The sequence below is a fragment of the Hyperoodon ampullatus genome, assembly GCF_949752795.1.
Source record: "Hyperoodon ampullatus genome assembly, chromosome: 7".
Lineage (NCBI taxonomy): Eukaryota > Metazoa > Chordata > Mammalia > Artiodactyla > Ziphiidae > Hyperoodon > Hyperoodon ampullatus.
In genome coordinates, this window is record NC_136920.1 from 38,062,506 (window position 1) to 38,134,594 (window position 72,089).

Here is a 72,089-nt window from a genome sequence, read left to right on the forward strand (position 1 = left end):
TTCATTAAACAAACTTGTGGTTCACCAATGGAAAGGTGGGAGGATTGGATACATTAGGATATTGGGGTTAACAGACATATACAAACAGAGGTGAAATATAGAATCACCAAAGACCTAGGGAATACCAAGAGAAGACTACTCAACATTCTGTCATAACGTACATGGGAAAAGGATCCCAGGAAGAATAGACATATGTATATGTGTGAAAGAACCACATCTTGCAAACCTACAACGAGGCAAACATTGTAATCAAACTTGCTGTGATAAAAAATAAAAATTAAATTAAAAAAACGAACAAGAAGTAGTGAGACGAACTTAAGGGGCTTTCTCCTGGCACATTCCATTCTAAATTACAACCTAGAACACGACTTCCTTTGAGGCTCTGTTGACCTAGTAACAAGATATGGTAAAGGAGAACTGCTGCCACCTTGTGGCCGTTTCACACAACAGCAGCTTTAATCCCAGCGCTAATGGTCAGTTGATATTCAAAATAATTGCAGGCCTGTAAAGGACACCTGCCCTGAAAACAAATCCTGGGGTCGTATATCGATCAAAACATTCAAAAGACATCCACATTTCAAAACGACAGTTGCAAGAGGCATATTTTATGCACATTTCTTTTCTGTTTCTTTTTTTCTTTCCTTTTTTGTTAAGAAAATGGGAATGGAAAAGGGCTGAACATCAGGAATTAATAAAGCTACGCAAATCCAGTGTACAAAAACGTTCACCTCACAGCCTTCAGAATGATCATCAGCAAAAAAAGTCTACAAAGAATAAATGCTGAAGGGGTTTTAGAGAACTGCGTACCCTTTAGCTGCTGGTGGGATGTAACCTGGTAAGAGCCAGCAGTGAGAACAGAATGGAGGTGCGTTTAAGGGTAAAAATGGAGCTACCATGTGATCTGGTATGCCCACTCATGGGCCTATCACCTGAGTAGACCAGAATCAAAAAGACGCAGGCTGGCAATCCTGCACTGCAGCAACATGTACCATAGCCAAAACCTGGAAGAAACCAAAATGTCCATCAATAGAAAAATGCACCAAGAAGTCGTCCATGTACGCAATGGAATATGAGCCATGTAAAAGCATGGAACAGTGCCGTTGGCACCGCCATAGAAGTGTCTAGAGATAATCACCCAACTTGAAGTAAGAAAGAAACCGAAAGACAGACATCCTGTGACATCACTTAGAGGGGTTACCTACAAATTGATACCCATGAAATAATTTCCAAGAGAAGGACACGCATAGATTCAGAAATCCAAGTTATGTTTAACCAAATGAAAAGGTGTAAGGAATGTGTGAATTAGGATATGGGGTTAACAGACATGTACTAATACATATGAAATATATAATCACAAAATACCTATTGAATATGAAGTGAGGTCTACTCAACACTCTATAAGAACATACATGGGAAAGGATCCAAAGAGGAATAGACAGATACATTGATAGGATGAACCAGAAACTGTACACCTAGGAGAATCTACATTGTTATCAAATTGGCTCTGATAATGAATAAAAATTAAATTTAAAAAACAAACAACAATTTAAGAGATATAAGCTCTTGGGGGTTTGAGCCGGCACATTCCACTCTAATTTGCAGCTTACTAACACGATTTCCAGGAAAGCTCTGTTGCCCAAAACCCACAGTTGGAAATGTAGAAATGCTGCCGCCTTGTGGCCGTTTCCCACAAGAGCAGCTATAAAACCACAGCTAATGGTCACTTTGCATTCACAAGGACTCAGGGCTGTAAAGGACACCTGCCCTAAACAAGTGTGCGGAGGTAAGGAATGGCCAAAAAAAAATCAAAACTGGCAAATTTTTCAAGAAAATAATAGGAAGAAGTAAGTTTGACTCACTCTCTTTTAATAAAGTAGGAAAATGGATAAAAGCTCAACCTCAGTAATTATTAGACTCATGCAAATCTCATCTACAAAAAGATTTCAACTCACACCAGTCGACTGGCCATCAGCAAAAAGTCTACAAACAATAAATATTGAAGGGGTTTTAGAGAACTGTGTACCCTCTTTCTGCTGGTGAGAGGTAAAGTGGTAATACCCAATAATGAGAACAGAAGGGAGCTGCAATTAAAATACAAATTGAGGCACCATTCAGTCCAGCAGTCACACCACTGGGCCTCTCACCTGAGACCTGAATCGAGAAGACCCGGGCTGCAAAAGCTGCACTGCAGCCTTATTCACAAGAGCCAAGACAGTGAAGCAACCAAAATGACCACCAACAGATGAATGGATAAAGAAGAAGTGGTCTATGTATACTACAGAATATTAGCCATGGAAAACAATGAAACACTGCTATTTGAGGCACCATAGATGAGCTTGGAGTTAATCACAGAACATGAGGTAAGTCAGAAGGCAAAACACCTATATCCTATGATATCACTTATAGGCTTTAACTAATAACTAACACAAGTGAACATATTTCCACAGAGAAAGACACTCACAGACTTAGGAGTATGCTTATCTAAAAGGATAGGTGGGCGGAATGGTAAATTAAGATTAGTGTTACCATACGTATACAAATACATATTATAAACATATATCAAAAAGCCTGACCATATAGCAAGGGAGGTCTACAGAGCACTGTAATATTTTACATGGGAAGAGGATCTGAACATGAATAGACATATATATTGTACAAATCAACCAGATTGTGTACACCTGGACAAACAACATCTAATCATTACCCCGATTAAATAAATTTTAAAAACGAAGAAGAAGTAATGAGACATAAACTTATGGGCGTTTCTGCTGGCACATTGCATTCTAACTTACAACCTAGGAACACGACTTCCAGAAAGGCTCTGCTGTCCTAGTAACCAGATTTGTGAATGGAGAAATGCTGCCGCCTTGTGGCCATTCCCCACAACAGCAGCTTTAAACCCAGTGCTAATGGTCACTAAATATTCACACTCATTGCAGGCCTGTAAATGACACCTGCCCTCAAAAACAATCCAGGGGTCGAAAATTGACCCAAAAATTCAAAAGAGGGCACCCTGTCAAGAAGACAATTGCAAGAGGTTAATTGTACTCTCCATTTTTTTCTGTTTTTCTTTACCAGAAATTTTAAGAGGCATGGGAAAATGCTGAACATTAGGAATAATTAAAGGCATGCAAATGGAAATTACAAAAACCTAACAGCTCACACCAGTCAGAATGGCCATCAGCAAAACCTCTGCCAACAATAAATGCTGAAGGGGTTTTGGAGAAATGCCTACCCTTGGTTCAACGTGGGACATGGTAAGAGCCAGTACTGAAAACACAAAGGAGGTGGCTTGAAAAGGTAAATACTGAGCTACCATTCAGTGAAGCATACCCACTGCTGGGCCTATCGCCTGAGGGGATGAGAATCAAAAAGACACAGGCTGGGCTTCACTGGTGGTGCAGTGGTTGAGAGTCCGCTTGCCAATGCAGGGGACAGGGGTTCATGCCCCAGTTCGGGAAGATCTCACATGCCACGGAGCGGCTGGTCCCGTGAGCTATGGCTGCTGGGCCTCCGCGAACGGAACCTGTGCTCTGCAATGGGAGGGGCCACGGCAGTGGGAGGCCCACGTTCCAAAAAAAAAAAGACACAGGCTGGCAATCCTGCGCTCCAGCAATATTTACCATAGCCAACACATGGAAGCTACGAAAATGTCCATCTACGGAGGAATGCACAGAGAAGAAGTGGTCCATGTACACAGAGGAATATGACTCCAATAAAAAACATATATAAATTCAATTTAGAAAACAAACATAAGTGAGGAGATATCGGATTTTGGGGGTTTATCTGGGCACATTGCACTCTATTATATAAAGGAGGAACACCAGTGCCAGGTAGGTCTGTTTCCCTAGGTACCAGATTGGGAAAAGCAGAAATGCTGCCGCCCTCTGGCCGTTACCTGCAACAGCAGCTTTGAAACCTGTGCTAAGGGTCACTTCATATGCACCGGTACTGGAGGGCTGTAAATGAAACCTGCCCTCAAAATGTCTTGCGGGAGGTAATGGCCAAAATATTTAAAAATGTCACACATACTTCACGAAAACAATTTGAAGACGTAAGCTGTACTCACAGTTTGAAGAAAAAATGGACATGCCAGAAAGGTCAATTTCAAGGGATTCTGAGACGCATGCAAATCCAACCACAAAGAGGTATCAGCTCACACTAGTCAGAATAAACATCAGCAAAAAAACTACAAAGAGTAAATGATGAAGGTGTTGTGGTGAAGTGCATACCCTCAACTTGAATGGGGACTTAACCTGGTAAGAGCCACTAATGAGAACAGAATGGAGGTGCCTTTACAAGGTAAACATTTTGCTACCATATGATCCAGCAGGCCCACTCCTGGGCCTATAACCTAAGAAGACAGAATTGGAAAGACACAGGCAGGCAAATGTGTATTGCCGCAGTATTACCATAGCCAAGACATGGAAGCAACCAAAAACTCCATCAACAGATGAGTGGACAAAGAAGAACTGGTACACATACAGATGGAATATTAGCCAAGGAGAAAAAGGACACAATGCCATTTGCAGCACCATAGATGAGTCTAGAGGTAATCACGCGACTTGTAGTAAGTCAGAAAGAGAAAGACACATATCGTATGATATCACTTATAGGTGTTACCTAAAAATTGATACCCGTGAAATTATTTCCACAGAGAAGGGCAATCACAGATTCATTAAACAAACTTGTGGTTCACCAATGGAAAGGTGTGAGGATTGGATACATTAGGATATTGGGGTTAACAGACATATACAAACAGAGGTGAAATATAGAATCACCAAAGACCTATGGAATACCAAGAGAAGACTACTCAACATTCTGTCATAACGTACATGGGAAAAGGATCCCAGGAAGAATAGACATATGTATATGTGTGAAAGAACCACATCTTGCAAACCTACAACAAGGCAAACATTGTAATCAAACTTGCTGTGATAAAAAATAAAAATTAAATTAAAAAAACGAACAAGAAGTAGTGAGACGAACTTAAGGGGCTTTTTCCTGGCACATTGCATTCTAAATTACAACCTAGAACACAACTTCCTTTGAGGCTCTGTTGACCTAGTAAGAAGATATGGTAAAGGAGAACTGCTGTCACCTTGTGGCCGTTTCACACAACAGCAGCTTTAATCCCAGCGCTAATGGTCAGTTGATATTCAAAATAATTGCAGGCCTGTAAAGGACACCTGCCCTGAAAACAAATCCTGGGGTCGTATATCGATCAAAACATTCAAAAGACATCCACATTTCAAAACGACAGTTGCAAGAGGCATATTTTATGCACATTTGTTTTCTGTTTCTTTTTTTCTTTCCTTTTTTGTTAAGAAAATGGGAATGGAAAAGGGCTGAACATCAGGAATTAATAAAGCTACGCAAATCCAGGGTACAAAAACGTTCACCTCACAGCCTTCAGAATGATCATCAGCAAAAAAAGTCTACAAAGAATAAATGCTGAAGGGGTTTTAGAGAACTGCGTACCCTTTAGCTGCTGGTGGGATGTAACCTGGTAAGAGCCAGCAGTGAGAACAGAATGGAGGTGCGTTTAAGGGTAAAAATGGAGCTACCATGTGATCTGGTATGCCCACTCATGGGCCTATCACCTGAGTAGACCAGAATCAAAAAGACGCAGGCTGGCAATCCTGCACTGCAGCAACATGTACCATAGCCAAAACCTGGAAGAAACCAAACTGTCCATCAATAGAAAAATGCACCAAGAAGTCGTCCATGTACACAATGGAATATGAGCCATGTAAAAGCGTGGAACAGTGCCGTTGGCACCACCATAGAAGTGTCTAGAGATAATCACCCAACTTGAAGTAAGAAAGAGACCAAAAGACAGACATCCTGTGACATCACTTAGAGGGGTTACCTACAAATTGATACCCATGAAATAATTTCCAAGAGAAGGACACGCATAGATTCAGAAATCCAAATTATGTTTAACCAAATGAAAAGGTGTAAGGAATGTATGAATTAGGATGTGGGGGTTAACAGACATGTACTAATACATATGAAATATATAATCACAAAATACCTGTTGAATATGAAGAGAGGTCTACTCAACACTCTATAAGAACATACATGGGAAAGGATCCAAAGAGGAATAGACAGATACATTGATAGGATGAACCAGAAACTGTACACCTAGGAGAATCTACATTGTTATCAAATTGGCTCTGATAATGAATAAAAATTAAATTTAAAAAACAAACAACAATTTAAGAGATATAAGCTCTTGGGGGTTTGAGCCGGCACATTCCACTCTAATTTGCAGCTTACTAACACGATTTCCAGGAAAGCTCTGTTGCCCAAAACCCACAGTTGGAAATGTAGAAATGCTGCCGCCTTGTGGCCGTTTCCCACAAGAGCGGCTTTAAACCCACAGCTAATGGTCACTTTGCATTCACAAGGACTCAGGGCTGTAAAGGACACCTGCCCTAAACAAGTGTGCGGAGGTAAGGAATGGCCAAAAAAAATTCAAAACTGGCAAATTTTTCAAGAAAATAATATGAAGAAGTAAGTTTGACTCACTCTCTTTTAAAAAAGTAGGAAAATGGATAAAAGCTCAACCTCAGTAATTACTAGACTCATGCAAATCTAATCTACAAAAAGATTTCAACTCACACCAGTCGACTGGCCATCAGCAAAAAGTCTACAAACAATAAATATTGAAGGGGTTTTAGAGAACTGTGTACCCTCTTTCTGCTGGTGAGAGGTAAAGTGGTAATACCCAATAATGAGAACAGAAGGGAGCAGCAATTAAAATACAAATTGAGGCACCATTCAATCCAGCAGTCACACCACTGGGCCTCTCACCTGAGACCTGAATCGAGAAGACCCGGGCTGCAAAAGCTGCACTGCAGCCTTATTCACAAGAGCCAAGACAGTGAAGCAACCAAAATGACCACCAACAGATGAATGGATAAAGAAGAAGTGGTCTATGTATACAACAGAATATTAGCCATGGAAAACAATGAAACACTGCTGTTTGAGGCACCATAGATGAGCTTGGAGGTAATCACAGAACATGAGGTAAGTCAGAAGGCAAAAGACCTATATCCTATGATATCACTTATAGGCTTTAACTAATAACTAACACAAGTGACCATATTTCCACAGAGAAAGACACTCACAGACTTAGAAGTATGCTTAAATAAAAGGATAGTTGGGCGGAATGGTAAATTAAGATTAGTGTTACCATACGTATACAAATACATATTATAAACATATATCAAAAAACCTGACCATATAGCAAGGGAGGTCTACAGAGCACTGTAATATTTTACATGGGAAGAGGATCTGAACATGAATAGACATATATATTGTACAAATCAACCAGACTGTGTACACCTGGACAAACAACATCTAATCATTACCCCGATTAAATAAATTTTAAAAACCAAGAAGAAGTAATGAGACATAAACTTATGGGCGTTTCTGCTGGCACATTGCATTCTAACTTACAACCTAGGAACATGACTTCCAGAAAGCCTGTGCTGTCCTAGTAACCAGATTTGGGAATGGAGAAATGCTGCCGCCTTGTGGCCATTTCCCACAAGAGCAGCTTTAAACCCAGTGCTAATGGTCACTAAATATTCACACTCATTGCAGGCCTGTAAATGACACCTGCCCTCAAAAACAATCCAGGGGTCGAAAATTGACCAAAAAATTCAAAAGAGGGCACCCTGTCAAGAAGACAATTGCAAGAGGTTAATTGTACTCTCCATTTTTTTCTGTTTTTCTTTACCAGAAATTTTAAGAGGCATGGGAAAATGCTGAAAATTAGGAATAATTAAAGACATGCAAATGGAAATTACAAAAACCTAACAGCTCACACCAGTCAGAATGGCCTTCAGCAAAACCTCTGCAAACAATAAATGCTGAAGGGGTTTTGGAGAAATGCCTACCCTTGGTTCAACGTGGGACATGGTAAGAGCCAGTACTGAAAACACAAAGGAGGTGGCTTGAAAAGGTAAATACTGAGCTGCCATTCAGTCAAGCCTACCCACTGCTGGGCCTATCGCCTGAGGGGATGAGAATCAAAAAGACACAGGCTGGGCTTCACTGGTGGTGCAGTGGTTGAGAGTCCGCTTGCCAATGCAGGGGACAGGGGTTCATGCCCCAGTTTGGGAAGATCTCACATGCTGCGGAGCGTCGGGTCCCGTGAGCTATGGCTGCTGGGCCTGCACGTCCAGAACCTGTGCTCTGCAATGTGAGGGGCCACGGCAGTGAGAGGCCCACGTACCAAAAAAAAAAAAAGACACACGCTGGCAATCCTGCACTCCAGTAATATTTACCATAGACATCACATGGAAGCTATGAAAATGTCCATCTGCAGAGGAATGCACAGAGAAGAAGTGGTCCATGTACACAAAGGAATATGACTCCAATAAAAAACATATATAAATTCAATTTAGAAAACAAACATAAGTGAGGAGTCATCGGATTTTGGGGGTTTATCTGGGCACATTGCACTCTATTATATAATGGAGGAACACCAGTGCCAGGTAGGTCTGTTTCCCTAGTTACCAGATTGGGAAAAGCAGAAATGCTGCCGCCCTCTGGCCGTTACCTGCAACAGCAGCTTTGAAACCTGTGCTAAGGGTCACTTCATATGCACCGGTACTGGAGGGCTGTAAATGAAACCTGCCCTCAAAATGTCTTGCGGGAGGTAATGGCCAAAACATTTCTAAATGTCACACATACATCACGAAAACAATTTGAAGACGTAAGCTGTACTCACAGTTTGAAGAAAAAATGGACATGCCAGAAAGGTCAATTTCAAGGGATTCTGAGACGCATGCAAATCCAACCACAAAGAGGTATCAGCTCACACTAGTCAGAATAAACATCAGCAAAAAAACTACAAAGAGTAAATGTTGAAGGTGTTGTGGTGAAGTGCATACCCTCAACTTAAAGGGGGACGTAACCTGGTAAGAGCCACTAATGAGAACAGAATGGAGGTGTCTTTACAAGGTAAACATTTTGCTACCATATGATCCAGCAGGCCCACTCCTGGGCCTATAACCTAAGAAGACAGAATTGGAAAGACACAGGCAGGCAAATGTGTATTGCCACAGTATTACCATAGCCAAGACATGGAAGCAACCAAAAACTCCATCAACAGATGAGTGGACAAAGAAAAACTGGTACACGTACAGATGGAATATTAGCCAAGGAGAAAAAGGACACAATGCCATTTGCAGCACCATAGATGAGTCTAGAGGTAATCACGCGACTTGTAGTAAGTCAGAAAGAGAAAGACACATATCGTATGATATCACTTATAGGTGTTACCTAAAAATTGATACCCGTGAAATTATTTCCACAGAGAAGGGCAATCACAGATTCATTAAACAAACTTGTGGTTCACCAATGGAAAGGTGTGAGGATTGGATACATTAGGATATTGGGGTTAACAGACATATAAAAACAGAGGTGAAATATAGAATCACCGAAGACCTAGGGAATACCAAGAGAAGACTACTCAACATTCTGTCATAACGTACATGGGAAAAGGATCCCAGGAAGAATAGACATATGTATATGTGTGAAAGAACCACATCTTGCAAACCTACAACAAGGCAAACATTGTAATCAAACTTGCTGTGATAAAAAATAAAAATTAAATTAAAAAAACGAACAAGAAGTAGTGAGACGAACTTAAGGGGCTTTTTCCTGGCCCATTGCATTCTAAATTACAACCTAGAACACGACTTCTTTTGAGGCTCTGTTGACCTAGTAAGAAGATATGGTAAAGGAGAACTGCTGCCACCTTGTGGCCGTTTCACACAACAGCAGCTTTAATCCCAGCGCTAATGGTCAGTTGATATTCAAAATAATTGCAGGCCTGTAAAGGACAGGTACCCTGAAAACAAATCCTGGGGTCGTATATCGATCAAAACATTCAAAAGACATCCACATTTCAAAACGACAGTTGCAAGAGGCATATTTTATGCACATTTGTTTTCTGTTTCTTTTTTTCTTTCCTTTTTTGTTAAGAAAATACGAATGGAAAAGGGCTGAACATCAGGAATTAATAAAGCTACGCAAATCCAGTGTACAAAAACGTTCACCTCACAGCCTTCAGAATGATCATCAGCAAAAAAAGTCTACAAAGAATAAATGCTGAAGGGGTTTTAGAGAACTGCGTACCCTTTAGCTGCTGGTGGGATGTAAACTGGTAAGAGCCAGCAGTGAGAACAGAATGGAGGTGCATTTAAGGGTAAAAATGGAGCTACCATGTGATCTGGTATGCCCACTCATGGGCCTATCACCTGAGTAGACCAGAATCAAAAAGACGCAGGCTGGCAATCCTGCACTGCAGCAACATGTACCATAGCCAAAACCTGGAAGAAACCAAAATGTCCATCAATAGAAAAATGCACCAAGAAGTCGTCCATGTACGCAATGGAATATGAGCCATGTAAAAGCATGGAACAGTGCCGTTGGCACCACCATAGAAGTGTCTAGAGATAATCACCCAACTTGAAGTAAGAAAGAGACCAAAAGACAGACATCCTGTGACATCACTTAGAGGGGTTACCTACAAATTGATACCCATGAAATAATTTCCAAGAGAAGGACACGCATAGATTCAGAAATCCAAATTATGTTTAACCAAATGAAAAGGTGTAAGGAATGTATGAATTAGGATGTGGGGGTTAACAGACATGTACTAATACATATGAAATATATAATCACAAAATACCTGTTGAATATGAAGAGAGGTCTACTCAACACTCTATAAGAACATACATGGGAAAGGATCCAAAGAGGAATAGACAGATACATTGATAGGATGAACCAGAAACTGTACACCTAGGAGAATCTACATTGTTATCAAATTGGCTCTGATAATGAATAAAAATTAAATTTAAAAAACAAACAACAATTTAAGAGATATAAGCTCTTGGGGGTTTGAGCCGGCACATTCCACTCTAATTTGCAGCTTACTAACACGATTTCCAGGAAAGCTCTGTTGCCCAAAACCCACAGTTGGAAATGTAGAAATGCTGCCGCCTTGTGGCCGTTTCCCACAAGAGCGGCTTTAAACCCACAGCTAATGGTCACTTTGCATTCACAAGGACTCAGGGCTGTAAAGGACACCTGCCCTAAACAAGTGTGCGGAGGTAAAGAATGGCCAAAAAAATTCAAAACTGGCAAATTTTTCAAGAAAATAATATGAAGAAGTAAGTTTGACTCACTCTCTTTTAAAAAAGTAGGAAAATGGATAAAAGCTCAACCTCAGTAATGATTAGACTCATGCAAATCTAATCTACAAAAAGATTTCAACTCACACCAGTCGACTGGCCATCAGCAAAAAGTCTACAAACAATAAATATGGAAGGGGTTTTAGAGAACTGTGTACCCTCTTTCTGCTGGTGAGAGGTAAAGTGGTAATACCCAATAATGAGAACAGAAGGGAGCTGCAATTAAAATACAAATTGAGGCACCATTCAATCCAGCAGTCACACCACTGGGCCTCTCACCTGAGACCTGAATCGAGAAGACCCGGGCTGCAAAAGCTGCACTGCAGCCTTATTCACAACAGCCAAGACAGTGAAGCAACCAAAATGACCACCAACAGATGAATGGATAAAGAAGAAGTGGTCTATGTATACTACAGAATATTAGCCATGGAAAACAATGAAACACTGCTGTTTGAGGCACCATAGATAAGCTTGGAGGTAATCACAGAACATGAGGTAAGTCAGAAGGCAAAAGACCTATATCCTATGATATCACTTATAGGCTTTAACTAATAACTAACACAAGTGAACATATTTCCACAGAGAAAGACACTCACAGACTTAGAAGTATGCTTATCTAAAAGGATAGGTGGGCGGAATGGTAAATTAAGATTAGTGTTACCATACGTATACAAATACATATTATAAACATATATCAAAAAACCTGACCATATAGCAAGGGAGGTCTACAGAGCACTGTAATATTTTACATGGGAAGAGGATCTGAACATGAATAGACATATATATTGTACAAATCAACCAGATTGTGTACACCTGGTCAAACAACATCTAATCATTACCCCGATTAAATAAATTTTAAAAACCAAGAAGAAGTAATGAGACATAAACTTAGGGGCGTTTCTGCTGGCACATTGCATTCTAACTTACAACCTAGGAACACGACTTCCAGAAAGCCTCTGCTGTCCTAGTAACCAGATTTGGGAATGGAGAAATGCTGCCGCCTTGTGGCCATTTCCCACAAGAGCAGCTTTAAACCCAGTGCTAATGGTCACTAAATATTCACACTCATTGCAGGCCTGTAAATGACACCTGCCCTCAAAAACAATCCAGGGGTCGAAAATTGACCAAAAAATTCAAAAGAGGGCACCCTGTCAAGAAGACAATTGCAAGAGGTTAATTGTACTCTCCATTTTTTTCTGTTTTTCTTTACCAGAAATTTTAAGAGGCATGGGAAAATGCTGAACATTAGGAATAATTAAAGACATGCAAATGCAAATTACAAAAACCTAAGAGCTCACACCAGTCAGAATGGCCATCAGCGAAACATCTGCAAACAATAAATGCTGAAGGGGTTTTGGAGAAATGCCTACCCTTGGTTCAACGTGGGACATGGTAAGAGCCAGTACTGAAAACACAAAGGAGGTGACTTGAAAAGGTAAATACTGAGCTACCATTCATTCAAGCATACCCACTGCTGGGCCTATCGCCTGAGGGGATGAGAATCAAAAAGACACAGGCTGGGCTTCACTGGTGGTGCAGTGGTTGAGAGTCCGCTTGCCAATGCAGGGGACAGGGATCATGCCCCAGTTCGGGAAGATCTCACATGCCACGGAGCGGCTGGTCCCGTGAGCTATGGCTGCTGGGCCTGCGCGTCCGGAACCTGTGCTCTGCAATGGGAGGGGCCATGGCAGTGAGAGGCCCACGTACCGAAAAAAAAAAAGACACAGGCTGGCAATCCTGCACTCCAGCAATATTTACCATAGCCAACACATGGAAGCTACGAAAATGTCCATCTACAGAGGAATGCACAGAGAAGAAGTGGTCCATGTACACAAAGGAATATGACTCCAATAAAAAAAAATATAAAAATTCAATTTAGAAAACAAACATAAGTGAGGAGACATCGGATTTTGGGAGTTTATCTGGGCACATTGCACTCTATTATATAATGGAGGAACACCAGTGCCAGGTAGGTCTGTTTCCCTAGTTACCAGATTGGGAAAAGCAGAAATGCTGCCGCCCTCTGGCCGTTACCTGCAACAGCAGCTTTGAAACCTGTGCTAAGGGTCACTTCATATGCACCGGTACTGGAGGGCTGTAAATGAAACCTGCCCTCAAAATGTCTTGCGGGAGGTAATGGCCAAAATATTTAAAAATGTCACACATACTTCACGAAAACAATTTGAAGACGTAAGTTGTACTCACAGTTTGAAGAAAAAATGGACATGCCAGAAAGGTCAATTTCAAGGGATTCTGAGACGCATGCAAATCCAACCACAAAGAGGTATCAGCTCACAATAGTCAGAATAAACATCAGCAAAAAATCTACAAAGAGTAAATGCTGAAGGTGTTGTGGTGAAGTGCAAACCCTCAACTTAAAGGGGGACGGAACCTGGTAAGAGCCACTAATGAGAACAGAATGGAGGTGCCTTTACAAGGTAAACATTTTGCTACCATATGATCCAGCAGGCCCACTCCTGGGCCTATAACCTAAGAAGACAGAATTGGAAAGACACAGGCAGGCAAATGTGTATTGCCGCAGTATTACCATAGCCAAGACATGGAAGCAACCAAAAAGTCCATCAACAGATGAGTGGACAAAGAAAAACTGGTACACATACAGATGGAATATTAGCCAAGGAGAAAAAGGACACAATGCCATTTGCAGCACCATAGATGAGTCTAGAGGTAATCACGCGACTTGTAGTAAGTCAGAAAGAGAAAGACACATATCGTATGATATCACTTATAGGTGTTACCTAAAAATTGATACCCGTGAAATTATTTCCACAGAGAAGGGCAATCACAGATTCATTAAACAAACTTGTGGTTCACCAATGGAAAGGTGGGAGGATTGGATACATTAGGATATTGGGGTTAACAGACATATACAAACAGAGGTGAAATATAGAATCACCAAAGACCTAGGGAATACCAAGAGAAGACTACTCAACATTCTGTCATAATGTACATGGGAAAAGGATCCCAGGAAGAATAGACATATGTATATGTGTGAAAGAACCACATCTTGCAAACCTACAAAAGGCAAACATTGTAATCAAACTTGCTGTGATAAAAAATAAAAATTAAATTAAAAAAACGAACAAGAAGTAGTGAGACGAACTTAAGGGGCTTTCTCCTGGCACATTCCATTCTAAATTACAACCTAGAACATGACTTCCTTTGAGGCTCTGTTGACCTAGTAACAAGATATGGTAAAGGAGAACTGCTGCCACCTTGTGGCCGTTTCACACAACAGCAGCTTTAATCCCAGCGCTAATGGTCAGTTGATATTCAAAATAATTGCAGGCCTGTAAAGGACAGGTACCCTGAAAACAAATCCTGGGGTCGTATATCGATCAAAACATTCAAAAGACATCCACATTTCACAACGACAGTTGCAAGAGGCATATTTTATGCACATTTGTTTTCTGTTTCTTTTTTTCTTTCCTTTTTTGTTAAGAAAATACGAATGGAAAGGGGCTGAACATCAGGAATTAATAAAGCTACGCAAATCCAGGGTACAAAAACGTTCACCTCACAGCCTTCCGAATGGTCATCAGCAAAAAAAGTCTCCAAAGAATAAATGCTGAAGGGGTTTTAGACAACTGCGTACCCTTTAGCTGCTGGTGGGATGTAACCTGGTAAGAGCCAGCAGTGAGAACAGAATGGAGGTGCGTTTAAGGGTAAAAATGGAGCTACCATGTGATCTGGTATGCCCACTCATGGGCCTATCACCTGAGTAGACCAGAATCAAAAAGACGCAGGCTGGCAATCCTGCACTGCAGCAACATGTACCATAGCCAAAACCTGGAAGAAACCAAAATGTCCATCAATAGAAAAATGCACCAAGAAGTCGTCCATGTACGCAATGGAATATGAGCCATGTAAAAGCATGGAACAGTGCCGTTGGCACCGCCATAGAAGTGTCTAGAGATAATCACCCAACTTGAAGTAAGAAAGAAACTGAAAGACAGACATCCTGTGACATCACTTAGAGGGGTTACCTACAAATTGATACCCATGAAATAATTTCCAAGAGAAGGACACGCATAGATTCAGAAATCCAAATTATGTTTAACCAAATGAAAAGGTGTAAGGAATGTGTGAATTAGGATATGGGGGTTAACAGACATGTACCAATACATATGAAATATATAATCACCAAATACCTATGGAATATGAAGAGAGGTCTACTCAACACTCTATAAGAATATACATGGGAAAGGATCCAAAGAGGAATAGACAGATACATTGATAGGATGAACCAGAAACTGTACACCTAGGAGAATCTACATTGTTATCAAATTGGCTCTGATAATGAATAAAAATTAAATTTAAAAAACAAACAACAATTTAAGAGATATAAGCTCTTGGGGGTTTGAGCCGGCACATTCCACTCTAATTTGCAGCTTACTAACACGATTTCCAGGAAAGCTCTGTTGCCCAAAACCCACAGTTGGAAATGTAGAAATGCTGCCGCCTTGTGGCCGTTTCCCACAAGAGCGGCTTTAAACCCACAGCTAATGGTCACTTTACATTCACAAGGACTCAGGGCTGTAAAGGACACCTGCCCTAAACAAGTGTGTGGAGGTAAGGAATGGCCAAAAAAAATTCAAAACTGGCAAATTTTTCAAGAAAATACTATGAAGAAGTAAGTTTCACTCACTCTCTTTTAAAAAAATAGGAAAATGGATAAAAGCTCAACTTCAGTAATTATTAGGCTCATGCAAATCTCATCTACAAAAAGATTTCAACTCACACCAGTCGACTGGCCATCAGCAAAAAGTCTACAAACAATAAATATTGAAGGGGTTTTAGAGAACTGTGTACCCTCTTTCTGCTGGTGAGAGGTAAAGTGGTAATACCCAATAATGAGAACAGAAGGGAGCAGCAATTAAAATACAAATTGAGGCACCATTCAATCCAGCACTCACACCACTGGGACTCGCACCTGAGACCTGAATCGAGAAGACCCGGGCTGCAAAAGCTGCACTGCAGCCTTATTCACAAGAGCCAAGACAGTGAAGCAACCAAAATGACCACCAACAGATGAATGGATAAAGAAGAAGTGGTCTATGTATACAACAGAATATTAGCCATGGAAAACAATGAAACACTGCTATTTGAGGCACCATAGATGAGCTTGGAGGTAATCACAGAACATGAGGTAAGTCAGAAGGCAAAACACCTATATCCTATGATATCACTTATAGGCTTTAACTAATAACTAACACAAATGAACATATTTCCACAGAGAAAGACACTCACAGACTTAGAAGTATGCTTATCTAAAAGGATAGGTGGGCGGAATGGTAAATTAAGATTAGTGTTACCATATGTATACAAATACATATTATAAACATATATCAAAAAGCCTGACCATATAGCAAGGGAGGTCTACAGAGCACTGTAATATTTTACATGGGAAGAGGATCTGAACATGAATAGACATATATATTGTACAAATCAACCAGACTGTGTACACCTGGACAAACAACATCTAATCATTACCCCGATTAAATAAATTTTAAAAACCAAGAAGAAGTAATGAGACATAAACTTAGGGGCGTTTCTGCTGGCACATTGCATTCTAACTTACAACCTAGGAACACGACTTCCAGAAAGGCTCTGCTGTCCTAGTATCCAGATTTGGGAATGGAGAAATGCTGCCGCCTTGTGGCCATTTCCCACAACAGCAGCTTAAAACCCAGTGCTAATGGTCACTAAATATTCACACTCATTGCAGGCCTGTAAATGACACCTGCCCTCAAAAACAATCCTGGGGTCAAAAATTGACCAAAAAATTCAAAAGAGGGCACCCTGTCAAGAAGACAATTGCAAGAGGTTACTTGTACTCTCCATTTTTTTCTGTTTTTCTTTACCAGAAATTTTAAGAGGCATGGGAAAATGCTGAACATTAGGAATAATTAAAGACATGCAAATCCAAATTACAAAAACCTAACAGCTGACACCAGTCAAAATGGCCATCACCAAAACCTCTGCCAACAATAAATGCTGAAGGGGTTTTGGAGAAATGCCTACCCTTGGTTCAATGTGGGACATGGTAAGAGCCAGTACTGAAAACACAAAGGAGGTGACTTGAAAAGGTAAATACTGAGCTACCATTCATTCAAGCATACCCACTGCTGGGCCTATCGCCTGAGGGGATGAGAATCAAAAAGACACAGGCTGGGCTTCACTGGTGGTGCAGTGGTTGAGAGTCCGCTTGCCAAAGCAGGGGAAAGGGGTTTATGCCCCAGTTCGGGAAGATCTCACATGCCGCGGAGCGGCTGGTCCCGTGAGCTATGGCTGCTGGTCCTGGGCGTCCGGAACCTGTGCTCCGCAATGGGAGGGCCCATGGCAGTGAGAGGCCCACGTACCGAAAAGAAAAAAAAAAAGACACAGGCTGGCAATCCTGCACTCCAGCAATATTTACCATAGCCAACACATGGAAGCTACGAATATGTCCATCTACAGAGGAATGCACAGAGAAGAAGTGGTCCATGTACACAAAGGAATATGACTCCAATAAAAAACATATATAAATTCAATTTAGAAAACAAACGTAAGTGAGGAGACATCGGATTTTGGGGGTTTATCTGGGCACATTGCACTCTATTATATAACGGAGGAACACCAGTGCCAGGAAGGTCTGTTTCCCTAGGTACCAGATTGGGAAAAGCAGAAATGCTGCCGCCCTCTGGCCGTTACCTGCAACAGCAGCTTTGAAACCTGTGCTAAGGGTCACTTCATATGCACCAGTACTGGAGGGCTGTAAATGAAACCTGCCCTCAAAATGTCTTGCGGGAGGTAATGGCCAAAATATTTCTAAATGTCACACATACTTCACGAAAACAATTTGAAGAGGTAAGCTGTACTCACAGTTTGAAGAAAAAATGGACATTCCAGAAAGGTCAATTTCAAGGGATTTTGAGACGCATGCAAATCCAACCACAAAGAGGTATCAGCTCACACCAGTCAGAATAGACATCAGCAAAAAAACTACAAACAGTACATGCTGAAGGTGTTGTGGTGAAGTGCATACCCTCAACTTAAAGGGGGACGTAACCTGGTAAGAGCCACTAATGAGAACAGAATGGAGGTGCCTTTACAAGGTAAACATTTTGCTACCATATGATCCAGCAGGCCCACTCCTGGGCCTATAACCTAAGAAGACAGAATTGGAAAGACACAGGCAGGCAAATGTGTATTGCCGCAGTATTACCATAGCCAAGACATGGAAGCAACCAAAAACTCCATCAACAGATGAGTGGACAAAGAAGAACTGGTACATGTACAGACGCAATATTAGCCAAGGAGAAAAAGGACACAATGCCATTTGCAGCACCATAGATGAGTCTAGAGGTAATCACGCGACTCGTAGTAAGTCAGAAAGAGAAAGACACATATCGTATGATATCACTTATAGGTGTTACCTAAAAATTGATACCCGTGAAATTATTTCCACAGAGAAGGGCAATCACAGATTCATTAAACAAACTTGTGGTTCACCAATGGAAAGGTGGGAGGATTGGATACATTAGGATATTGGGGTTAACAGACATATACAAACAGAGGTGAAATATAGAATCACCAAAGACCTATGGAATACGAAGAGAAGACTATTCAACATTCTGTCATAACGTACATGGGAAAAGGATCCCAGGAAGAATAGACATATGTATATGTGTGAAAGAACCACATCTTGCAAACCTACAACGAGGCAAACATTGTAATCAAACTTGCTGTGATAAAAAATAACAATTAAATTAAAAAAACGAACAAGAAGTAGTGAGACGAACTTAAGGGGCTTTCTCCTGGCACATTCCATTCTAAATTACAACCTAGAACACGACTTCCTTTGAGGCTCTGTTGACCTAGTAACAAGATATGGTAAAGGAGAACTGCTGCCACCTTGTGGCCGTTTCACACAACAGCAGCTTTAATCCCAGCGCTAATGGTCAGTTGATATTCAAAATAATTGCAGGCCTGTAAAGGACACCTGCCCTGAAAACAAATCCTGGGGTCGTATATCGATCAAAACATTCAAAAGACATCCACATTTCACAACGACAGTTGCAAGAGGCATATTTTATGCACATTTGTTTTCTGTTTCTTTTTTTCTTTCCTTTTTTGTTAAGAAAATACGAATGGAAAAGGGCTGAACATCAGGAATTAATAAAGCTACGCAAATCCAGGGTACAAAAACGTTCACCTCACAGCCTTCCAAATGATCATCAGCAAAAAAAGTCTCCAAAGAATAAATGCTGAAGGGGTTTTAGACAACTGCGTACCCTTTAGCTGCTGGTGGGATGTAACCTGGTAAGAGCCAGCAGTGAGAACAGAATGGAGGTGCGTTTAAGGGTAAAAATGGAGCTACCATGTGATCTGGTATGCCCACTCATGGGCCTATCACCTGAGTAGACCAGAATCAAAAAGACGCAGGCTGGCAATCCTGCACTGCAGCAACATGTACCATAGCCAAAACCTGGAAGAAACCAAAATGTCCATCAATAGAAAAATGCACCAAGAAGTCGTCCATGTACGCAATGGAATATGAGCCATGCAAAAGCATGAAACAGTGCCGTTGGCACCACCATAGAAGTGTCTAGAGATAATCACCCAACTTGAATTAAGAAAGAAACCGAAAGACAGACATCCTGTGACATCACTTAGAGGGGTTACCTACAAATTGATACCCATGAAATAATTTCCAAGAGAAGGACACGCATAGATTCAGAAATCCAAATTATGTTTAACCAAATGAAAAGGTGTAAGGAATGTGTGAATTAGGATATGGGGGTTAACAGACATGTACTAATACATATGAAATATATAATCACAAAATACCTATGGAATATGAAGAGAGGTCTACTCAACACTCTATAAGAACATACATGGGAAAGGATCCAAAGAGGAATAGACAGATACATTGATAGGATGAACCAGAAACTGTACACCTAGGAGAATCTACATTGTTATCAAATTGGCTCTGATAATGAATAAAAATTAAATTTAAAAAACAAACAACAATTTAAGAGATATAAGCTCTTGGGGGTTTGAGCCGGCACATTCCACTCTAATTTGCAGCTTACTAACACGATTTCCAGGAAAGCTCTGTTGCCCAAAACCCACAGTTGGAAATGTAGAAATGCTGCCGCCTTGTGGCCGTTTCCCACAAGAGCAGCTTTAAACCCACAGCTAATGGTCACTTTGCATTCACAAGGACTCAGGGCTGTAAAGGACACCTGCCCTAAACAAGTGTGTGGAGGTAAGGAATGGCCAAAAAAAATTCAAAACTGGCAAATTTTTCAAGAAAATACTATGAAGAAGTAAGTTTGACTCACTCTCTTTTAAAAAAATAGGAAAATGGATAAAAGCTCAACCTCAGTAATTATTAGACTCATGCAAATCTAATCTACAAAAAGATTTCAACTCACACCAGTCGACTGGCCATCAGCAAAAAGTCTACAAACAATAAATATTGAAGGGGTTTTAGAGAACTGTGTACCCTCTTTCTGCTGGTGAGAGGTAAAGTGGTAATACCCAATAATGAGAACAGAAGGGAGCTGCAATTAAAATACAAATTGAGGCACCATTCAATCCAACAGTCACACCACTGGGCCTCTCACCTGAGACCTGAATCGAGAAGACCCGGGCTGCAAAAGCTGCACTGCAGCCTTATTCACAAGAGCCAAGACAGTGAAGCAACCAAAATGACCACCAACAGATGAATGGATAAAGAAGAAGTGGTCTATGTATACAACAGAATATTAGCCATGGAAAACAATGAAACACTGCTGTTTGAGGCACCATAGATGAGCTTGGAGGTAATCACAGAACATGAGGTAAGTCAGAAGGCAAAAGACCTATATCCTATGATATCACTTATAGGCTTTAACTAATAACTAACACAAATCAACGTATTTCCACAGAGAAAGACACTCACAGACTTAGAAGTATGCTTATCTAAAAGGATAGGTGGGCAGAATGGTAAATTAAGATTAGTGTTACCATATGTATACAAATACATATTATAAACATATATCAAAAAGCCTGACCACATAGCAAGGGCGGTCTACAGAGCACTTTAATATTATACATGGGAAGAGGATCTGAACATGAATAGACATATATATTGTACAAATCAACCAGACTGTGTACACCTGGACAAACAACATCTAATCATTACCCCGATTAAATAAATTTTAAAAACCAAGAAGAAGTAATGAGACATAAACTTAGGGGCGTTTCTGCTGGCACATTGCATTCTAACTTACAACCTAGGAACACGACTTCCAGAAAGGCTCTGCTGTCCTAGTATCCAGATTTGGGAATGGAGAAATGCTGCCGCCTTGTGGCCATTTCCCACAACTGCAGCTTTAAACCCAGTGCTAATGGTCACTAAATATTCACACTCATTGCAGGCCTGTAAATGACACCTGCCCTCAAAAACAATCCTGGGGTCAAAAATTGACCAAAAAATTCAAAAGAGGGCACCCTGTCAAGAAGACAATTGCAAAAGGTTACTTGTACTCTCCATTTTTTTCTGTTTTTCTTTACCAGAAATTTTAAGAGGCATGGGAAAATGCTGAACATTAGGAATAATTAAAGGCATGCAAATGCAAATTACAAAAACCTAACAGCTCACACCAGTCAAAATGGCCATCACCAAAACCTCTGCCAACAATAAATGCTGAAGGGGTTTTGGAGAAATGCATACCCTTGGTTCAACGTTGGACATGGTAAGAGCCAGTACTGAAAACACAAAGGAGGTGACTTGAAAAGGTAAATACTGAGCTACCATTCATTCAAGCATACCCATTGCTGGGCCTATCTCCTGAGGGGATGAGAATCAAAAAGACACAGGCTGGGCTTCACTGGTGGTGCAGTGGTTGAGAGTCCGCTTGCCAATGCAGGGGACAGGGATCATGCCCCAGTTCGGGAAGCACTCACATGCCGCGGAGCGGCTGGTCCCGTGAGCTATGGCTGCTGGGCCTGCGCGTCCGGAACCTGTGCTCTGCAATGGGAGGGGCCATGGCAGTGAGAGGCCCACGTACCGAAAAAAAAAAGACACAAGCTGGCAATCCTGCACTCCAGCAATATTTACCATAGCCAACACATGGAAGCTACGAAAATGTCCATCTACAGAGGAATGCACAGAGAAGAAGTGGTCCATGTACACAAAGGAATATGACGCCAATAAAAAAATATATATATATTCAATTTAGAAAACAAACATAAGTGAGGAGACATCAGATTTTGGGAGTTTATCTGGGCACATTGCACTCTATTATATAATGGAGGAACACCAGTGCCAGGTAGGTCTGTTTCCCTAGTTACCAGATTGGGAAAAGCAGAAATGCTGCCGCCCTCTGGCCGTTACCTGCAACAGCAGCTTTGAAACCTGTGCTAAGGGTCACTTCATATGCACCGGTACTGGAGGGCTGTAAATGAAACCTGCCCTCAAAATGTCTTGCGGGAGGTAATGGCCAAAATATTTAAAAATGTCACACATACTTCACGAAAACAATTTGAAGACGTAAGCTGTACTCACAGTTTGAAGAAAAAATGGACATGCCAGAAAGGTCAATTTCAAGAGATTCTGAGACGCATGCAAATCCAACCACAAAGAGGTATCAGCTCACACTAGTCAGAATAAACATCAGCAAAAAATCTACAAAGAGTAAATGCTGAAGGTGTTGTGGTGAAGTGCATACCCTCAACTTAAAGGGGGACGTAACCTGGTAAGAGACACTAATGATTACAGAATGGAGGTGCCTTTACAAGGTAAACATTTTGCTACCATATGATCCAGCAGGCCCACTCCTGGGCCTATATCCTAAGAAGACAGAATTGGAAAGACACAGGCAGGCAAATGTGTATTGCCGCAGTATTACCATAGCCAAGACATAGAAGCAACCAAAAACTCCATCAACAGATGAGTGGACAAAGAAGAACTGGTACACGTACAGATGGAATATTAGCCAAGGAGAAAAAGGACACAATGCCATTTGCAGCACCATAGATGAGTCTAGAGGTAATCACGCGACTTGTAGTAAGTCAGAAAGAGAAAGACACATATCGTATGATATCACTTATAGGTGTTACCTAAAAATTGATACCCGTGAAATTATTTCCACAGAGAAGGGCAATCACAGATTCATTAAACAAACTTGTGGTTCACCAATTGAAAGGTGGGAGGATTGGATACATTAGGATATTGGGGTTAACAGACATATACAAACAGAGGTGAAATATAGAATCACCAAAGACCTATGGAATACCAAGAGAAGACTACTCAACATTCTGTCATAACGTACATGGGAAAAGGATCCCAGGAAGAATAGACATATGTATATGTGTGAAAGAACCACATCTTGCAAACCTACAAAAGGCAAACATTGTAATCAAACTTGCAGTGATAAAAAATAAAAATTAAATTAAAAAGACGAACAAGAAGTAGTGAGACGAACTTAAGGGGCTTTTTCCTGGCACATTCCATTCTAAATTACAACCTAGAACATGACTTCCTTTGAGGCTCTGTTGACCTAGTAACAAGATATGGTAAAGGAGAACTGCTGCCACCTTGTGGCCGTTTCACACAACAGCAGCTTTAATCCCAGCGCTAATGGTCAGTTGATATTCAAAATAATTGCAGGCCTGTAAAGGACAGGTACCCTGAAAACAAATCCTGGGGTCGTATATCGATCAAAACATTCAAAAGACATCCACATTTCAAAACGACAGTTGCAAGAGGCATATTTTATGCACATTTGTTTTCTGTTTCTTTTTTCTTTCCTTTTTTGTTAAGAAAATGCAAATGGAAAAGGGCTGAACATCAGGAATTAATAAAGCTACGCAAATCCAGTGTACAAAAACGTTCACCTCACAGCCTTCAGAATGATCATCAGCACAAAAAGTCTACAAAGAATAAATGCTGAAGGGGTTTTAGAGAACTGCGTACTCTTTAGCTGCTGGTGGGATGCAACCTGGTAAGAGCCAGCAGTGAGAACAGAATGGAGGTGCGTTTAAGGGTAAAAATGGAGCTACCATGTGATCTTGTATGCCCACTCATGGGCCTATCACCTGAGGAGACCAGAATCAAAAAGACTCAGGCTGGCAATCCTGCACTGCAGCAACATGTACCATAGCCAAAACCTGGAAGAAACCAAAATGTCCATCAATAGAAAAGGACTAAGAAATCGTCCATGTACGCAATGGAATATGAGCCATGTAAAAGCATGGAACAGTGCCGTTGGCACCACCATAGAAGTGTCTAGAGATAATCACCCAACTTGAAGTAAGAAAGAGACCGAAAGACAGACATCCTGTGACATCACTTAGAGGGGTTACCTACAAATTGATACCTATGAAATAATTTCCAAGAGAAGGACACGTATAGATTCAGAAATCCAAATTTTGTTTAACCAAATGAAAAGGTGCAAGGAATGTATGAATTAGGATATGGGGGTTAACAGACATGTACTAATACATATGAAATATATAATCACAAAATACCTAGGGAATACGAAGAGAGGTCTACTCAACACTCTACAAGAACATACATGGGAATGGATCCAAAGAGGAATAGACAGATACATTGATAGGATGAACCAGAAACTGTACACCTAGGAGAATCTACATTGTTATCAAATTGGCTCTGATAATGAATAAAAATTAAATTTAAAAAACAAACAACAATTTAAGAGATATAAGCTCTTGGGGGTTTGAGCCGGCACATTCCACTCTAATTTGCAGCTTACTAACACGATTTCCAGGAAAGCTCTGTTGCCCAAAACCCACAGTTGGAAATGTAGAAATGCTGCCGCCTTGTGGCCGTTTCCCACAAGAGCGGCTTTAAACCCACAGCTAATGGTTACTTTGCATTCACAAGGACTCAGGGCTGTAAAGGACACCTGCCCTAAACAAGTGTGCGGAGGTAAGGAATGGCCAAAAAAATTTCAAAACTGGCAAATTTTTCAAGAAAATAATATGAAGAAGTAAGTTTGACTCACTCTCTTTTTAAAAAGTAGGAAAATGGATAAAAGCTCAACCTCAGTAATTATTAGGCTCATGCAAATCTCATCTACAAAAAGATTTCAACTCACACCAGTCGACTGGCCATCAGCAAAAAGTCTACAAACAATAAATATTGAAGGGGTTTTAGAGAACTGTGTACCCTCTTTCTGCTGGTGAGAGGTAAAGTGGTAATACCCAATAATGAGAACAGAAGGGAGCAGCAATTAAAATACAAATTGAGGCACCATTCAATCCAGCACTCACACCACTGGGACTCGCACCTGAGACCTGAATCGAGAAGACCCGGGCTGCAAAAGCTGCACTGCAGCCTTATTCACAAGAGCCAAGACAGTGAAGCAACCAAAATGACCACCAACAGATGAATGGATAAAGAAGAAGTGGTCTATGTATACAACAGAATATTAACCATGGAAAACAATGAAACACTGCTGTTTGAGGCACCATAGATGAGCTTGGAGGTAATCACAGAACATGAGGTAAGTCAGAAGGCAAAAGACCTATATCCTATGATATCACTTATAGGCTTTAACTAATAACTAACACAAATGAACATATTTCCACAGAGAAAGACACTCACAGACTTAGAAGTATGCTTATCTAAAAGGATAGGTGGGAGGAATGGTAAATTAAGATTAGTGTTACCATATGTATACAAATACATATTATAAACATATATCAAAAAGCCTGACCATATAGCAAGGGAGGTCTACAGAGCACTGTAATATTTTACATGGGAAGAGGATCTGAACATGAATAGACATATATATTGTACAAATCAACCAGACTGTGTACACCTGGACAAACAACATCTAATCATTACCCCGATTAAATAAATTTTAAAAACCAAGAAGCAGTAATGAGACATAAACTTATGGGCGTTTCTGCTGGCACATTGCATTCTAACTTACAACCTAGGAACACGACTTCCAGAAAGGCTCTGCTGTCCTAGTATCCAGATTTGGGAATGGAGAAATGCTGCCTCCTTGTGGCCATTTCCCACAACAGCAGCCTTAAACCCAGTGCGAATGGTCACTAAATATTCACACTCATTGCAGGCCTGTAAATGACACCTGCCCTCAAAAACAATCCTGGGGTCGAAAATTGACCAAAAAATTCAAAAGAGGGCACCCTGTCAAGAAGACAATTGCAAGAGGTTAATTCTACTCTCCATTTTTTTCTGTTTTTCTTTACCAGAAATTTTAAGAGGCATGGGAAAATGCTGAACATTAGGAATAATTAAAGACATGAAAATGCAAATTACAAAAACCTAACAGCTCACACCAGTCAGAATGGCCATCAGCAAAACTTCTGCAAACAATAAATGCTAAAGGGGTTTTGGAGAAATGCCTACCCTTGGTTCAACGTGGGACATGGTAAGAGCCAGTACTGAAAACACAAAGGAGGTGCCTTGAAAAGGTAAATACTGATCTACCATTCAGTCAAGCATACCCACTGCTGGTCCTATCGCCTGAGGGGATGAGAATCAAAAACACACAGGCTGGGCTTCACTGGTGGTGCAGTGGTTGAGAGTCCGCTTGCCAATGCAGGGGAAAGGGGTTCATGCCCCAGTTCGGGAAGATCTCACATGCCACGGAGCGGCTGGTCCCGTGAGCTATGGCTGCTGGCCCTGCGCGTCCGGAACCTGTTCTCTGCAATGGGAGGGGCCACGGCAGTGAGAGGCCCACGTACCGAAAAAATAAAAGACACAGGCTGGCAATCCTGCACTCCAGCAATATTTACCATAGCCAACACATGGAAGCTACGAAAATGTCCATCTACAGAGGAATGCACAGAGAAGAAGTGGTCCATGTACACAAAGGAATATGACTCCAATAAAAAACATATATAAATTCAATTTAGAAAACAAACATAAGTGAGGAGACATCGGATTTTGGGCGTTTACCTGGGCACGTTGCACTCTATTATATAACGGAGGAACACCAGTGCCAGGAAGGTCTGTTTCCCTAGTTACCAGATTGGGAAAAGCAGAAATGCTGCCGCCCTCTGGCCGTTACCTGCAACAGCAGCTTTGAAACCTGTGCTAAGGGTCACTTCATATGCACCGGTACTGGAGGGCTGTAAATGAAACCTGCCCTCAAAATGTCTTGCGGGAGGTAATGGCCAAAATATTTCTAAATGTCACACATACTTCACGAAAACAATTTGAAGAGGTAAGCTGTACTCACAGTTTGAAGAAAAAATGGACATTCCAGAAAGGTCAATTTCAAGGGATTTTGAGACGCATGCAAATCCAACCACAAAGAGGTATCATCTCACACGAGTCAGAATAGACATCAGCAAAAAAACTACAAACAGTACATGCTGAAGGTGTTGTGGTGAAGTGCATACCCTCAACTTAAAGGGGGACGTAACCTGGTAAGAGCCACTAATGAGAACAGAATGGAGGTGCCTTTACAAGGTAAACATTTTGCTACCATATGATCCAGCAGGCCCACTCCTGGGCCTATAACCTAAGAAGACAGAATTGGAAAGACACAGGCAGGCAAATGTGTATTGCCGCAGTATTACCATAGCCAAGACATGGAAGCAACCAAAAACTCCATCAACACATGAGTGGACAAAGAAGAACTGGTACACGTACAGACGCAATATTAGCCAAGGAGAAAAAGGACACAATGCCATTTGCAGCACCACAGATGAGTCTAGAGGTAATCACGCGACTCGTAGTAAGTCAGAAAGAGAAAGACACATATCGTATGATATCACTTATAGGTGTTACCTAAAAATTGATACCCGTGAAATTATTTCCACAGAGAAGGGCAATCACAGATTCATTAAACAAACTTGTGGTTCACCAATGGAAAGGTGGGAGGATTGGATACATTAGGATATTGGGGTTAACAGACATATACAAACAGAGGTGAAATATAGAATCACCAAAGACCTATGGAATACCAAGAGAAGACTACTCAACATTCTGTCATAACGTACATGGGAAAAGGATCCCAGGAAGAATAGACATATGTATATGTGTGAAAGAACCACATCTTGCAAACCTACAACGAGGCAAACATTGTAATCAAACTTGCTGTGATAAAAAATAACAATTAAATTAAAAAAACGAACAAGAAGTAGTGAGACGAACTTAAGGGGCTTTCTCCTGGCACATTCCATTCTAAATTACAACCTAGAACACGACTTCCTTTGAGGCTCTGTTGACCTAGTAACAAGATATGGTAAAGGAGAACTGCTGCCACCTTGTGGCCGTTTCACACAACAGCAGCTTTAATCCCAGCGCTAATGGTCAGTTGATATTCAAAATAATTGCAGGCCTGTAAAGGACACCTGCCCTGAAAACAAATCCTGGGGTCGTATATCGATCAAAACATTCAAAAGACATCCACATTTCACAACGACAGTTGCAAGAGGCATATTTTATACACATTTGTTTTCTGTTTCTTTTTCTCTTTCCTTTTTTGTTAAGAAAATGGGAATGGAAAAGGGCTGAACATCAGGAATTAATAAAGCTACGCAAATCCAGGGTACAAAAACGTTCACCTCACAGCCTTCAGAATGATCATCAGCAAAAAAAGTCTACAAAGAATAAATGCTGAAGGGGTTTTAGAGAACTGCGTACCCTTTAGCTGCTGGTGGGATGTAACCTGGTAAGAGCCAGCAGTGAGAACAGAATGGAGGTGCGTTTAAGGGTAAAAATGGAGCTACCATGTGATCTGGTATGCCCACTCATGGGCCTATCACCTGAGTAGACCAGAATCAAAAAGACGCAGGCTGGCAATCCTGCACTGCAGCAACATGTACCATAGCCAAAACCTGGAAGAAACCAAAATGTCCATCAATAGAAAAATGCACCAAGAAGTCGTCCATGTACGCAATGGAATATGAGCCATGCAAAAGCATGGAACAGTGCCGTTGGCACCACCATAGAAGTGTCTAGAGATAATCACCCAACTTGAAGTAAGAAAGAAACCGAAAGACAGACATCCTGTGACATCACTTAGAGGGGTTACCTACAAATTGATACCCATGAAATAATTTCCAAGAGAAGGACACGCATAGATTCAGAAATCCAAATTATGTTTAACCAAATGAAAAGGTGTAAGGAATGTGTGAATTAGGATATGGGGGTTAACAGACATGTACTAATACATATGAAATATATAATCACAAAATACCTATGGAATATGAAGAGAGGTCTACTCAACACTCTATAAGAACATACATGGGAAAGGATCCAAAGAGGAATAGACAGATACATTGATAGGATGAACCAGAAACTGTACACCTAGGAGAATCTACATTGTTATCAAATTGGCTCTGATAATGAATAAAAATTAAATTTAAAAAACAAACAACAATTTAAGAGATATAAGCTCTTGGGGGTTTGAGCCGGCACATTCCACTCTAATTTGCAGCTTACTAACACGATTTCCAGGAAAGCTCTGTTGCCCAAAACCCACAGTTGGAAATGTAGAAATGCTGCCGCCTTGTGGCCGTTTCCCACAAGAGCGGCTTTAAACCCACAGCTAATGGTCACTTTGCATTCACAAGGACTCAGGGCTGTAAAGGACACCTGCCCTAAACAATGTGTGCGGAGGTAAGGAATGGCCAAAAAAAATTCAAAACTGGCAAATTTTTCAAGAAAATACTATGAAGAAGTAAGTTTGACTCACTCTCTTTTAAAAAAATAGGAAAATGGATAAAAGCTCAACCTCAGTAATTATTAGACTCATGCAAATCTAATCTACAAAAAGATTTCAACTCACACCAGTCGACTGGCCATCAGCAAAAAGTCTACAAACAATAAATATTGAAGGGGTTTTAGAGAACTGTGTACCCTCTTTCTGCTGGTGAGAGGTAAAGTGGTAATACCCAATAATGAGAACAGAAGGGAGCTGCAATTAAAATACAAATTGAGGCACCATTCAATCCAACAGTCACACCACTGGGCCTCTCACCTGAGACCTGAATCGAGAAGACCCGGGCTGCAAAAGCTGCACTGCAGCCTTATTCACAAGAGCCAAGACAGTGAAGCAACCAAAATGACCACCAACAGATGAATGGATAAAGAAGAAGTGGTCTATGTATACAACAGAATATTAGCCATGGAAAACAATGAAACACTGCTATTTGAGGCACCATAGATGAGCTTGGAGGTAATCACAGAACATGAGGTAAGTCAGAAGGCAAAACACCTATATCCTATGATATCACTTATAGGCTTTAACTAATAACTAACACAAATGAACATATTTCCACAGAGAAAGACACTCACAGACTTAGAAGTATGCTTATCTAAAAGGATAGGTGGGCGGAATGGTAAATTAAGATTAGTGTTACCATATGTATACAAATACATATTATAAACATATATCAAAAAGCCTGACCACATAGCAAGGGAGGTCTACAGAGCACTGTAATATTTTACATGGGAAGAGGATCTGAACATGAATAGACATATATATGTTACAAATCAACCAGATTGTGTACACCTGGACAAACAATATCTAATCATTACCCCGATTAAATAAATTTTAAAAACCAAGAAGCAGTAATGAGACATAAACTTATGGGCGTTTCTGCTGGCACATTGCATTCTAACTTACAACCTAGGAACACGACTTCCAGAAAGGCTCTGCTGTCCTAGTAACCAGATTTGGGAATGGAGAAATGCTGCCGCCTTGTGGCCATTTCCCACAACAGCAGCTTAAAACCCAGTGCTAATGGTCACTAAATATTCACACTCATTGCAGGCCTGTAAATGACACCTGCCCTCAAAAACAATCCTGGGGTCAAAAATTGACCAAAAAATTCAAAAGAGGGAACCCTGTCAAGAAGACAATTGCAAGAGGTTAATTGTACTCTCCATTTTTTTCTGTTTTTCTTTACCTGAAATTTTAAAAGGCATGGGAAAATGCTGAACATTAGGAATAATTAAAGACATGCAAATCCAAATTACAAAAACCTAACAGCTGACACCAGTCAGAATGGCCATCAGCAAAAATTCTGCAAACAATAAATGCTGAAGGGGTTTTGGAGAAATGCCTACCCTTGGTTCAATGTGGGACATGGTAAGAGCCAGTACTGAAAACACAAAGGAGGTGCCTTGAAGAGGTAAATACTGAGATACCATTCAGTCAAGCATACCCACTGCTGGGCCTATAGCCTGAGGGGATGAGAATCAAAAAGACACAGGCTGGGCTTCACTGGTGGTGCAGTGGTTGAGAGTCCGCTTGCCAATGCAGGGGAAAGGGATTCATGCCCCAGTTCGGGAAGATCTCACATGCCATGGAGCGGCTGGTCCCGTGAGCTATGGCTGCTGGGCCTGCGCGTCCGGAACCTGTGCTCTGCAATGGGAGGGGCCACAGTAGTGAGAGGCCCACGTACCGAAAAAAAAAAAAGACACAGGCTGGCAATCCTGCACTCCAGCAATATTTACCATAGCCAACACATGGAAGCTACGAAAATGTCCATCTACAGAGGAATGCACAGAGAAGAAGTGGTCCATGTACACAAAGGAATATGACTCCAATAAAAAACATATATAAATTCAATTTAGAAAACAAACGTAAGTGAGGAGACATCGGATTTTGGGTGTTTATCTGGGCACATTGCACTCTATTATATAACGGAGGATCACCAGTGCCAGGTAGGTCTGTTTCCCTAGTTACCAGATTGGGAAAAGCAGAAATGCTGCCGCCCTCTGGCCGTCACCTGCAACAGCAGCTTTGAAACCTGTGCTAAGGGTCACTTCATATGCACCAGTACTGGAGGGCTGTAAATGAAACCTGCCCTCAAAATGTCTTGCGGGAGGTAATGGCCAAAATATTTCTAAATGTCACACATACTTCACGATAACAATTTGAAGAGGTAAGCTGTACTCACAGTTTGAAGAAAAAATGGACATTCCAGAAAGGTCAATTTCAAGGGATTTTGAGACACATGCAAATCCAACCACAAAGAGGTATCAGCTCACACTAGTCAGAATAAACATCAGCAAAAAAACTACAAACAGTACATGCTGAAGGTGTTGTGGGGAAGTGCATACCCTCAACTTAAAGGGGGACGTAACCTGGTAAGAGCCACTAATGAGAACAGAATGGAGGTGCCTTTACAAGGTAAACATTTTGCTACCATATGATCCAGCAGGCCCACTCCTGGGCCTATAACCTAAGAAGACAGAATTGGAAAGACACAGGCAGGCAAATGTGTATTGCCGCAGTATTACCATAGCCAAGACATGGAAGCAACCAAAAACTCCATCAACACATGAGTGGACAAAGAAGAACTGGTACACGTACAGATGGAATATTAGCCAAGGAGAAAAAGGACACAATGCCATTTGCAGCAACATAGACGAGTCTAGAGGTAATCACGCGACTTGTAGTATGTCAGAAAGAGAAAGACACATATCGTATGATATCACTTATAGGTATTACCTAAAATTTGATACCCGTGAAATTATTTCCACAGAGAAGGGCAATCACAGATTCATTAAACAAACTTGTGGTTCACCAATGGAAAGGTGGGAGGATTGGATACATTAGGATATTGGGGTTAACAGACATATACAAACAGAGGTGAAATATAGAATCACCAAAGACCTATGGAATACCAAGAGAAGACTACTCAACATTCTGTCATAACGTACATGGGAAAAGGATCCCAGGAAGAATAGACATATGTATATGTGTGAAAGAAAATACCACATTTTGCAAACCTACAACAAGGAAAACATTGTAATCAAACTTGCTGTGATAAAAAATAAAAATTAAATTAAAAAAACGAACAAGAAGTAGTGAGACGAACTTAAGGGGCTTTCTCCTGGCACATTCCATTCTAAATTACAACCTAGAACACGACATCCTTTGAGGCTCTGTTGACCTAGTAACAAGATATGGTAAAGGAGAACTGCTGCCACCTTGTGGCCGTTTCACACAACAGCAGCTTTAATCCCAGCGCTAATGGTCAGTTGATATTCAAAATAATTGCAAGCCTGTAAAGGACACCTGCCCTGAAAAAAAATCCTGGGGTCGTATATTGACCGAAAAATTCAAAAGACGTCCACATTTCAAAACGACACTTGCAAGAGGCATATCTTACGCGCATTTGTTTTCTGTTTCTTTTTTCTTTCTTTTTTGTTAAAAAAACGGGAATGGAAAAAGGCTGAACATCAGGAATTAATAAAGCCATGCAAATCCAGTGTACTAAAACGAACACCTCACAGCCTTCAGAACGATCATCAGCACAAAAAGTCTACAAAGAATAAATGCTGAAGGGGTTTTAGAGAACTGTATACCCTTTAGCTGCTTGTGGGATGTAAGGTGGTAAGAGCCAGTAGTGAGAACAGAACAGAGGTGTGTTTAAGGGTAAAAATGGAGCTACCATGTGATCTGGTAGGCCCACTCATGGGCCTATCACCTGAGTAGACCAGAATGAAAAAGACGCAGGCTGGCAACCCTGCACTGCAGCAACCTGTACCATAGCCAAAACCTGGAAGAAACCAAGATGTCCATCAATAGAAAAATGCACCAAGAAGAAGTCGTCCATGTACACAATGGAATATGAGCCATGTAAAAGCATGGAACAGTGCGGGTGGCACCACTACAGAAGGTTCTACAGATAATCACTCAAGTTGAAGTAATAAGGAAACCGAAACACAGACATCCTATGACATCACTTATAGGTGTTACCTAAAAATTGATACCCATGAAATAATTTCCAAGAGAAGGACATGCATATATTCAGAAAACCAAATTATGTTTAACCAAATGAAAAGGTGTAAGGAATGTATGAATTAGGATATGGGGGTTAACAGATATGTACTAATACTTATGAAACATATAATCACAAAATACCTATGGAATACAAAAAGAGGTCTACTCAACACTTTATAATAACATACATGGGAAAGGATCCAAAGAGGAATAGACAGATACATTGATAGGATGAACCAGAAACTGTACACCTAGGAGAATCTACATTGTTATCAAATTGGCTCTGATAATGAATAAAAATTAAATTTAAAAAACAATCAACAATTTAGGAGATATAAGCTCTTGGTGGTTTGTGCTCGCACATTCCACTCTAATATGCAGCTTACTAACATGATTTCCAGGAAAGTTCTGTTGCCCAAAATCCAGAGTTGGAAGTGTAGAAATGCTGCGGCCTTGTGGCCGTTTCCCACAAGAGCGGCTTTAAACCCACAGCTAATGGTCACTTTGCATTCACAAGGACTCAGGGCTGTAAAGGACAGCTGCCCTAAAGAACTGTGCATAGTTAGGGAATGGCCAAAGAATTTCAAAACTGGCAAAGGTTTCAAGAAAATAATATGAAGTGGTAAGTATGATTCACGCTCTTTTAAAACAATAGGAAAATGGATAAAAGCTCAACCTTAGTAATTATTAGACTCATGCAAATCTAATCTACAAAAGGATTTCAACTCACACAAGTCGACTGGCCATCAGGAAAAAAGTCTACAAACAATAAATATTGAAGGGGTTTTAGAGAACTGTGTACCCTCTTTCTGCTGGTGAGATGTAAAGTGGTAATACCCAATAATGAGAACAGAAGGGAGCTGCAATTAAAATACAAATTGAGGTACCATTCAATCCAGCAGTCACACCACTGGGCCTCTCACCTGAGACCTGAATCGAGAAGACCCGGGCTGCAAAAGCTGCACTTCATCCTTATTCACAATAGCCACGACAGTGAAGCATCCAAAATGTCCACCAACAGATGAGTGGATAAAGAAGAATTGGTCTATGTATACAACAGAATATTAGCCATGGAAAATAATGAAACACTGCTATTTGAGGCACCATGGATGAGCTTGGAGGTAATCACAGAACATGAGGTAAGTCAGAAGGCAAAAGACCTATATCCTATGATATCACTTATAGGCGTTAACTAATAAGTAACACAAGTGAACATATCTCCACAGAGAAAGACACTCACAGACTTAGAAGTATGCTTATCTAAAAGGATAGGTGGGCGGAATGGTAAATTAAGATTAGTGTTACCATACGTATACAAATATATATTATAAACATATATCAAAAAGACTGACCATATAGCAAGGGAGGTCTACAGAACACTCTGTAATATTTTACATGGGAAGAGGATATGAACATGAATAGACATATATATTGTACAAATCATCCAGATTGTGTATACCTGGACAAACAATATCTAATCATTACCCCGATTAAATAAATTTTAAAAACCAAGAAGTAATGAGGCATAAACTTATGGGCGTTTCTGCTGGCACATTGCATTCTAACTTACAACCTAGGAACACGACTTCCAGAAAGGCTCTGCTGTCCTAGTAACCAGATTTGGGAATGGAGAAATGCTGCCCCCTTGTTGCCTTTTTCCCACAACTGCAGCTTTAAACCCAGTGCTAATGGTCACTAAATATTCACCAAACTTGTAGTTTTGTAATGACACCTGCCCTCCAAAAAATCCTGGTGTCGAATATCGACCAAAAATTCAAAAGAGGGCAACCTTCCAAGAAGACAATTTCAAGAGATATATTGTACTCACGTTTTTTTTAATCAGAAAAAAAGGCGTTGTAAAATCATCAATTTTAGGAATTTTTAAAGACATGCACACCCGAATTACAAAAACCTTTCAGGTCACAGCAGTCAGAATGGCCATTAGCAAAAATGCTGCAAACAATAAATGGAGAAAAGATTGTGGAGAAATTCGTACCCTCGGTTCTAACGGGGACGTGGTAAGAGCCACTAATGAAAACACAATGGAGGGGCTTTGAAAAGTTCAACATTGAGCTACTAGTCAATCAGTCACACCCACTGCTTGTCTTCTAACCTCAGAAACTGAGACTCAAAAAGTTACACACTGGCAATCTTGCACTCCAGCAATATTTAATATAACCAACACTTGGAAGCAAAAAAATGTCCATCCATTGAGGAATGCACCAAGAAGTTGTCCATATAGCCAAAAGAATATTACTCGAATAAAAATGTAAATTAAATTTTAAAAACCAATAAAAGTAAGGAGACATCAGCTTTTGGGGGTTTATCCGGGCACAGTCCACTGTAATTTATAACCGAGGAAGGTCACTGGCCGGAAGGTCTGTTTCCCTAGTACCAGCATGGGGAATGAAGAACGGCTGCCACACTCTGGCTGTTACCTACAAAAGCAGCTTTAAAGCCTGTGCTAATGGTCACTTCATGTGAACAATTACTGCAGGGCTGTAAATGAAACCTTCCTTCAAAATGTCTTGAGGGATGTAATGGCCAATAAATTTCAAAATGTGACACATACTTTAAGAAAACACTTTGTATCACTAAGCTGTTATCACAGTATGAAAAATAAAAAGGACATGCCTTAAAGCTCAATTTCTATGGATTATGAGTCACATGCAAATTCAACCACAAAGATATATCAGCTCACACCAGTCAGAATATCCGTAAGCAAGAAAACTACAAACAATAAATGTTGTAGGTGTTGTGGATAAATGCATACCCTCAGCTTTAAGTGGGATGTAACCTGGAAAGAGCCACCAATGAGAACAGAATCGTGGTGCATTTAAAAGATAAACCCTGAGATACCATATGATACAGGAGGCCCACTCCTGGGCCTATAACATAAGAAGACAGAATTGGAAAGACACAGGCAGGCAAATGTGCATTGCACCAGTATTACAATAACCAAGACATGGAGGCAACCAAAAAGTCCCTTAAGAGGTGAGTGGACAAAGAAAAACTGGTACATGTACAGATGGAATATTAGCTATGGAAAAAATTGAAATAATGCCATTTGCAGAACCATAGATGATTCTAGAGGTAATCAGCCAAATTGTACTAAGTCAGACAGCAAAAGACACATATCCTATAATATCACTTATATGTGTTAGCAAAATATTGATACCAATGAAGATATTTCCACAGAGAAAGGCAATCACAGATTCATTAAACAAATTTATGGTTTACTTTATGGAAAGTTGTGAGGATTGGATACATTAGGATATTGGGGTTAACATAGATATAGAAACACATGTGAAATATATAATCACCAGAGACCTATGGAATACCAAGGGAAGACTACTCAACATTGTGTCATAACCTACATGAGAAAATGATCTGAAGAAGTATAGATACACGTATATGTGTAAAAGAACTACATCTTGCACACCTAGAACAAACAAAACATTTTAATCAAATTTGCTCTGATAAAAAATAAAAAGTAAATTAAAAAAGGAACAAGAAGTAATGAGACATAAACTTAAGGGGCTTTTTTGCTGGCATATTTTATTCTAATTTACAACCAGAACATGACTTCCATTAAAGCTCTATCATCACTAATAAAGCAGCTTTATAAGCAATTTTGAAGGTATCTTAAAAGAAGTCTCACTAATTATTGATAGTAACAAGAAAACAAACAAAAGTAAAAATCTCACTGTGAAAAGTATACATAAAGTAAGGGTAGTAGATCAAACAGTTATTAAACTTCTGTAAAGTATAAAAGACAAGAGTAGTATGTTTTGTTAAAAAAGAGACGGCCCAAATAAATCAGAAGTGAAAGAGATGATGTTACAACAGCCACCACAGAAATACAGAGTACCCTAAGATACACACAGGGTAACTCAGGGCTCACACTGGACAGAGCCCACTCTCCATTCCCCTGTACAAGACTTACAGGAGCCTCAGGAACTGAGGAGAGGGTCCCTGAGGAGAGGCACAAGATAGAAGATGTTAGGCATTAACATGACTGCATTCATCTTAAACGTGCCTGAACTACATTCACACGAGATGATTTTGTCCTGTATGTACACTGGCACCTCTCATCGGAACTGCAGATCTTTGGCTTCACCACCTCTACTGAGAGCATTAGCTTCGCCTGCTGTGGACCGTCTCCTATAGGATTTCTAGAACCACAAAGCATCGAAGCTTCACAGGACCCAGAGTCTGTGCGACTCCACTCCGAATCTCAGAGTCTCAACTGAACTCAGAGACTCAGAGTCTCAACAGAGACTCCACTCTTGGAGGGCACACACAAAGTAGTGTGCACATCAGGACCCAGGAGAAGGTGTAGTCACCCCATAGGCGAATGGCCATACCTAACTGCTAATGTTAGAGGGTCTCCTGCAGAGGCGGGGAGTGGCTCTGGCTCACCATGGGGACAACGACACTGGCAGCAGAAGTTCTGGGAAATACTCCTTGGTGTGAGCCCTCCCAGAGTCCGCCATTAGCCCCACCAAGAGCAAGGTAGGCTCCAGTGCTGAGTTGCCTCAGACCAAACAACCAACAGGGAGGAAACCCAGCCCCATGCTTCAGCAGACAAGCAGATTAAACTTTTTATTAAACTTTTATTTAATCCACAGACAAGCAGATTAAAGCTCTGCCCACCAGAGCAACACTCAGCTCTACCCACCTCTAGTCCATCCCATAAGGAAGCTTGCACAAGCCTCTAAGATAGACTCAATCACCGGAGAGCAGACTCAATCACCAGAGAGCAGACAGCAGAAACAAGAAGAACTACAATTCTGCAGCCTGTGGAAGGAAAACCACATTCACAGAAAGATAGAGAAAATAAAAAGGCAGAGGACTTTATACCTACTCAAGGAACAAGATAAATCCTCAGAAAAACAATGAAATGAGGTGGGGATAGGCAACCTTCCAGTAAAATAATTCGGAGTAATGATAGTGAAGATGATCCAAGACCTTGGAAAAAGAATGGAGGCAAAGATCGAGAAGATGCAAGAAATGCTTAACAAAGACCTAGAAGAACTAAGGAACAAACACCTAGAAAAATTAAAGAACAAGCAAACAGAGATGAACAATACAATAACTAAAATGAAAAATACACTAAAAGGAATCAGTAGCAGAATAACTGTGGCAGAAGAACGGATAATTGATCTGGAAGACAGAAAGGTGGAAATCACTGCCGTGAAATAGAATAAAGAAAAAGAATGAAAATAAATGAAGACACCACAAGAGACCACTGGGACAATATTAAATGCAACAACATTCACATTATAGGGGTCCCAGATGGAGAAGAGAGAGAGAAAGGACCTGAGAAAATATTTGAAGAGATTATAGTCGAAAACTTCCTTAGCATGGGAAAAGAAATAGCCACCGAAGTCCACGAAGCGCAGAGAGTCCCAGGAAGGATAAACCAAAGGAGAAAAATGCCGAGACACACAGAAATCAAACTGACAAAAATTAAAGACAACGAAAAAATATTGAAATCAACAAGGGAAAAATGACAAATAACATACAACAGAACTCCCATAAGGTTAACAGCTGATTTCACAGCAGAAATCTACAAGCCAGAAGGGGGTGGGCATAATAAATTTAAAGTGATGAAAGGGAAGAACCTACCACCAAGAGTACTCCACCCAGCAAGGATCTCTGTCAGAAGCCATCCTGGAGCCATTGCACCATGACAAAGTCGTGAAACAATGGAAGGCGAAAGTGCAAGGCAGCACCATGCCAGGAAGGTGGACTACAGCTCTGTTGTCATGTTTTATAATAATAAATTTACATATAGGGGCAATTTTGGGGGCATGTTGCTCCACATGAAAGAAAAATTCCTCTAAGGACTCCCCCTCCTGAAACTAGCACAGAATGGGAAGTACCAACTAAAGCCCCAAGGAAATGGGTAAAGAATTAAGAGCCTGGAACTAAGGGGATGTTTTTATGGAAAACACCCTCTAGTATGGAGTTATGGCCATGGACTGGAGTTTCTGATGACATAGGAAATTTATGGTTCTATTATAAAGGAAGATTAATTATAGAAAAGCAAATGCCTAGCGCAGAATTGGTTGCTAGGATAGGGAGAAAACACTGTCTCAGTTGGAGGAAACAACAAGAAAGGGCATGCATGGTATATTGTAAATATTTTCGTGGAACCATTGTAAAAGGTTGCCCATGCAAGAAGAGAAATAGGAACAAGTAGCTCCAACTTCTACAATTAAAATAATTATATATGGCTTGATTACTAAGAAATAACCTGTGATTAACAGGAACTTGGGGAAATATTTTACTGGGACATCTAGAAACTAGGGGATATTTTAAAAAAATCTTTATAGAATATTTTGAGGTTTGATTGTGCTAAGATTGTTTGGTCACGTACCTGGTAATGTAATCAACTACAATATATAAACCCGTGATTGTAAACAATAGAGAGAGAGAAATATGCAATGCTGATACTTTAAGAAGTGTAATAGATTTATTTCCTTCACCGATGCTATCCATCCCTTGGGTATTCCTGGACTCGCTGGAGCTGGACTCCAGCAAGTGGCGCCCGAACAGGGACCTGAAGGGTAAGTGTAAATAGAGTAAGTTCGGGATAGCTAGGCTTCCACCTAGGGTGCTGCAGACCCCCTTGCAGAGTATAGGCAAGGTAAGTGAAGGGTGGATAATCTAATAAGTAATATAAAAGGTAAGTTAACTATGGGTCATAAGGAATCTAAAGAGAGAAAATTATTTATTGATATTATTAAACATATGTTATCTGGAAGAGGTATTAAGGTAACTACTAGTCAATTAGCTAACTTTTTAAACTTTATTCAAGAACAATGTCCATGGTTCCCAGGGAAGGTACAGTTAATTTGGATACATGGACTAAGGTAGGGGATCAATTAAAAACATATTATTCACTTCATGGTCCTGAAAAAGTTCCTGTAGATTCTTTTGCTCTATGAAATCTCATTAGAGATACCTTAGATCTAGTACAAGAAAGAGAATACCTAATATGGGACCTCCAAATGAAAGTACTCCCTTAATACCTCCAAAACCACCTACTGAGAAAGTATTAGCAGCTACATTTGAAAAATGTAAAATAAATAATGATGATGATGAGTTGTCCCCTGAGGATCAAAAAGACCTGGAGGAGGCTGCTGCTGCTTATCATAGACAGCCAGCTCCTTGGGATTTTCCTGTTATTAATTCTGAGATAAAAACACCTTTGCCAAAAATTAGTTACCCTGCATTACCAGATTATAAAAAAGAGATGCCTTTGAGACCACCTCCACCTCCTCCAACTAACAAAATGATTAAAACTACATTTAATATTAAGCCAAAGATGCATTCCAGAAGAATGCAGGTCTTTGATGATCCAGAATTTGCTGCTTGTTTCCCTGTAGGTTTTGAAGGAGCCTTTGATGATGGGGGTGACATGGGAACCTCTGCCTTATAAGATTCTCAAAGAATTAAAGGCTGCATGTGCTGATTATGGACCATTAGCTCCCTATACACTCACTTTGCTAGATGCTCTTGCTAATAGATGGATGACACCATATGATTGGGTCCAAGTGGCTTGAGTCTGTCTCTCAGGTAGGCAATACCTGTTGTGGAGAACAGAGTATGAAGACTTTGCTAGAAAACAAACTGCAATTAATAAAAGACAAAGGAAAGCTGATATCTTGTTGGATATGTTAATAGGTGAGGGAGATTATGATACTGCACAAAGTCAAATGTACCTAGATAAGGAAGTCTTGTTGCAGGTCACTAGTTGTGCTGTTAATGCCTGGAAATCTCTTCCTTTGGTGGCTGGGAAAGCAACTACCTTGGGGGAAATTAAGCAAAGGGCTGATGAAGCATATGAAGACTTTGTGTCAAGATTAACACAGGCAGTACAGAGAGTAATTACCAACCAAGAGGCAGCTGATATGCTTGTTAAGCAATTGGCATTTGAAAATGCAAACAGTACCTGTCAAGCATTATTGAGACCTATTAGGAAAACTGGAAATATAACTGATTTTATTAAACAATGTGCAGACATAGGACCTGCCTTTATACAGGGCATTGCTATAGCAGCTGAATTAAAAGGGGAAATTTATCCACAATATGTACAAAATATAATAAAGAAAAAAGGAGCTCCTGTCATTATGGCTGGGTGTACTCCCAGAAATTGTGTTATGGCTGTGGTAAGCCAGGTCACTTTAGTAGAGCATGTCCTTATAAGAATGCAGATAACCAACAAGAAACACCTAACATGCCTCCACTATCGGTTCCTTCATGTATAAATTCAAAAGTCAATCTTCCAAAGACTTTATATCCATGGTGCCAGAAGGGTTATCATTGGGCAAAAGAATGTAGATCTAAATTTCATAAGAATGGACAACTTTTACCACCTAATTCTGACACAAGGAATTCGGGAAACTTCCAGGGGGGCCTGCCCCAGGCCCCCAAAATGATAGGGGCAACACAAATAAATACATCCCAACATCTGAACCCCTTCCTTCCTTTTGTTCCATCTCAGAACTCTTCAGAGCAACCCCAGGCAGTGCAGGATTGGACTTGTGTTCCACCACCTCAACAATATTAACTCCTGATTCTCCTCCTATAAAAATTCCTACTGGAATCAAAGGGCCATTGCCAGAAGGTGTATTGGGTCTCATATTGGGAAGAAGTTCATCATCTCTTGCAGGATTAACAGTTTTACCAGGTGTTATAGATTCTGACTATACAGGAGAACTACAAATTATGGTGGCTGCCCCTACAAAAACGCAACAAATATTTAAAGGTCAAAGAAAAGCTCAATTGCGTTTGCTCCCATATTATCAGACGGGACAATCTGTAACTGATAAACCTAGAAATGAAGGAAGTTTTGGATCTAGTGATATGGCTTTTTGGGTACAGGAAATTACCCAGTCTAGACCTACAAAAGCACTAAGGGTTAATGGAAAAGAGATTATAGGATTATTGGATACTGGAGCAGATGTGTCCTGTGTGGCTGGTAAGGATTGGCCTCCAGCCTGGCCAACTAAAAGCACTCATAATGAGCTTACAGGTTTGGGGAAAGCTCCATCTGTAGCAAAAAGTTCACAAATATTGCATTGGACCAATAAGGAAGGTCAATCAGGTACATTTTGTCCTTATATAATACCCTCTTTGCCATTTACCCTTTGGGGAAGAGATATATTGGCACAAATGGGAATGCTATTATATAGCCCAGATGAAAAGGTTACTTCTCAAATGTTAAATATGAGATATGATCCCAATAAGGGGTTAGGCAAGGAACAACAAGGTGATATGTTGCCCATACTAACTAAACAACATAAATTTAGGCAAGGCTTGGGTTATCCAAATTTATAAATATGGCCATTGCTCGAGCTGCTGACCCCATTTCTTGGAAATCAGATCTTCCTGTATGGGTAAAACAATGGCCATTAACTATGGAAAAATTGTCAGCAGCAAGACAATTGGTACAACAGCAATTAGAAGCAGGACATATTGAAAGTTCTAACAGTCCATGGAATACACCAATTTTTGTAATAAAGAAAAAATCAGGAAAATGGAGACTCTTACAAGATCTAAGGGCAATTAATAATACTATGGAAGATATGGGAGCTTTACAGCCTGGATTGCCCTCTCCTGTTGCTGTTCCAATAAATTATAATATAATTATTATAGATTTACAAGATTGCTTTTTTACTATTCCTTTGGATCCTCAAGATAGAAAAAGATTTGTTTTTAGTGTACCCTCTACTAACTTTAAAAAAACCTTATCAAAGATATCAATGGAAAGTATTACCTCAGGGAATGAAAAATAGTCCAAACTTATGTCAAAAATTTGTGGATAAGGCTATAACAGAAATAAGAATTAATAATCCGGAAGTATATATGATACACTATATGGATGATATATTGTTGACCCATTCAGATAGAGGATATTTACAAGAAGTCTTACAGCATTTAACAGAGGCATTGCAAAAAAATGGACTCCAAATAGCTCTGGAAAAGATTCAAACTGAACCACCTATGACTTACTTAGGGAGAATAATACATACACAAACTGTGACAGATCAACCATTACAACTTCGGAAAGATAATTTACGAACATTAAATGACTATCAAAAACTATTGGGAGATATTAATTGGATTAGACCTTATTTGAAAATAACTACAGCAGAATTGAAGCCTTTATTTAACATATTACAAGGAAATTCAGATCCAACCTCATCTAGAAATATGACTCCTGAAGCAGAAAAGGCTTTACAGTCGATTGAATCTGCTTTAAATAACTGCTTCTTAAAAAGAATAGATTACACAAAAGAATGGTGTTTGCTAATCTTGCCTACTCCAGTTACACCTACGGGTATACTTTGGCAGGAAGGACCTTCGGAATGGATCCATTTACCAGCTACTTCAAAGAAAATAGTTAGTTCCTATCCTATGTTAACAGCAACTTTAATAGCTAAAGGAAGCAAAAGAAGTAAGGAATTGTTTGGAAAGGATGTAACTAATATAATTATCCCTTATAATAAAGATCAGCTACAAATTTTATTACAGAATGATGAAGATTGGCAAATAGCTCTTAGTTCTTATACTGGACAAATTCTGTTTCATTTGCCAAAACATCCGCTATTACAATTTTCTGCTACACATCCAGATATATTTCCTAAATGCTATGTTGATCAGCCAATAGAAGATGCAGCTTTAGTTTTTACAGATGGATCATCTAATGGAAAAGCTGCTTTACTTATTAATAATGTTCCAAAGGTAATTCAAACTCAGGAAACTTCTGCTCAAAAAGTGGAATTAATTGCAATAATACATGCTTTTGCTGAGCTGCAGAACCAGACTTTCAATTTATATTCAGACTCACAGTATGTGGTTAAGCTATTTCCTCATATAGAAACCACAGTCTTGCCAGAGCATAAAACTACAATTTTTGATCTTTTAAATTGTCTGCAAAAACAAGTTTGGGCACGTTCTTTACCTTATTATGTCGGTCATGTAAGGTCACATTCTAACTTGCCTGGAAGCATATGTGAAGGTAATTGCCAAGCTGATCTTTTGACACGAATTGTAGCTTTCCCTTGTATTGAGGAGGCACGAGCTTCACATAATTTGCATCATCAAAATTCCACAGCTCTGCGATATCAGTTTCAACTGCCTTGGGAGATAGCCAGATCTATAGTTAAAAATTGTCCACATTGTCCAACTTATTCATCCAGTTTGCCCATGGGGGTTAACCCTAGAGGATTATTACCTAATATGTTATAGCAAATGGATGTAACTCATGTGCCAACTTTTGGAAAGCTGTCTTATGTACATGTTTCTGTGGATACTTATTCTCATGTAATTCTTGCCTCAGCAAGAACCGGAGAAACTTTTAAGGATGTTATGCAACACTTATTTTTCTGTTTTGCCTTTCTAGGCATTCCAAAATCTCTAAAAACTGATAATGCTCCTGCCTACGTTTCAAAGGCTTTTAAAGACTTTTGTGAAAATTTAATATTTCCCATTCTATGGGAATCCCCTATAATCCTCAGGGTCAAGCAATAGTGGAAAGAGCCCATCATACTTTAAAAGTTCAAATTACAAAATTACAGCAAGGGGAATTCAAGTATAGTTCTCCACATCACATTCTTCAACACGCACTATTTGTATTAAATAATTTGAAAACTGATTCACAAGGTAATACTGCCATGATGAGGCATTGGAATCCTGATATTAATAAACCTAAACCTAGGGTAAAATGGAAGGATCTGATCACTGGTCAATGGAAAGGAACTGATATTTTACTAACCAGTGGCAGAGGGTATGCTTGTGTATTTCCACAGGACGCTGACTTGTCGTTGTGGGTGCCTGACTGTCTCATCAGACATGTCGGGCCCTCAGCCCCCGCCTTACCACTTTCCAGTCAGGCACAAGACACCACATCTGGAGACATCAGCTGATGAATCACCATCAGCTAAAGAACCGCTGCTGCAGCAGATACAAAATCTCACCATCAGAGAGATACCAATTCTTTGTCTGCCACGTCCACGTCCAAGACCTCGCAAGAGACAAGCCATCTCTACGAGAACTTCAAACCCACCAACTTGGGGTCAGATTAAATGACTTGCTAACGATGCCGAGAAAGTGGTAACAGACCATGGAGATACCTTAACACCTGGAAATCTTTTTGTTGCTATGCTTGTTATATTGGCCTGTCAGGTAACTAGGGGAAATGCTTTGGGTAATTCTTTTTGGACTTATCTTCCTGATCCACCAATTTTACAAACGGTAGCCTGGGATAATGAGGATATACCAGTATCTACTACTATGCCCAGGTTAATGGGAGGAGCCATAAGCTCCTATCCATATAAAAAATTTAAAACAAATAATACTTTTACTTTTCATGGAAAATCAGGGTTCCATCCTATATGTTTTATATTTCCATCAAATAATAATTCTGTAGCCTCTCATAAGGATGGATGTATACAAGTTTTTCTTAAAGGACAGCTTACTGCTTCTCCTTCGAGTCAATCTAATAAGAGCCTTCTTTGGTCTTTGATTTATCTAGCACCCGGAGAGGATCCAACTTATAATCAACCTTCCTCTCATCCTTTAAAATTTCCTCCTTGTAATCCTCCTTATGGTATTCGTACAGGAGTACAATCATCTATATTACAATCTCTGGAAGACCAATTGGACAGTAACTGGGATGTTGTAGATACCAATACAGGATTTCCTACATGGAGTTATTGTATATATTATTCAAAAATAGATATTCCCATACAGGATACCACAAAAAAATGGGCATGATTGGAGTAATCCTGATCCATCTAAGGATTATAGATCTTATTTACAACATCATGCACATTATGATTGGAATAATTTATTTATTCCTGCTTCTATGCATGTTAATAGATGACACACTGGAGGATGGGTGCCTCCTATCCTAACTATGGCTCAAGATAATATGTATTATGCACAGACCCAGCTTTGGAAAGCTATTGCTGCACCATCGCCAGTTATTCTTCATAGACTTAAAAATGTGAGCCTTTATTCTATGCAGGCTTGTGTGTCAGCACCTTATGTATTCTTGGTAGCCCCAAAATATGTGGATCTAAATATTTATCATAATACTTCTGATTCTACTTTTTGGACACATTGCTATGATTGTATTTTGACAAGTTGTATAAATCCCTCTATGAATGTACGAGTTTTAATGATACTTAAACGACCACCATACATTATGTTGCCTGTAAAATTATCCTCTGCCTGGTATGATGATTATGGCTTACAAGTTTTGCATGAAGCTGAAGTTTACTATGTTCAAAGAGATTTGTTGCAGCTTTAATTCTAGGAATATCTACATTCATAGCTGTAATAGCATCATTTTCTCTTTAAATAAGTTCCTTAGCTAAACAAGTACATACAGTTCAACATGTAAACGAGCTCTCAAAAAATGTATCTTTATCTCAGGCTACTCAGGAAGTTATAGACAGAAAGTTAGAAGCAAAGGTGGATGCCTTAGAAGAAGCAATTTTACACATAGGGCAGGAATTAACAGTGCTCAAAGTAAGATTAGCTTTGAGGTGTCATAAAAAATATAGATGGATTTGTGTTAGTCCTCTAAAAGTGAATGAATCATTATATTCCTGGGAACAAATTCAGACTCATATTATGGGAGTTTGGAACCAAACGGATGTTAGTTTAGACCTTACTAAATTACATCAAGAGATTCATGACATAGGAAATACAAATTTAGATTTATCTCCGACACAGTCTGCTCAGAATTTTTTGAAAGTATTAAGTCATTTGTGTCACATAAAACCTTATTCTCAATGCTCATTAATGGAGGAATCATTGAAGTAGTTGTAATAATTCTGATATTTTTACTTCCAGTCATCGTCAGAATAATTATTAAAAGCATCAAACAACTTTCCGTGGAGCTACATACTGCACTTTTAAAAAATAAAAAAGGGGGAGATGTCGGAAGCCATCCTGGAGCCATTGCACCATGACAAAGTCATGAAGCAATGGAAGGCGAAACTGCAAGGCAGCACCATGCCAGGATGGTGGACTACAGCTCTGTTCTTCTGTTTTATGATAATAAATTTACATATAGGGGCAATTTTGGGGGCATGTTGCTCCACGTGAAAGAAAAATTCCTCTAAGGACTCCCCCTCCTGAAACTAGCACAGAATGGGAAGTACCAACTAAAGCCCCGAGGAAATGGGTAAAGAATTAAGAGCCTGGAACTAAGGGGATGTTTTTATGGAAAACACCCTCTAGTATGGAGTTATGGCCATGGACCGGAGTTTCTGATGACATAGGAAATTTATGGTTCTATTATAAAGGAAGATTAATTATAGAAAAGCAAATGCCTAGAGCAGAATTGGTTGCTAGGATAGGGAGAAAACACTGTCTCAGTTGGAGGAAACAACAAGAAAGGGCATGCATGGTATACTGTAAATATTTTCATGGAACCATTGTAAAAGGTTGCCCATGCAAGAAGAGAAATAGAAACAAGTAGCTCCAACTTCTACAATTAAAATAATTATATAATTGCTTGGCTTGATTACTAAGAAATAACCTGTGATTAACAGGAACTTGGGGAAATATTTTACTGGGACATCTAGAAACTAGGGGATATATATTTTTAAAATCTTTAAAGGATAGTTTGAGGTTTGATTGTGCTAAGATTGTTTGATCATGTACCCAGTAATGTAATCAACTACAATATATAAACCTGTGATTGTAAACAATAGAGAGAAACATGCAAAGCTGATACTTTAAGAAGTGTAATAGATTTATTTCCTTTGCTGTGGCTATCCATCTCTTGGGTATCCCTGGACTAACTGGAGCTGGACTCCGGCAGATCTCATTCAGATTTGATGGAGAAATCAAAAGCTTTACAGACAAGCAAAAGCTAAGAGAATTTAGCACCATGAAACCAGCTCTACAACAAATGCTAAAGGAACTTCTCTAAGTGGGAAACACAAGAGAAGAAAAGCACCCACCAAGACAAACCCGTAACAATTAAGAAAATAGTAATAGGAACATACATATCAATAATTACCTTAAATGTGAATGGATTAAATGCTCCAACCAAAAGACACAGCCTCGCCGAATGGATACAAAAACAAGACCCATATATATGCTGTGTACAAGAGACCCATTTCAGACCTAGGGACACATACAGACTGAAAGCGAGGGGCTGGAAAAATATATTCCATGCAAATGAAAATCAAAAGAAAGCTGGAGTAGCAATACTCATATCAGATAAAATATATTTTAAAATAAAGAATGTTACAAGAGACAAGGAAGGACACTACATAATGATCAAGGGATCAATCCAAAAAGATATAACAATTACAAGTATATATGTACCCAACATAGGAGCACCTCAATATATAAGGCAACTGCTAACAGTTATGAAGGAGGAAATCGACAGTAACACAAAAAAGTGGGGGACTTTAACATCACACTTACACCAATGGAGTTCTTCCAGACAGAAAATTAATAAGGAAACACAAGCTTGAAATGACACAATAGACCAGATAGATTTAATGGATATTTATAGGACATTCCATCCAAAAACAGCAGATTACACGTTCTTCTCAATGGCACAGGGAACATTCTCTGGGATAGGTCACATCTTGGGTCACAAATAAAGCCTCAGTAAATTTAAGAAAACTGAAATCATATCAAGCAGCAGTTCTGACCACAATGTTATGAGATTAGAAATCAATTACAGGGAAAAAAACGTAAAAAACACAAACACATGGAGGATAAACAATACGTTACTAAATAACCGAGAAATCACTGAAGAAGTAAAAGAGGAAATCAAAAACTACCTAGAGACAAGTGACAACAAAACATGATGATCCAAAACCTATGGGATGCAGCAAAAGCAGTTCTAAGTGGGAAGTTTATAGCAATACAAGCCTACCTCAAGAAACCAGAAAAATCTCAAATAAACAATCGAAGCTTACACCTGAAGGAACTAGAGAAAGAAGAACAAAACCCAAAATTAGTAGAAGGAAAGAAATCATAAAGGTCACAGCCAAAATATATGAAATCAAAGCAGTAGCAAAGATCAATAAAACTAAAAGCTGGTTCTTTGAGAAGATAAAAAAAAATGATAAACCTTTAGCCAGACTCAAGAAAAAGAGGGAGAGGACTCAAATCAATAAGATTAGAACTGAAAAAGGAGTAGTTGCAACAGACACCACAGAAATACAAAGCATCCTAAGAGACTACTACAAGCAACTCTATGGCAATAAAATGGGTAAACTGGAAGAAATGGACAAATTCTTAGAAAGGTATAACCTTCCAAGACTGAACCAGAAAGAAATAGAAAATATGAACAGACCAATCACAACTAATTAAATTGAAACTGTGATTAAAAATCTTCCAACAAACAAAAATTCAGAACCAGATGGCATCAGAGGTGAATTCTATCAAACATTTAGACAAGAGCTAACACCCAACTTTCTCAAACTCTTCAGAAATTTTCAGGGGAAGGAACACTCCCAAACTCATTCTATGAGGCCACCATCACCCTGGTATCAAAACCAGACAAAGATACTACAGAAAAAGAAAATTAGAGACCAACATCACTGATGAATACAGATGTAAAAATCCTCAACAAAATACTAGGAAACAGAAGTGAACAACACATTAAAAGGATCATACCCCATGATCAGGTGGGGTTTATCCCAGGGATGCAAGGATTCTTCAATATACACAAATCAATCAATGTGATACACCATATTAACAAATTGTGGAATAAAAATATGATCATCCCAATAGATGCAGGAAAGCTTTTGACAAAATTCAACAGCGATTTATGATAAAAAGTCTCCAAAAATTGGGCATAGAAGGAAGCTACCTCAACATAATAAAGACCGTATATGACAAACCCACAGCAGACATCATTCTCAATGGTGAAAAATTAAAAGCATTTACTCTAAGATCAGGAACAAGACAAGGATGTCCACTCTCACCACTATTATTCAACAGAGTTTTGGAAGTCCCAGACACAACAATCAGAGAAGAAAAAGGAATAAAAGGAATACAAATTGGAAAAGAAGAAGTAAAATTGTCACTGTTTGCAAATGACACGATACTACACATAGTGAATCCTAAAGATGCCACCAGAAAACTACTAGAGCTAATCAATGAATTTGGTAAAGTTGCAGGATACAAAATTAATGCACAGAAATCACTTGTATTCCTATACAATAACAAAGAAAGATCAGAAAGAGAAATTAAGGAAACAATCCCATTCACCATTGCAACAAAAAGAATAAAATATGTAGGAATGAACCTACCTAAGGAGGTAAAAGACCTGTACTCAGAAAACTATAAGACACTGCTGAAAGAAATCAAAGATGATATAAACAGATGGAGGTATAAACCATGTTCTTGGATTAGAAGAATCAATATTGTGAAAATGACTACACTACCCAAAGCAATCTACAGATTCAATGCAATCCCTATCAAATTACCAGTGGCATTTTCTTCAGAACTAGAACAAAAATAATCTTAAAATTTGTATGGAGACACAAAAGACCCCGAATAGCCAAAGCAGTCTTGAAGGAAGTTAAAAGAGCTGGAGGAATCAGACTTCTTGGCTTCAGACTATACTACAAAGCTAGAGTAATAAAGACTATATGGTACTGGCACAAAAACAGAGATATACATCAATGGAACAAGATAGAAAGCCCAGAGATAAACCTACATACCTATGGCTAACTCATGTATGAAAAAGGAGGCAAGGATATACAATGGAGAAAAGACAGTCTCTTCAGTAAGTGGTGCTGGGAAAACTGGACAGCTACACGTAAAATAATGAAATTAGAACACTCCATAACACCATACACAAAAATAGACTCAAAATGGATTAGAGATCTAAATGTAAGACCATACACTATAAAACTCTTAGAGGAAACAGGGAAACACAAAAGGGAGGGGATATGGGAACATATGTATATGTATAACTGATTAAATTTGTTAAATAAAAAATAAAAAAAATAAAATTGAGCTTGAGGATGTAAAAAATTTTTAAAAAGTAAAAATATGAACTAAATGATAGTAAAGGCAAAGCAAAGATATGGCAAAAATGAGGATGGTGGTCTTTGAAAATGATACTGATCAATAAAAAAAAAAACTGTTAGAGGAAAACATAGGCAGAACACTCTATGATATAAATCACAGCAAGATACTTTTTGACCCACCTCCTAGAGAAATGGAAATAAAAACAAAAATAAACAAATGGGACCTAATGAAACTTAAAAGCTTTTGCACAGCAAAGTAAAACATAAACAAGATGAAAAGACAACCCTCAGAATGGGAGAAAATATTTTCAAATGAAGCAAATGACAAAGGATTAATCTCCAAAATTTATAAGCAGCTCATATAGCTCAATATCACAAAAACAAACAACCCAATCCAAAAATGGGCAGAAGACCTAAATAGACATTTCTCCAAAGAAGATATACAGACTGCCAACAAACACATGAAAGGATGCTGAACATCACTAATCACTAGAGAAATGCAAATCAAAACTACACTGAGGTATCACCTCACAGCAGTCAGAATGGAAATCATCAAAATTGTATAAACAATAAATGCTGGAGAGGCATTTACTGGAGAAAAGGGAACGCTCTTGCACTATTGGTGGGAATGTAAATTGGTATAGCAACTAGGGAGAACAGTATGGAGGTTCCTTAAAAAATGAAAAATAGAAGTACCATACGACCCAGCAATCCAACTACTGGACATTTACTCTAAGAAAATCGTAATTCAAAAAGAGTTATGTACAACAATGTTCATTGCAGCTCTATTTACAATAGCCATGACATGGAAGCAACCTAAGTGTCCATCAACAGATGAATGGAAAAAGAAGATCTGGCACATATATAAAATGGAATATTACTCAGCCATAAAAAGAAACAAAACTGAGTTATTTGTAGTGAGGTGGATGGACTTATTATCAGTCCTACACACTGAAGTAAGTCAGAAAGAGAAAAACAAATACCGTATGCTAACAGAGATATATGGAATCTACAGAAAAAAAAAGTTTATGAAGAACCTAGGGGAAGTAGAGGATTAAGGACACAGACGTAGAGAAAGCACTTGAGGACACGGGGAAGGGGAAGCTGGGACGAAGTGAGAGAGTGGCATGGACATATATACATTACCAAATATAACATCAATAGCTACTGGGAAGCAGCCATATAGCACAGGGAGATAAGCTCGGTGCTTTTTGACCACCTAAAGGGGTGGGTTACGGAGGGTGGGAGGGAGATGCAAGAGGAAGGGGATATGGTGATATATGTATATGTACAGCTGATTTACTTTGTTATACAGCAGAAACTAACACACCATTGTAAAGCAATTATGCTCCAATAAATGTGTAAAAGGAAAAAAAAAAAAGCCCAGAGATAAACGTACACACCTATGGTCAACTAATCTATGACAAACATATGGACACCAAGGGGGAAACGCCATGTGAGGGTGGTGGTGGGATGAATTGGGAGACTGGAATTCACATGTGCACACTTATATGTATAAAATAGATATCCAATAAGAACCTGCTGTATAAAATAAATAAATAAATTTAAACAAATTAAAAATAAATAAATAAAATTTAATAAAATAAAACAGAAAAAAGTTTTTCCCTTCACATAGATGTATTTATATGAATGTATTATTTCCATGCTTATATCTCTAAATTAAAAAAGAGGAATAAATAAAATCTACCTTGAACCAAAAAGAAAAAAGAAAAAAAAAACAGAACCCACCAGTTATCCAGAGGAAAATCATATCAGGGCACTTGCTCCAGTGGTAAAAAATTCTTAAGCTGGTCAGAGGTGGGAATTCATCTCCCATGCAGCCAGCAGCCCCATCCCCAGAAAGGAGCATCCTCATTGCAAAGCTGGGGGACTGTGCCAAGGTGTCTGTGAGTAAATGTGAGCTGAGCCCCAGGCCTGATGCAGCTGAACTGTTCCCACCTTTCCCAGGTAAAACACCTGAATATGTACAAGGACTTGAAAGCTTAGAGGAAGGGCCATGGAGCCACACCAGCAACAGCACGCAGGCCGACTTGGTGCCTGCAGGCCAGCCAGGATGGTCCTGGTCCCAGACACTCTTCTGGAAGCTTTCCATTTCCCTGCCTGAGATAACCCTCCTGTCCCGGCCCCCACTGCTTTTTTACTTCCTCACCTCTGCCCAGGGAGAAATTCCAGCAGAAGGTGTGGGTGACACATCCTCTTCTTTAGCAGGTGGCAGCCTGGCAACTCCTGCAGAAAGTCCAGGAGAGCCCCACTCACAAAGGGCCACCCACAAAGCCATGGCCCCTCACTCCCTCCCACCAGCACAGCCCCGACACTACTGACGGGGCAGAGAATATGGCGTCAGGCACAGCTGCAGGGGCTCTTGCTGCCTGGAGCGGTGTTTATATTGACCTCAACCCAGGCACACCTGGGGAGGGCTGGCTGGCAGGGTCAGGCTGCCCAGGTCAGCTAATCCTCGCCCCTCAGTGGCTCATAGCTGCAGAAAATGGGCCTTGCTGAACCGGCCAGGTCCAAGGAACAGGTGTGGGCTCCTGAGAGTCAGGATAAACAAGGAGCTGCAGCTCCGGCTTGTTTTCTAATCATTTTATCTGGCCCATGAGTGGGAGACAACTTCAAGAAGACTCTCTCCTAATGAGAGGAGCCCAGGAGTCAGGGAGAGGAGGGGTGATGGGGGGAGACAGAGGCCTGGTGCCCCGGCTGCAGTGGAAGTCTCTGGAAGACCATGCAGGGGGAGGCCGTACAGAGGGATGTCCAGGGTCACAGACCTGTCCGAGCTGCTGTTTGTTAGTTCAAGTCCTGCTCTGATGTGCTCTGTGTCAGCTCTGAGTAACAGGTGATCTGGGGTGCTCTGCAATGAGGGCTATGTGCACGGTTCCTGTGTGTCCAGCCCTGCCGGGGTACCTGCCCAGGTGAGCACCATATACTGGGAGGGGCCTGACCATGAGAGCCCCATGGGCTGCTGGGTAGTTGCACAGGTGAGCTCCATAACCTGGGAGTGGCCTGACCACGAAAGCCCTGTTGGCTGCTGGGGACCTGCCCAGGTGAGCTCCATATCCTGGGAGGGGCCTGACCACGAGAGCCCCGTGGGCTGCTGGGGACCTGGTAAAGGACGTCAGGTCAGTGAAGCCACCGAGGATATACATCCAGTAGTTCCTAATTCCTACACCCTACTGGTCATTCTACCATCCACCAGGACATGGTATTCTGTATTAGACTTCAATGATGCCTTCTTCTGTATTCCATTACTCCCAGAATCACAAGAAGTTTTGGCTTGTGAGTGGAAGGACTTAACATACAACAAAAACAATAGTGCCGGGCTGTCCTGCCCCAAAGGTTCAAAAATTCCCACACCATCTTTGGGGAAACGTTAGCTAAAGACCTAAAAGTTCTACCTCTGGAAAAGGGAACCCTCCTTCAATATGCAGATGACATTCTGATCGCCAGCCCTACTAAGGAGGCCTCTGAACTACCTAGCCAATAAAGGATAGAAGGTGTCCAAGAAAAAGACTCAAATATCACAGACTAAGGTGACCTGCCTGGGCTTCATTCTCACGGAAGGTTGGAGAAGCCCATCCCAGGAAAGGGAAGAAGCCATTTGTAGCCTTACCCCTTCTAAAACTAGAAGACAGCTTACCAGTACCTGGGGAGGCCGGGGTTTGCTGCATCTGGATCCTTAACTACAGTCTAAAAGCTGGGCCTCTATATGAAACACTGACACGAAAAGATGATGATCCTTTTGAAGAGAATCCAGAAGCAGCCTTTCAAGAATGGAAAGAGCAGTCAATTCGACCCTTGCCCTGGAACTCCCTAATTTAGCTAAACCCTTTGACCTTTACATTCCCGGTCAAAGGCGAATTGCTCTTGGAGTATTAGTACAAATACTGGGACCACTTGAAATGGAAAAACACAAGAATGCCCTCCAGGTAGAATAAACTATGGTCACCAAGGGCTTGGCCCACTTCCCCATCCGGCCAGGATACTGGGGGTATCTAAAAACCTGGAAGTCAGCAGCCCACAAGGCCAGCTCCCTCCTAAGGGAAAAGGACCCCACGTGGTGATCCTAACCACCCACCACGCCCTGAAGATGCAGGGGTCGCTCTGTGGGCACACAGACCCCGAGAGAGTAGGCCCTCCAACTCCAACCTCCAGAGAGACAACCGGGGGCAACAGGCTCCCATGACGAGTCGTGTGACCATCACTTGACCTGGAGCTTCTCTCAGAAAACAACAAGAGTGTACCCCAAAAGAGCAGACTACTGCTTGCAGGACTTATTGCAGCCAGAGGGAAGATAATAAGCTTGGCGGGGGAACCGTATATCACGCTGTCACCATAGAAAAGCCTACAGACACCGCAGTGACAGCGGCCAATAAGACCGGCTGGACTCCTGGCTACTTCAAAAGACCGTTGACTCAGTGGCCGTCATGGTCCTGGATCACCACCGACCCTGGACTGTCTGGGAGTTGAGTGGGCAGGGCTCTGACACCTGGTGCTGTTTGTACATTAATTCAGGGGCCTAACTGAAGAACGCGCAGACTACTGGTCAGAGCATCTAGGCTGGCAAAAACCGTCAGCCTAAGGTGGCCAAACAAATGTGGGGTGGCGTAAAACTGCCCCCCCCGCATCTCTGCGCATCTCTTTCATGGACCCTTAAAGATCATTAGAATCTATAACACTTCCAATGCCGGTGCTCAGGCAGACTAGCAGTGAGGCAGGAGGCCTGGGGACAATCAACGTCACCTGGAGGCTGCTGGGGAGAAGTTCTGCCCCTCCCTCCCAGTTATGAGGCCTCCCAACTCAGCATGAAGCAGTTACAAAAGAAGAGTCTGCACCCCACAGCACCCCAAGAATGAGGAAAGGGACAAAAGGTGGAGGAGGGCTTTGTCACCAGCAAAGCCCATGAAAAATTCCTAGGAGATAAAAATAGAATCTGGGCAATAAAATAAAGTCTAAACTTTTTTTCCATTGTGCTTTGTCTAATTTCATGTGCTCCTAGGGTTCCACATGCAGAGGTCCCACACCCGGCACTTCAGACCCGATTTCCTAGTGCAGAGTGGCTGGGTCGACACCTCAGTTCAAGGGGACCCATGCAGACTCTGTGACATAGAGCCTGAGCTACAGCCAACCTGGCCCTCGAGAGCTCCATCCCCTCCCTCCCACTGACGCTGCTGGGATCCCTACACATCAACCCATCCCAGAGCCTGCGGGGGAGTGCACGCTCTCACCTCTCCATTCTCTTTTCAAAATATAAAGTTTCTTTGCTTCTGAACCAAACTCAGTCTCAGTCTGTTGGCTCCAATGACACTGGGCAGGGGGACACTTGTTGGGGCCCACTCTGGAGGATCAGTAACAGAAATTGAGAACATTGTAACTTCAATGAACAGATATGTGAGCCAAACTGTAATTAACATAGAGCAGTGTATAAGGTCGGGTAAAATAAGATGTTTCTAACACTTCCATTTGATATTTCCATCACTTTGTTATAAGCAAGTTCAGTGAAGACGTTTGTCTTATTTGTCAGGTCAACATTAGAGAAATGAAGTGATTTCTTTCCAAGGATGTACATCTAATAATCTTGGTTGAAGCTTCAATCTTGTTTGAATGTTTTTCCATTGAAAATGATACCTCTCTTTCAGCTCCCCCATTTATGAGAAGTATAAAATCTTATAATTTATTATTACCAAAGGGGAAAGGTAGGAGGAGGGATAAATTAACAGGTCGGGATTAACACATACACACTGCTATGTATAAAATAGATCATCAACAAGGAACCACTGTATAGCACAGGGAACTACACTCAATATTTTGCGATAGCCTATAAGGGGAAATAATCTGAAAAAGAATAGATATTTTTATCGACATCATCTATCAATGACAGGTAAAATGTAACCTAAGGGAAGCCGATGGTGAGCGCTTCTGATGCTGAAGACTTCAATCATCTAAAGTTCAGACTCTGCCTATTTCCCAAGGCCCTTAATGAACATACGTGTAGCCATAGCTTAAAACTTCCCCAGTTTGGGGTTCGGGGAGACACTGATTTGGAAAAATCTCTGGTGTTCTCCTTACATGCACAGGACCCTTCCTATGGCTAAAACATGCATGTCACACCCAGAGGATGGTACACCGTTTGATTGGGAAGAGTTTGGAAAAGGCATCTCAACTCCTCAACTCTTGGTGCTCGGGTTCACCCCTCCAGCGTCTTTCCTAACAATCTCCCCACTTGGGGATGTCAGCGCCGTCAACATCCTGTTGCTCACAGTTTGGAATCTGTCCAGAGGATGAAGTGGAAGGATGAGAAACAATGAGAGACAAGTCCTAGGTGTTCGGACAGGCACATGTCACTCTAATTTCCAATCAGGAAGACGAATTGACCAAAGGCTAGGATTGCCCACGGAAACCGAATAGGGCTTGAGGAAATCCTGCTGTTTTGTGGCCAGTTCCCAAAAACACAAGTTGAAAAATGGAACTCAGGGGCACTAAATTTCACGGAACTGCAGAGTTGAAAATACCTATCGTTGAAAAATGTCTTGAGGTAAGTCACCAAAAAGGACTTGTAAGCAAGGGAGAATGGCAGGAAGGGGATTTGAAGAGGTAGAAAGGACTCACCATTAAAGCACAGGAAAAGGGGCTGAACATCGCCAACGATGCAGTTGGCCAAAAATGGCATATGCATTTTTTCTGAATATATTCAAAAAAAGGACATACACCCATTTTAGGCAACCAAACAGGTGGGCACTGGAAATCAATACTACAAAAAGGGTCACTTCGCATCAGTCAGAAGAGCCACCCTCATAAAGTGTAAACACCAGAAATGCAGGACAGGGTGAGGAGAAAAGGGAGCACTGTGAGGCTGATAGTGGAAATGTAAATTGCCAACGGCCACTTTGGAGAAGTGTATTATGTTTACTAAATCATCTAAAAAATGAGCTACAGAGTATAGGGCATTTCCACTCATGGGCGTATATCTTGGGAAAAAAAAATTCGACAGGACACAGCCACCCCAACGTTTACCGCCTCTCTGTTTAAAAGAGCCTCAACTTGGATATAACCTAAATGTCCCTGGAAGGAAAAAATGGATAAAAGAGATGTGGTACTTATGTAGAGTGGAATATCACTCAGCCCGGAAATCAATGAAATAAGGCCAGTTGCAACAACTCCAAAGGAGTTACGTACGATCGTTCTAAGTGACATAAGTGAGAAAGAAAAAGACACATATCATAAGATATCACTTAAAGGTGGAATCAAAAATAGCTAGACATGAAACGAATTACAAAGAGAAACATAGTCAAATATGTAGAAAACACACAAAAGGCTGCTAAACGGGAAAGGTGGGGAGGGGTGAGGCATTATCCAGGAGGTTGAAATTAGCAAAGATACCGTTCCAAATACCAAATTGATAATCGACAAGGACTACACGGTACCCCAGAGGACTGCACTCAGCACACTCAAGTCACCGGAAAAGAATATATATGAATGGTAAGAATCTGAAAAAGAATTTATTGATGTCTCTCTGTACGTGAATCAAGTGGTTGTATAGAAGCAAGAAACAGACCATTGAAAATCAGCTGCAACCAATTTAATAATAAATTAAAAAAAGACAATGAGACACAAAAATTCTTACAACTTTTGTGCACGGGCTGTGATGCAACATGGATTGAACACATCTAGGCCCACAGCAGGATGAGACATAAGGCTGGAAACTGTTCGCAATAAGAGAACTAGTGAGCTTGGGTGAGGAAATGCAGACCCTTTAAATGAATACTGCCTGGTACCCATTACATGGGTCCCAAATCTGCAGGTTCAAGGGAATCTTCCAACAGTTACAACATGCATGGGAAACCCAGAGGAATGTACACCATGTGAACGGGAAAGGCCTCTGAAATACACCTCATTTTTCATCTCCTGGTGCTCCAGTTCGCCATTCCAGATGCTTTACTAACAATATCCCCACTTGGAGATTCAGGGCTTTTAACCTCCTGTTTCGCACAGTTTGCTATGTGTGCAGATGATGAAAGGGAAGAGGGGGAACAAATGAGAGATTAGCTCTAGGCATTTGGACAGGCACATGTCACTCTAATTTCCCATCAGGAAGAATAAATCAGAGGCTCAGCCTGCCGCCCCAGAAACAGAATATGGCCTGAAGCAATCCTGCGGTTTTGCGGCCAGCTCACAAAAAAGCGAGTTGAAAAATGAGGCTCAGCGGCACAGCAATTCACAAACCTGCACAAGCAGAGTTTTACAGGACAACTATCATCCAAAAATCTGTTGAGAGAAGGCAACGAGGAGGACTTGAAAATGAGGCAAATTGCAGGAAACAGATTTCAAGAGGTAGATTGGAATCACCTTAAAAGCACATGAAAAGTGGCAGAACTTCGACAAAGATGCACTTGGCCAAAAAGGGCGTACGCGTTTTTTCCTGAATATATTCAGGAAAAAACGCGTACGCCCTTTTTGGCCAACCAAGCAAGCGAGCAATGAAAATCCGCACTACAAAGTAGTCTGACTTCCCAGCGGTCAAAAGGGACATCCGAAAAATATTGTAAACACCAGGAAGATAGGACAGGCCGTGTGGAACAGGGAGTCTTGTTATGCTAATGGGAGGGAGGTAAATTGCCAAGAGGCACTCTGAAGAAGTGCACGGTGTTTCCTAAGACATCTAAAAAACAGAGCTATAGAGCCTAGGGCACTTCAACTCATGGGCTTATACCTTGGGAAACCGAAAATCAACAAGACACAGCCAGCCCAACGTTTAGGGCTGCTCTGTTTACAAGAACCTCCACTTCAGTACACCTTAAATATCGCAGGAAAGAGAAAAATGGATAGAGAAGTTGTGGTAATTACGTACGATGGAATATCCCTCAGCAATGAAATCAATGTCCTAAGGCCAGTAGCAGAATAATGAATGGATTCAGGTATGAAGATTCTAAGTGAAATAAGTCACACAGAAAAAGAAACTTATCCTAAGATATCACTTATAAAGGGAATGTAAACATGGCTACATATGAACTGAATTAGAAAACAGAACAGTCTCACATTTAAAAAATACACTTATGCCTGCTTAAGGGGAAAGGTGAAGAGGGGTGATGAATAAAACCACAGTTTTATATTAGCACAGGTACCGTTCTATAAACCAAATATATAATAGACAGGACCTACTCCTTGTTCAGTGAACAGGACTCAACAGCCCCTATTCTCCACAGAGGAATATACCTGACTAGTAAGAATCTTAAAACTTATGTATTGATATGTCTCCGTAAGGGAATCAAGTGTGTCTACAGCGGCATACACACAGCAGTGTAAATCAGATCAATCCCATTATAACAATACATTTTTTTAAAAAAAATCACAAAACAGCGAAATTCTTGCAAAATATTTTCAGGGGCTCTGATGCAACCTGGATAGACCCAATCTACACCCACATGTGGATGAAACATAAAGCAGGACCCTTGCGGCTGAGAGGATTGGTGAGGTTGGGTTAGCAAATGCAGACCCTTTAAAGCAACAATGCATGCCACTCATTCCATGGGTCCCAACTCTCCAGGTTTAAGGGAATCTTACTACAGCTAAAACATGCATGGGAAACACAGAAGATGGGACACCGTGTGATTGGGAAAGGATTCTAAAATCATCCTCATTTTTCCTCTCCTGGTGCTCGTGTTCCCCATTACAGCTGTTTTACTCTCAATCTCTCCACTTGGAGAGTCAGTGCCTTTAACTTCCTGTTCCGCACAGTTTGCAATTTGTGCACAGGACGAAAGGGAGGAGGGGGAACCAATGAGAGACTATCTCTAGGCATTTGGTCAGGCACATGCCACTATAATTTCCCATCAGGAAGAAGAATTAACCAAAGGCTCAGCCTGCTGCCCTGGAAGCAGAAGAGGGCCAGAAGCAATCCTTCAGTTTTGCGGCCAGCTCACAAAAAACGAGTTGAAAAATGGAGTTCAGGGGCACAGAAATTCACAAACCTGCAGAGTTATAAAGGACAACTATTGTCCAAAAATCTGTTGAGGAAAGCCAACGAGGGGGACTTGAAAGCGAGGCAGAATTGCAGGAAACAGATTTCAAGAGGTAGATAGGAATCACCTTTAAAGCACAGGAAAAGCGGCACAACTTCGAAAATGATGCACTTGACCAAGAAGTGCATACGTGTTTTTTCCTAAATATATTCAGAAAAAAACGCATATGCCGTTATTGGCCAAACAAGCAAGCGGGCAATGCAAATCCGAACTAAAAATTAATCTCACTCCCCACTGGTCAAAAGGGACATCCAAAAAATGTGTAAAAACCAGAAAGGCTGGACAGGACGTGGGGAACAGGGAGACATGTAACACTAATGGGTGGGATGTGAATTGCCAAGAGCCACTCTGGAGAAATGCAGGGTGTTTCGTAAAACATCTATAAAACAGGGCGACAGAGCTTAGGGCACTTCCACTCAGGGGCATATACCTTTGGAAAACTGAAAATCAACAAGACAAAGCCACCCCAATGTTTACGGCTGCTCTGTTTACAAGAACCTCAGCTTCGATAATACTTAAATATCCCAGCAAAGACAAAAATGGATAAAGAAGTTGTGGTAGTTACGTATGATGGAACATCCCTCAGCCATGAAATCAATGTCATAAGGCCAGTAGCAGCATAATGAGTGGATTAAGGTACGATGATTCTAAGTGAAATAAGTCACACAGAAAAAGAAACTTATCATAGGATATCACTTATAAAGGGAATGTAAACATGGCTACACACGAACTGAATTAGAAAACAGAACAGAGTCTCACATTTGGAAAACATACATATGCCTGCTTAAGGGGAAATGTGAAGTGGGGTGATGCAAAAAACCAGCATTTAATATTAGCACAGGTAGCGTTCCATAAAACAAATATGTAATAGACAAGACCAACTCCTTGCTCAGTGAACTGGACACAACAACCCCTATTACCTGAAAAGGAATATATCTGACTTCTAAGAATCTTAAAATTTATGTATTGATAGGTCTCTGTAAGGGAAAAAAGTATGTCTAGAGCAGCATAAACATGGCAGTGAAAATCAGCTCAATCCCATTATAAAAATGAATTTCAAACACAAAAACAGCGAAATTCTAATACAATTGGTTCAGGGGATCTGATGCAACCGGGATTGACTGCATCTACACCCACAGCTCGATGAGACATAAGGCTGAACACGTGGGGCTGAGAGGATTGGTAAGTTTGGGTGAGCAAATGTAGACCCTTTAAAGCAATAATGCATGCCACCCATTCCAGGACTCTCAACTCTCCAGGTTTAAGGGAATCTTACTACAGCAAAAACATGCATGCGAAATCTAGAGGATGGGACACCATGTGATCGGGAAAGGTTTCTAAAACGCTCCTCATTTTACCTCTCCTGGTGCTCGTGTTCTGCATTACAGTTGTTTTACTCTCAATCTCCCAACTTGGAGAGTCAGTGCCTTTAATCTCCTGTTCCGCACAGTTTGCAAATTGTGCGGAGGATGAAAGGGAAAAGGGGGAACCGATGAGAGTCTAGCTCTAAGCATTTGGATGGTCACATGTCACTCTAATTTCCCATCAGGAAGAAGAATTAACTAAAGGCTCAGCCTGCCGCTCTGGAAGCAAAATAGGGCCTGAAGCAATCCTGTGGTTTTGCGGCCTGCTCCCAAAAAACGACTTGAAAAACGGAGTTCAGGGGCACAGAAACTCAGAAACCTGCAGAGTTATAAAGGACAAATACCGTCCAAAAATCTTTTGAGGGAAGTCAATGATGAGGACTTGAAAGCGAGGCAGAATTTCAGGAAAAAGATTTCAAGAAGTATATCGGAATCACCTTTAAAGCACAGGAAAAGGGGCACAACTTCGACACTGATGCACTTTGCCAAATAGGGCATATGTGTATTTTCCTGAATATATTCAGGAAAAAACGCATACGCCCTTTTTGGCCAACCAAGCAAGCGTGCAATGCAAATCCGCAGAAAGAAGTCTCACTTGCCACCGGTCAAACAGGACATCCGAAAAAATTTTAAAAACCAGAAAGGCAGGACAGAATGTGGCAACAGGGAGACTTGTTACACTGTTGGGTGGGATGTAAATTGCCAGGAGCCACTCTAGAGAGGTGCAGGGTGTTTCCTAAAACATCTAAGAAAACAGAACTACAGAGCCTAGGGCAGTTCCACTTATGTGCGTATACCTTGGGAAAATTGAAAATCAACAAGACACAGCCACCCCAAAGTTTAGGGCTGCTCTGTTTACAAGAACCTCAACTTTGATAATCCTTAAATATCCCAGGAAAGACAAAAATCGATAAAGAAGTTGTGGTACTTACATACGATGGAATATCCCTCAGCCATGAAATCAATGTCACAAGGCCAGTAGCAGCATAATGAAAGGATTTAGGTACGATGTTTCTAAGTGAAATAAGTCATGCAGAAAAAGAAACTTATCATAAGATATCACTTATAAAGGGAATGTAAACATGGCTACACATGAACTGAATTAGAAATCAGAACAGAATCTCACATTTACAAAACACACTTACACCTTCTTAAGTGAAAATGTGAAGTGGGGTGATACAAAATACCAGGGTTTGATATTAGCACAGGTAGCGTTCCATAAAACAAATATGTAATAGACAAGACCGACTCCATGCTCAGTGAACTGGACTCAACACCCCTATTCCCCACAGAAGAATATATCTGACTAGTAAGTATCTTCAAACCTATGTATGGATATGTCTCCATAAGGGAATCAAGTGTGTCTAGAGCAGTGTAAACACACAGTGTAAATCAGCTCAATCCCATTATAAAAATAAATTTTAAAAACAAAACACAAAAACAGCAAAATTCTTACAAAATTTGTTCACGGGTTCTGATGCAACCTGGATTGACCCCATCTACACCCACAGCTGGATGAGACATAAGGCTGGACACTTGCGGCTGAGAGGATTGGTGAGGTTGGGTGAGCAAATGCAGACCCTTTAAAGCAATAATCGTAGCCCCCATTCCATGGGTCCCAACTCTCCAGGTTTAAGGGAATCTTACTACAGTGAAAACATGTATGGGAATCCCAGAGGATGGGACACGGTGTGATCGCTAAACGTTTCTAAAATACACCTCATTTTTCCTCTCTTGGTGCTCGGGTTCGCCATTCCAGCCACTTTAATATCGATCTCCCCACATGGAGAGTCAGCCTCTTTAACCTCCTGTTTTTCACAGTTTACAATTTGTGCAGAGGATGAAAGGAAAGAGGGGGAACCAATGAGAGACTATATGTAGGCATTTGGACGGGCGCATGTCATTCTAATTTCCCATCATGAAGAAGAATTAACAAAGATTCAGCCAGGTGCCCCAGAACCAGAATAGGGCCTGAAGCAATCCTGCAGTTTTGCAGCCAGCTCACAAAAAAGCGAGTTGAAAAATGGAGCTCAACGGCACAACAATTCACAAACCTGAAGAGATTTACAGGACAACTATCGTCCAAAAATATGTTGAGGGAAGGCAACGAGGAGGACTTAAATGTGAGGCCGAATTGCAGGAAATGGATTTCAAGCGGTAGACTGGAATCACATTTAAAGCACATGAAAAGAGGCAGAACTTCCACACTGATGCACTTGGCCAAAACGGGCGTATGAGTTTTTTTCTGAATATATTCAGGAAAAAACGCATATGCCCTCTTTGGTCAACCAAGCAAGCAGGCAATGCAAATCTGCACTACAAAGAAGTCTCACTTCTCACCGGTCAAAAGGGAATTCCGAAAAAAGTGTAAAAACCAGAAAGGCAGGAGAGGCCGTGGGGAACAGGGAGCCTTGTTATGCTAATGGAAGGGATATAAACTGCCAAGAGCCACTCTGGAGAAGAGCATGGTGTTTCCTAAATCATCTAGAAAACAGAGCTACAGAGCCTAGGGCACTTCCACTCATGGGTATATATCTTGGGAATACTGGAAATCAACAAGACACAGCCACCCCAAACTTCAGGGCTGCTCTGTTTACAAGAACCTCGATTAGGTACAACTTAAATATCACAGGAAAGAGAAAAATGGATAAAAAAGTTGTGGTACTTACTTACGATGGAATATCCCTCAGCCATGAAATCAATGTCATAAGGCCAGTAGCAGCATAATGAGTGGATTTATGTACGATGATTCCAAGTGAAATAAGTCACACAGAAAAAGAAACTTATCATAAGATATCACTTATGAAGGGAATGTAAACATGGCTACACTTGAACTGAATTAGAAAACAGAACAGAATCTCACATTTAGGAAACACTCTCATGCTTGCTTAAGTGGAAAGGTGAGGTGGGGTGATGCATAAAACCAGAGCTTTATATTAGCATAGGTACAGTTCCACAAACCAAATACGTAATGGAAAAGACCTCCTCCTTGCTCAGTGAACTGGACTCAACACACTCTATTCACTGCAGAGGAGTATGTCTGACTAGTAAGAATCTTAAAACCTATATATTGATATGTCCTTGTAAGGGAATCAAGGCTGTCTAGAGTGCCATAAACACAATAGTGAAAATCAGCTCAACCGCATTATAAAAATAAATTTCAAAAACAGAGAAATTCTTACAAAATTTCTTCAGCTGCTCTGATGCAACATGGATAGACCTCATCTACACCCACAGCTGGATGAGGCATAAGGCTGGACACTTGGGGCTGAGAGGACTGGTGAGGTTGGTTGAGCAAATGCAGACCCTTTACAGCAATAATGCATGCCACCCATTCCATGGGTCCCAACACTCCAGGTTTAAGGGAATCTTAATACAGTGAAAACATGCATGGGAAATCCAGAGGATGGGACACCATGTCATCAGGAAATGTTTCTAAAATGCACCTCATTTTTTCTCTCCTGGTGCTCGGGTTCGCCATTCCAGGTGCTTTACTATAAATTGCCCCACGTGGAGAGTCAGCACATTTAACCTCCTGTTTTGCACAGTTTGCAATTTGTGCAGAGGATGAAAGGCAAGAGGGGGAACCAATGAGACACTATCTGTAGGCATTTGGTCGGCACATGTCACTCCGATTTCCCATCAGGAAGGAGAATTAATCAAAGACTCAGCCTGCCACTCCGGAAGCAGAATAGGGCCTGAAGCAATCCTCCAGTTTTGGGGACAACTTTCCAAAAAGCGAGTTGAACATTGGAGCTCAGCGGCACAGCAATTCACAAACCTGCAGAGTTTTACAGGACAATTATCGTCCAAAAATCTGTTGAGGGAAGGGTGGGAGGGAGGGAGATGCAAGAGGGAAGGGATGTGGGAACAGATGTATATGTATGACTGATTCACTTTGTTATAAAGCAGAAACTAATAAAAAAATTAAAAAAAGAAAAAGAAACTTATCATAAGATATCACTTATAAAGGGAATGTAAACATGGCTACACATGAACTGAATTAGAAAACAGAACAGAGTCTCACATTTACAAAACACACTTATGCCTGCTTAATGGGAAAAGTGAGGTGGGGTGATGAATAAAACCAGAGTTTGATGTTAGCACAGGTACCGCTCCAAAAACCAAATATGTAATAGACAAGACCTGCTCCTTGCTCAGTGAACTGGACTCAACACCCCTATTCCCTGCAGAGGAATATATCTTACTAGCAAGAATCTTAAAACCTATGTATTTATATGTCTCCATAAGGGAAAAAAGTGTGTCTAGTGCGGCATAAATGTGGTAGTGAAAATCATCTCAACACCACTGTAAAAATAAATTTCAAAAACAAAACACAAAAACAGTGAAATTCTTACACCATTTGTTCAGAGGCACTGATGCAACCTGGATTGACCCCGTCCACACCCACAGCTCGATGAGACATAAGGCTGGACACTTGGGGCTGAGAGGATTGGTGAGGTTGGGTTAGCAAATGCAAACCCTTTAAATCAATAATGCGTGCCACCCATTCCGCGGGTCCCAACTCTCCAGGTTTAAGGGAATCTCACTACAGCTAAAACATGCATGGGAAACCGAGAGGATGGGACACTGTGTGATCGGGAAAGGTTTCTAAAATGCTCTTCACTTTTCCTTTCCTGGTGTTCGTGTTCCCCAATACAGCTGCTTTACTCTCAATCTCCCCACTTGGAGAGTCAGTGCCTTTAACTTCCTGTTCAGCACAGTTTGCAATCTGTGCGTAGGATGAAAGGGAGGAGGTGGAACCAATGAGATAATATATCTAGACATTTGGACGGGCACATATCAGTCTAATTTCCCATCAGGAAGAATTAACCAAAGGCTCATCCTGCCACCCCGGAAGCAGAATAGGGCCTGAAGCAATCCTGCAGTTTTGCGGGAAGCTCACAAAAAAGCGAGTTGAAAAATGGAGGTCAGGGGCACAGAAATTCAAAAACCTGCAGAGTTATAAAGCACAACTCTCGTCCAAAAATCTGGTGAGGGTAGTCAACGAGGAGGACTTGAAAGCGAGGCAGAATTGCAGGAAAAAGATTTCAAGAGGTAGATCGGAATCACCTTTAAAGCACAGGAAAAGTGGCACAAATACGACAATGATTAACTTGGCCAAAAAGGGCGTATGCGTTTTTTCCTGAATATATTCAGGAAAAAACGCATACGCCCTTTTTGGCAAACCAAGCAATGTAAATCCGCACTAAAAGAAGTCTCACATCCCAAGGGTCAAAAGGGTTATCCGAAAAAAGTGTAAAAACAAGAAAGGCAGGACCGGACGGGGGGAACAGGGAGACTTGTTATGGTGATGGGCGGGATGTAAATTGCCAAGAGCCACTCTGGAGAAGTGCAGGGTGTTTCCTAAAACCTCTAAAACACAGAGCGACAGAGCCTAGGGCACTACCACTCATGGGTGTATAACTAGGGAAAACTGAAAATCAGCAAGACACAGCCATCCCAAAGTTTAGAGCTGCTCTGTTTACAAGAACCTCGACTTCAATAATCCTTAAATATCCCAGGAAAGACAAAAATGGATAAAAAAGCTGTGTTGCTTACATACGTTGGAATAACCCTCAGCCATGAAATCAATGTCATAAGGCCAGTAGCAGCATAATGAGTGGATTTAGGTACCATGATTCTAAGTGAAATAAGTCACAGAGAAAATAAATATATCGTAAGATATCACTTATAAAGCGAAAGTAAACATGGCTACACATGAACTGAATTAGAAAACAGAACAGAGTCTCACATTTGGAAAACATATTTATGTCTGCTTAAGGGGGAAGGTGAAGTGAGGTGAGGCAAAAAAACAAAGTTTGCTATTAGCACAAGTACCGTTCTATAAAACAATTATGTAATAGACAAGACTGACTCCTTGCTCAGTGAACTGGGCTCAACAACCCCTATTCCCTGAAAAGGAATATATCTCACTAATAAGAATCTTAAAATTTATGTATTGATAGTTATCCGTAAGGGAATAAAGTGTGTCTAGAGCGACATAAACACGGCAGTGAAAATCAGCTCAACCTCATTATAAAAATGAATTTCAAAAACAAAACACAAAAACAGCAAAATTCTTACACAATTGGCTCAGGGGCTCTGATGCAACCTGGACCGACTGCATCTACACCCACAGCTCGATGAGACATAAGGCTGAAGAGTTGGGGCTGAGAGGATTGGTGAGTTTGGGTGAGCAAATGCAGACCATTTATATCAATAATGCGTGCCACCCATTTCAGAACTCCCAACTCTCCAGGTTTAAGGGAATCTTACTACAGCAAAGCATGCATGGGAAACTGAGAGAATGGGCCACCATGTGTTCGGGAAAGGTTTCTAAAACGCTCCTCATTTTACCTCTCCTGGTGCTCGTGTTCCCCATTACAGCTGCTTCACTCTCAATCTCCCCACTTAGAGAGTTAGCACGTTTAACTTCCTAATCTGACAGTTTGCAATTTGTGCGGAGGATGAAAGGGAATAGGGGGAACCAATAACAGTCTAGCTCTAGGCATTTGGACGGTCACATGTCACTCCAATTCCCCGTCAGGAAGAAGATTAACCAAAGGCTCTGCCTGCCGCCCCGGAAGCAGAATATGGCCTGAAGCAATCCTGCAGATTTGCGGCCAGCTCACAAATTTGTGAGTTGAAAAATGGAGCTCAGGGGCATGGAAATTCACAAATCTGCAGAGATATAAAGGACAATTATAGTCCAAAAATCTGTTGAGGGAAGGCAACGAGGAGGATTTGAAAGCGAGGCAGAATTGCAGGAAACAGATTTCAACAGGTAGATTGGAATCACCTTTAAAGCACAGGAAAAGTGACACATCTTCGACAATGAGGCACTTGGCCAAAAAGGGTGTAAGCATTTTTTCTTGATTATATTCAGGAAAAAACGCATATGTGCTTTTTGGCCAACCATGCAAGCGGGCAATGCAAATCTGCACTACAAAGAAGTATCACATCCCACCGGTCAAAATGGACATCCGAAAAAAGTGTAAAATCCAGAAAGGCAGGACAGGACGTGCTAACAGGGAGACTTGTTACACTGATGTGCGGGATGTAAATTGCCAGGAGCCACTCTGGAGAAGTGAAAGGTTTTTCCTAAAACATCTAAAAAAACAGAACTACAGAGTGTAGGGCACTTCCACTAATGGGCGTATACATTGGGAAAACTGAAAATCACCAAGACACAGCCACCCCAAAGTATAAGGCTGCACTGTTTACAAGAACCTCGATTTCGATAATCCTTAAATATCCCAGGAAAGACAAAAATGGATAAAGATGTTGTGGTACTTATGTATGATGGAATATCCCTCAGCCATGAAATCAATGTCACAAGGCCAGTAGCAGCATAATGAGAGGATTTAGGTACGATGACTCTAAGTGATATAAGTCTCACAGAAGAAGAAACTTATCATAAGATATCACTTATAAAGGGAATGTAAACATGGCTACACATGAACTGAATTAGAAAACAGAACAGAGTCTCACATTTACAAAACACACTTATGCCTGCTTAAGTGGAAATATGAAGTGGGGTGATGCAAAAATCCAAGGTTTGATATTAGCACCTGTACCATTCCATAAAACAATTATGTAATAGACAAGACAGACTCCTTGCTCAGTGAACTAGACTCAACACTCCTATTCTCCACATAAGAATATATCTTACTAGTAAGAATCTTAAAACCTATGTATTTATATGTCTCCGTAAGGGAGTAAAGTGTATCTAGTGCGGCATAAAGACGGCAGTGAAAATCAGCTGAACCCCATTGTAAAAATGAATTTCAAAAGCAAAACACAAAAACAGCGAAATTCTTACAACATTCGTTCAGGGGCACTGATGCAACCTGGATTGACCACATCCACACCCACAGCTCGATGAGACATAAGGCTGGACACTTTGGGCTGAAAATATTGGTGAGGGTCGGTGAGCAAATGCAGACCCTTTAAATCAATAATGCATGCCACCCATTCCACGGGTCCCAACTCTCCAGGTTTAAGGGAATCTTACTACAGGTAAAACATTCATGGGAAACCCAGAGGATGGGACACCATGTGATCGGGAAAGGTTTCTAAAATGCTCTTCAGTTTTCCTCTCCTGGTGCTCGTGTTCCCCATTACAGCTGCTTTACTCGTAATCTCCCCACTTGGAGAGACAGTGCCTTTAACCTCCTGTTCCGAACAGTTTGCAATTTGTGCACAGGAAGAAAGGGTGGAGGGGAAACCAATGAGAGACAATCTCTAGGCATTTTGACGGGCACATGTCACTCTAATTTCCCGTCAGAAAGAAGAATTAACCAAAGGCTCATCCTGCCGCCCCAGAAGCAGAATAGGGCCTGAAGCAATCCTGCGGTTTTGTGGGCAGCTCACACAAAAGCGAGTTGAAAATGGAGCTCAGGGGCATAGAAATACACAAACCTGCAGAGTTATAAAGGACAACTATCGTCCAAAAATCTGTTGAGGGAAGCCAACGAGGAGGACCTGAAAGTGAGGCAGAATTGCAGGAAACAGATTTCAAGAGGTAGATTGGAATCGCCTTTAAAGGAGAGGAAAAGCGGCACAAATTCGACAATGTTGCACTTGGCCAAAAAGGGCGTATGCGTTTTTCCCTGAATATATTCAGGGAAAAACGCATACGCCCTTTTTGGCCAACCAAGCAAGCGGGCCATGCAAATCTGCACTACAAAGA